This window comes from Typopeltis vanoorti, chromosome 5 (genome assembly GCF_054136105.1).
Source record: "Typopeltis vanoorti isolate ZY-2024b chromosome 5, IOZ_Tvanoo_1.0, whole genome shotgun sequence".
Taxonomy (NCBI): Eukaryota; Metazoa; Arthropoda; class Arachnida; order Uropygi; family Thelyphonidae; genus Typopeltis; species Typopeltis vanoorti.
The window spans coordinates 67,286,834-67,351,556 of record NC_143553.1 but is presented as its reverse complement, the minus strand read 5'-3'; the positions used below and the strand labels follow the sequence as shown (position 1 = coordinate 67,351,556).

Genomic DNA, 64,723 nt, shown 5'->3' with positions numbered 1-64,723 from the left:
CCTGATCAAGTTTGTAATGCAGATGAGACCACCTTTTTTGGGGAAAAAATGCCAAGTAGAACTTATATTGCAAGACCACAAAAAAGTGTTGGTGGCTTTAAAGCAGCTAAGGATCGTGTGACTATTATTTTGCAGCAATGCTTCAGGAGATCGTATCTTAAAACCATTACTCAATAATTGATCCCTAAGACCGTGGGCAATGAAAAGTGCAGATTTATCAAGTGCACTGGTAACGTGTTAAAACATTACCAGTGCACTTGTCGGCAAACAAAAAAAAGATTGGATTACTAAAGAAATTTTTAATGAATGGTTCCATCAATGTTTTGTTCCAGAAGTTAAATGCTATGATGGGGAGGGATTCTGAACTTAAAAAAGTTTTATTGAATAGCGACAATGTGCCTGCCCATCCGGTTTAAGAACACCCGAATATGGAATTTTGTTTTCTGCCACCTAATATAACATCCTTAATATAACCATAACCAGGATGTGATCGCTACCTTCAAAACTTACTACATAAGAAAATTCCAGTACATTTTAGATAAACTAGATAAGGATAATTTACTGACAGTTATTGATGTGAGGAAGAACTTTTCTATTTTGGATTGCATCAAGCTTGCTAAGATCACATTATCAGAATTGAAATCATCAACTTTAAATGCATGCTGGAAAGCTACTTGGGCAGAATGTGTGAAAAAAAAACCCTTACAACTGAATATCCCAATATCATCAGATTAACACATGCAGTTGGCAGAGAAGGATTTGATGATTTTTTGTCAGCAGATATTGAAGAATTGATGGTTGACAAGGCTGTTAGTGATGATGAAATAATAGAAGCTGACCTTGAGAATCTCGATGAAAAAAAAGTGATGATGAAATAATAGATGCTGATCTTGAGAATCTCGATGAAAAAGAAAAAAAAGTGATGAAGAGATTCCACTGACTACAGGATTAATTAAAGGGCTTCAAATGGCTAGTAAATTGCAAAGTTATGTTCTTACACATGATTTACATACTGAATGAGCTGAACAACTGAAGTCATGTATAGTGCGATGAAGAATTATACAAAGATCTAGTTCAGAACAGGATCTCAACAATTAATTACAGAGTTCATGGTAAAAAAAAAAAAAAAAAATCAACCATTCAGAATTATTGGAAATTAGTGCTAATTTAGTTCTTTACCATTGCAGTATGAACAGGATAGCCAAAGTGTTTCAAGTGATTGGAGTGATTTAATACTATTTTCCACAAAATAATGTTGCTACTGTCAGAAAGTGACTGCAAATAAAATTTAATAACCATATGTGCAGGTGTATTTGGGTCTTTTTGAATTTCTGTTTTATTAGTGACTATTTTCTTTAAGAAAGGTATGTATGTATATACTTTAAATCAGTATTTAAAATAAAAAATATTCCATTAAAAATAAATAGTTTTATTCAGTGATTTTCATGTTTGTTTGAAAATAACTTGTTTGTATCGGGTTTTCACATCTGGAACCATTCTTTTTCACATGCATTTTATTCTTTTTTTTTTTACACGTGTTTTTCTGGAAACAATCTATACCATGTAAATGGAGAATTGGGTCTAAAATCAAAATGGACAAACTGTGAGACTTTGTAATTTATAATATGAGAATAATGAAATTAGTATTTGTCCATACAGAAATACATGGTCAGCCAGATGTAAAACTTATTGACTATATTATCACAATACTTTAAATTAGCCAAGTTAATCTTGGATGTAAGAACATAGAGGCTGTAAACCAAAATGGAACACACCTATCAACCAAGTTACAAAATTTGTCATTACATAAACATCCCCATACTAGGCAACAATATCAAAAAAAGACTACCCAAGAAGCTAATGACAAACTTATTTCTTAAACATAAGAGGAATGGAAAAATCTGAAACAAATCCTCACAAAAGCAGCAACAGAAAACTTAGGAATAATGACTAAATGGAATAGAAAAAAGAACTATGAAATGTGAACAAACAAAAAACAAGGGAAGAAATTATATTCTTGGTTTAATCCTTTATCCAAATGTAAGCAAACAAAGTTTACACGTGAAGAAACTTCATGACTGGACAACTCATAGAGGTTAATGACTTCACATCACTTGTCTTAGTATCTAATAATGCAGAGCACATATCCTTACAGACATGTATAATGCTATGCATTATGGGAAGGATCACTACACCCAGACCGATTTCAACCTTTACTGAAGTCTCATCAGTGGAAACAGATCCAGAAGCAATACAGAGGTTGAAGTAGTGCAGAAGTCATATTTCCATATACAAATAGCCAAAAGGTGTCACTACTTATTACTAAAATTCCCTTGATAGAAAATAGATGTTGAAAATTTTTCCACTTGGTTATACAATAAAAGATGCCAAGAAATTATATTCTGTTATCATGCATTGTACACATGTATCATAGCATTATACATGTCTGTAAGGATATGTGCTTTGCATTATGTAATACTAATATAAGTGATCTGAAATTATTAGTCTCCATATATGAGTTGCCCAGTTGTGAATTATTTCCATGTTCTTTTGCGTAATTGATGACTTTTAACTTGAATTTTGAAGAATATGACAATTGTTTTTTTATTTTAGGACATTTTTATGGGCTAGTGCTCAAAATATTGTTAATGCATTAACTTATCCTGCCAATGAGTTGCAGATGTATGAATGCTTTCAGAGTTCTGATTGGTTCAGAATCAGCCATTAATGACATCAATCAACAAAGTTAACAAAGGCTAGTGACTGGCGCAAGCCCATTCGTGGAGATAAGGTACCGGCAGTTTCGCCACAGCAACCTCAGGTCTCTCAACCGGTTAATTTGAACATGCTGTTTAACATCAGCTTTTAGCTATTCCCAAGGATATATATCAAATAATTTAGTTAAATTATACTCGACAAGAAACGATATTCTTGTTTTCATCCTTGACACTAACATGAAGCAAAAGAATGTAGAGAACCAACCAACTTTCTGATTATATCCAGTCCTCACCTTTATGTAGTGCACCCTGATAGTAGTGTTGGATTCTGAATGAAGAGAAATTTAAATTATTAATACTCTCCTCAGAATCCAACATAATCCACCATGGCAAAGGCTACATTTGTAAATATTATTTAATGTAAATCACTTGTTTATAATTTAATATTCATATAACTACCTTTAATTTTATCTAATATTTAATTATTTAATCAAGAATATATGTATTAATAGTAGAAAAACGCTGTGTTAAAATATTATCAAGCTATTTAGCTTATTTCTGTGTTAATATAGAATTTATATTTGATAATTTAACTGCGCATTAATTGAAATGTAAATATTCTTTATTTATTTATTCCTATTTGTAGAAGTTTAGCATTATGCAATACCTCAATTTTATTATGTTTTGTTTTGTTGTCATGGAGACGTATGGAAGTGAGCGAGCACGTTTTTGGAACAGCACGTGGGGAGAAGGTTTATTGAAAAGAGTTTTAGAAAGAAATCACGAGAATAATTTAGGCGGGAAGAATGGATATAAAAAGGAAGAACGCTGGAAATTATTATTATTGAGAGAGAGAAAAAGGAGAGGATTGGCATTAGGTTGGAATCTGAGCATTCGGGAATGACAGTGCGATAATAGCGAGTCGGCAAGTCACTCAAGCAGCTAATAAAGCCTACTAGTCGAGAAGCAGTTAGCTAATAAGTTGTAGAATAACAATTATAGCTATGGAAAACAGCTGAGAGACTATTAATTAGACTATGATACTTGAATTGAGATATAATTTCAGGGCCGACCTGTCAAGGATACACAGAATCTTGAAATAAAGCACGGAGATACTAGAATAGTAGAGGCCGTAAAATTGAAGTTTACCGTTAGCTGTGCTTAGAAATATATTGCCTAAAGAATTAAATGAATGCAGGAAGAATGAACAGCTGTGCATATAAAACCTCAAGTGAAGGAATTATTGTGTATTGCCTTAATTCATAAGTGATCAGTAGTATTTCATGCAAGAACGTTTATGTGTATAGTGACCGACGATTAATTCAGTTATTGCTTAGAAGATTTATTCAATGAGTGCCGTATACTGTTTAAAGTGTTTACAGTTATAGAAAGTGTATATGTATAAGTAGATGAAGATAGAAGATTATCGGTAAGATTATTCCAACCATTAATATTCCTATACAGAGAAGTGCGAGTTTCATCCTAGAATTCCCTTATGTTAACAGTAACTATTGCGAAGATTAGCTAAGGTGTAAATTTAAAAGTGTTTGTTTGTGAAGAGGTGTTACTGCAATATTTATTGTATTTGAAACGTAAAGAACTATGAGATATTGATGTGAATGATCATTAAGGAACTTTATTAAATAGTTAAAAGGAACTGTGAGAAGACTGTACTAGAGATAACAGATTTACCATTGTCTGAGTTTGTATGACAGTATTATCAGAAAGGCTGAAGTGTTTATAATAACTTAATTAGTGATTTGATCTTAAGTGTAAAATTTGTGATTCTAAAATTAAATGTTTGTTTTTGTTAATCAAAAGTTGTATTTTACCTGAATCTCTTTTACTGCACCATTCATAAAATATTCGAACCAAAGCGAGCAAATTAAGTAAGATAAATATTCCGGCCAATATATATAATATTAACACCTAAAAAGAAGGGTAGTTGAAAGTTGATTTCTCTTCAATTCTTGAACTAATTCAGATATAAAGTGGCACAGTCTTTAAATATAAATTTTCTTTATATTTGAGTTAGAAATCAACTTACAACTTATCAATTAGTTAAGAACATCGTAATAGTAATCATGTTGGATCCAAAGTATAGATTGAGACGAAGTAGGATCCAACAGTAGGCATCCACTGGATACTGAAGAAACAAGGATGGGTAGACTAATTTGGGACTTGGGTGATCAAATTGTACTCACTATTGGCTTAAACCACAAATAATATGTTGGTACAACATGAGATTTCATGATGGTTGGGGCATCACCCTGTTAAAGAAGGCCCCTGCTATTTTTTGTTGGGGAACCAGGGTGAACAGCTACTGGAACAAACTCCACCTCAGTATCTAGAAAAAGACATCAATGAATTAAAGACAGGAACCATCAATATGAGCCATTCACAAGCCAAATCGATTAACTCCACTGTTTGGATTTTTTAAAATTTTTGTGTCAAAGCACTTGATTGACTTCAAACTTTTTGTATTCATAATAAATTTCCCTAATAATAAGAATTAACACTGCTAAATGACAAAATTTTTGTTGGCCATCGAATAATAAATAATTTATTTCAGAAACCAATCTAATTAACTCCATACTCTAATGTAAATTGTTGCAATAATGCAATTCAAATGCAGAAGCAGGTACTTGATGATAACAGTAAATTGTTTAATGATGCCTCATCACAAAAAAAGTAAAATAATTAATCAGTTACAGTCTAACTGCTGCAGAAGTAAGTACTTGTGAATTTTAGTGTCAGTTGTTTTTAGAAAAAAGAAAAATTATACTGTTATAATATCAAGATGGATGAGACTAATAATAATTATTTGGATGTGGAAAATGATGAATCTGATGGTTCTTCAATACGATTTATTAGCAGAAAGCTCGGCTCAAGAAAACATTTATGTATTTCTTCAGATTCGTCATCTGATTGTAGCAGTGAAAACATTACAACAAATAATTCGATTGGGTGGAAAAGAAGTTGTAATCCTGATAAATGGGCTCGAAATGTCCTAAAGCATAGAAGAATAAAAGGTTTGGAATACAGAAATAGAAGGGGAAATTTAATACCTGCAAAAACATTTGCAGATATTGCACTTTTTCATTGCACTTCTGTCGATGTCGTCAGAAGTGCAATGAAAAAATTACTTTGGATAAAAGAGAAGCTGCCATGGAGGCAGTTTATAATTTAGACAGTCAACTTGAGCAAAATATTTTTTTAAGAGGTTGTATTAAAGTTAACGAAATAAAAAGGCGGCGCCCAAAGGATTACAGTAAAATGCTAAGATCACGTTCTTTCACATATTATTTTTGAAATAATCGAAAAAATTATATTTATGTTTGCAAAAAATATTTTAAAGATACTTATCAGATAAGTGACGGACAAATATACGACTGTTGTTGTTGTTGTAAAGAACAAGTTTCGTCTTTGATTGATCGTCGCTGTCGCCATGTTCCAGGCAATAAAATCGATGATGCACATGTTATATAAAACATATAGACTCATTTCTCGCCTACACTAGTCATTACACAAGAGCTCACAATCCAAGACAAAAATGTTTAAATCCAGACTTAAATATTAAGAAAATGTGCGAACTGTACATCGTGCAATGTGAAGATATAGTACTGGTGAAAGAAAAATATTACTACAAGGTATTCTCCACTAAATTTAATTTACATTTCAAGCAACCGTCTAAAGATACACGCTAAACTTGTGATTCTTTGCAAATAAAAATTCAGTCTTCAGATAGTGAGGGAATTCAGATGGCAAAACTGAAAAGGACGCAAGAGGCTGAACAGGCTCGTAGTCTGCAGATGGAATGGCAGCATCCGAAGAAATTTTTGTATTTTCTTTCGACTTAGAAAAAGCTTTAGCCTTTCCTAAACTTACTACATCGGTAGCTTATTATAAGCAAAATTTATATGTTTATAATTTCGGTTGCCACAATTTTAATAAAAATAAGCCACATGTTCATTTGGCCAGAAACTGAGGGATCTCGCAGATCTCAGGAAATTTCATCATGCCTAATAAAGTATATAAAGACTTATGCTAAAAATTATGAAAAAATAATAACCTATTCAGATTCGTGTACCAGACAAAATAGAAATATCAAAACTGTCTTAAGTTTATTGAAATTGGTTCAAAGTACAGAAATAAGAGCTGAGTCAATTGAAATTAAATTTTTGGTAAGTGGACATAGTTATTTGTATAATGATTCAAATTTTGCCATTATCGAGTCACATGCGAAAAAAATTCAAAGCATTTTTTCACCAGATGATTGGTACAAAACCAGTAAAAAGAAAGCACCATTTAATGTGGTTCATATGACTCATCAGGATTTTTTCTCAACAAATCCTTTAGAAAATTCTATCATTAACAGAAAAGTAACAGTTACAGGGTTACCAGTAAATTGGCTTAAAATGCACTGGATAAAATTAGAAAGGTCGAAACCCCACGTCATACAATTCAAATATGACTTTAACAAAGATTCAGAATTTCATGCCATTAATATAAGAAAATCTGCAGCAGGTAGACCACTAGGTCTGAAAAATGTAGACCAGCCTTTGTCATATCCTACAGGTAGAACTGTGACAAGAGGAAAGATATGAACCTGTTGAAATTCATTCTTCCTATTAAACATGATTATTATAAAAACTTAAGAAGAAATCGACATGACAGGACCTCAAATACAGCTGACGAAGAAGACATCATTTATGTTGCTGATGAATCAATTTAAACAAACTAATAATAATAATTGTAACAGTAACAGAACAGTTATTATTCATTTTTGCAAAAAATCTTTAATAAAAAATGTATGATAATGAAGTTTTTCTGTAATAAAAAAATAATTTGAAGACTGAATTTGATATTATTACCTTTTTTTTCACTTGCATCAATTAACTCCCTTAGTCACGCAAAAATTGTAATAATAACGATTACTTCAAGGATATTCTATCTTATACATTTTATATGTCGTTAGATAAAAGCTACATCTGCAATAATACATTCTACAATGTTTATTTGAATTTATATTTTAGAAGGAATTTTAAAAAAAAAAACAATGTATATTGTTTTATCACTTTTTTCCACTTTTTGTTTTATGGAGTTAATCGATTTGGCAAGCGAGTGGCTCATATAATAGAAAGAAAATCTAACTTGCAGAAGAACTGGAAAAGTGCCACTTGGACATAATTGCCATTAACTGACAAAGATGACAAAACAGGTGAGTTATATTATAAGTATAGGATGTTATATTCGGGCAATAACTATCAAGAAAAGGAAGGAGTAGTGATAACATTCAACACCAAACATGAAAATAAACTCCTTGACTGGAAGGCAGTTTCATATAGTTATAAGAGTAAACTTCAAAATTGGGAAATGTACAATGAAACCTATTTACACCTATGATACCACAAAAGATTATCCTCAAGGAGAAGTGGAGGAATTTTTGAAGTCACTAGAATAGGCAGCTGATAGTAAAATTGGTAATTGTTGGAGATCTATACAGGAGAGAAGGAAACAGAAGTTTTGGGAAAATGTGGAGAAAAGGATAAAACTAATAATAGCATTAAGTATCTGCTGGATTTCTGCTCAGGATACAAACTAGTCATTACTAACACAAGTTCATGTGGAGAGAAGATGCAAGAAATGAGAAAAGCCTCACTATGTCGTTGTTAATAGTGATATCTTCATGCTGGTTCAGGATACAGGAGTGTACAGAGAATTTGAGATGGTAAGTGACTATCACTCGGTTCTAAGCAGGATAAAAATGATAATCACATTGAAAAGAATAGTATGTAAGAAAGTTTTAAAAGTAATAAGTTGAGCAGCTTTCACAGGTAAACTGTAGACTCAACTATACAAATGTGGTGAAGTTGTCTGTAAGAATAGAAAAATAAGAACACTATGGTGAAGAGATGTTAAAGAAAAAGTCCTGGACAAGAAGAAAGCACACTGAAAGTTCCTAGCAAATAAATCGGCAGATGCCCTTAAACAATACAGAAAAATTTACGACAGTTAAGCTATCTGCAAGCTATGTTTCTAAACTCGGTAAGATTATAGAAAGTAAATATCACGAGGGTGGCAAAACGTCCTGGATGCTATTGGAAAAAAAAAAAGCTTAGAAATGGTGGAGAGTGTACTGTAAAAGGAATCAAAGACAATAAAGGTGAGATGAAAACTGAAGATAAGGATATCCTAGATGTCTGGAGTAATTACTTTCAAGGACTGTTAAACAAAACAACCAGTGACAGGACAATAGTAGAAAATTTTCAAGAGGAATGCAAACAGGTATTAATATGTAATACTAACTCAGGTATTACATATTAACACCTGAGTTAGAAAAAAGCCATCAAGAAATGGAAATGTGGAAAAGCAGTTGGAGTAGATGATATGCAACTAGAAATGCTTAAATGTGGAAGTATAAAAGTTTTGCAGTGGCTACACTTCATAAGTCAGAAACTTGTCAAAGGGTTGAATTCCAGATGATTGGAGTAGAGCTCTCATATTTTCCATCTATAAAAAATAGAATAAGGCTCAATGTGAGAATTACAGAGAAATGTCTCTACTAACTGTTGCAGAAAAATTGTAGAAGTGAAACTTGGAGAAAACAAGCTGGGTTCAAACAAAGTAGAAGTTGTCAAGATCAGATTTTCAATTTGCAACAAGCAGTTGAGAATGGAAATCAATCATGAGAATATGACAATGATCTGTACTTAGTTTTGTAGATCTGGAGAAAGCATATGACAACGTGCCCAAAGAAAAAGCTTTTCAAAACACTACAATTATATGGAGTTAATGGAGCATTATATACAGCAATATATAGTATATATTTAAATTGTAATTACATCAGCAGACAGAAATGAAGGAAATAGAGGTAAGACAAAGATGAACATTATCTCTAGTCATTGTGATGACTAGAGATAATGTTCATCTTTGTCTTACCTCAACGTGCCCAAAGAAAAAGCTTTTCAAAACACTACAATTATATGGAGTTAATGGAGCATTATATACAGCAATATATAGTATATATTTAAATTGTAATTACATCAGCAGACAGAAATGAAGGAAATAAAGGTAAGACAAAGATGAACATTATCTCTAGTCATTGTGATGACCTTAGAATGTATGCTTCCCAAATTTGGGAAGTTTTTCTTTCATACTTTTACTTGCTGTGGTGTAATAAAGTAGCCTTCTTCTAGCATATTGTGTGGTGGGTATCCTATGCATGATCAGCAAGACCTGAATGGCTGTATTGGTGGAACTGGATATAGTCCTCAGTGTTCGGATATTCATATATTGTCTGTCCTGCCTGTTTGGCCGTAGTAGGACAGTTTGCAACTGCAAGGGACCTAGTATAATCCAGGTAGGAAAACAAGTCTCCCTTTCCTAGACACTCTGATTACATGCCAGCTTGATGGGTCCTTGCTTTCTCTGTTTACAGAAAACCTACAATTACATTCACCAGCAGCCACACCACCCCGCCCCATCATCCCAATATGGGATTATAAAAACCCTATATTACAGGGCAAAATTAATCAGTTCAGATAACAATGCCCTAACTACTGAACTTAACCATATCCTTAACACGTTCTTAGTCATTCTCTCTACCCCCCCTCCCAAAAAAAAATATTAAAACCATTAAACCATAATCCCCCCCCTCTCTCTCTTTATAACAGAGATTACTTTAAATCTATCACCATTCCATATAACTGGGGTACATCTGAAAAACTAACAAACATCCTAAGAAAATATGACATTGCAACTAGTTACAAACCATACAAGAAATTGGCATCTCTTATTCGCTCCACCAAAGACCAGCACTTCCCCTAGACCTACCTGGAGTATATCAGGTCCCTTGCAGTTGCAAACTGTCCTACTACGGCCAAACAGACAGGACAGCCAATATCAGGATATCCGAACACAAGGACTACATCCAGTTCCACCAATACAGCCACTCCGGTCTTGCTGACCATCTATTGAACACCCACCACAGAATACACTGGAAGAAGGCCACTTTATTACACTGCAGCAAGTACAAGTATGAAAGATTGTTCCTTGAATCAGCCTCAGCTCTGAAAAACTTTCCAAACCTCAACAAATTTGGGTGCCCAAAATGTGGGAAGCTTACATAAATTCTAAGATCATCAGTTCAATAGCCAAAACAACTCAATTTAGTCCACTAGGAGGCACCTGTAGCACTCTAGGACTGACTTCAGTTGCCTTTCTTCAGCCTCATTTGTTTCGTGTGTCTGCGTGCACATATCACTGTTTTTTGATCACAGAAGATGGCAACGTAACATTGCCAAAATATAGGAAGATACTGATTGAAGTTTTTAATTAATATTCTAAGTATACATTGTCATTTCCTGAAAAATTAAAAGCTATGTATAACCAACGTATAAGTTTATCTCTACAAATATAAGTTTGGCTAATTTCTCTTATGAAATAAGAGAAATTAGCCAAAACACCAAATTAGCAGTATACAAAGACAGTGTTTAAATTAGTTTTTTTAAAGTTATGCATCTGACAGATGGGTTAGAAATAAAGCACTATGAAAGACTGAAGACTACAGATATGAGAGCTTTTAGAAAAATTAGGAGAGTGAATAGATGGCAGAATCATAATAAAACGGAACTTGATATTGTTAGCAAAAATGGGTGTTTAATGTCATGATGGCAAGAAAGAGACCCAGAGGAAGACCAAGTCTAGGTGGATTGATTCAGTCTGAAGTGCCTTAAAAGCGCAAAATGTTAGATATGATAATATCGGAGTACTGACGAGTAACAGACTAATTTGGAGAAAAATTGTGGATAGGAGATTAATAATATAAAGTTAATCATCTGGTGCTGTGATACATAGTAACCCAAACAATCCTCCTTGAGGATACATATGAAGAAACTGATAATTCTAGGGATGATGCATACACATAGTGCAGTCACAACTTTTTAACAATGATTCTGTTGGCCATGTGGTGACTGACTTAATTCTGTTACTTTTCATGTGATCACCTATTGGTATGTGCTGTTGTAGGATATCAATCAGTTCATTTTTTCTATGTAAGGTGTTAAAAATGATTAGCATTACCTTTGTTGGCTTTAGTAACAATGATACCTTTGTGTGTTTTAATACTCCTATAAAACTTACCATCATCTTCAATTGGTAATTTCCCTTCTTGGACTGACCTGTATCTCCAGTCTTTACTAGCACAAGACACTAATTAATCTTTACAGCTGCTAACTCTATACAAATCTCCTCTAAGATGCTTGATTCTATCCAGAAGAGTACCATCCAGTTAATGATCCTTCTCTTACAGATCCACTCCAATCCCTCTCACATAATATTCAGTTTCTGCCATATGCTTGTTCTAGAGATACTTCCACGGACAGTGCTCTGCAAGTTAGCTGCTATTGTTCCTCCAAAGAGCTGCTGCTAATCAATGCCTTTGACAGTCCAGCTTGATACTTGCTGAACCAATTCCCCTCTCTCTTCTTTCATTCTCCATCTACTTCTGTTCCTTGGAATAGCCTCCCCCACTCTGCCTTCACCAAAGAATAGAACGTTCAGTTCAAAAAAATTCGTTTTATTTTCTTGCCCACACAGCACTGATATGCTAGAGTTCTTGTGACCTTTTGCACTTGGGTCAGATAGTACAATGAGAAAGAGCAGTGCTCATTGGCCAAATTTTAAGAATCATTTAGCACAGTTCACAAGCATTGGCAAAATGGATATATTGTATTAAGAAATAAAATCCACATAATAGCATTCAAGTGGACAAAGGAAGATCAAGAGTGCAGTTAATACTGCTTATATAATTAGGAGGTGCATTCGAGAATTGCCATGTATATGTAAACCGCATAACACGGGAAGCTTATAACATGGGATAACACAGGTTGCATTCCCAAATGAGTGAAATTGCAATCTTTCACGAATAATTAAAAATGCACCTATTTTCATACCTATTCAGTACATATAAAATAAATAAAGTAGTTTTTTATTTTCAAGAATCTCTCAATGGAAACCTGACTTGCAGTTTAACTTCTGATTGTAGATATCCTTGTAGCATTTAAGGAAGTTTTCAATCTCCCCTTTTCACTTTAAAACTCGTGGTCAGTCATGATTTTCAAAGAGATCCATGGCACAGTATCAGCTTAGAAGTTTGAGACATGACCTTCGTTGTGAGAGTTTTCTAAGGCTCAACCTTTGAATGACTGCAGTCCTTATCAATGTGCTTTTCCACAGCTAGAAGATCTTCATTGCTCAGGAGATGCAGAAGTTATTTACAGATAAAGATAATGCTGCATAGATCATAAGGCAATAGGGACACAAAATGGACACTGAGCACAGAAGAGGGAGGTACAGTGGCATACCTAGGGAGGAGCGGTGGGTGCGGTCTGCACCGGGCAGCACATATTTGGGGGCGGCATTTTTTATATTTAGTTATAGTTGTAAAAAACAACTTGTTCACTTTATAAGTTTACTATTCGATTTCCATGAATTATGAATTACTATATGATTTCGAATATTTTTCCTCATCGTCAAGTCAATGTAGGGTAGAAAATATTATCTCTAAAAATTTTGCTCGGATACAGACATCAATGGTGCCAACGTCGAGTAGAAGTTCTATGTACTACTCCGTGCTCGATGTTTATCGAATGCTTGGTATTACTGTTACCATAGAGATGACGCGGCTAAGTCGCACTCACGAGGCTACGTCTCTGCCTCCACTTCGTCCCTCAGAGGCCAACTCTCGCTGCGCGAACAGTTGGTGCTTGAAATGTATGCAGGCAATGATACTAGACGAAACACTGGCTGCCACGTATGAATAATCTTGAAGGTCCGCGATATCCGATATATTTTCATAAGTTAAGCGGTTGACCTGTACGCACTCTTTACTGCATGGTGGTTCAAATATTGTGTAACTTGCAAGTAGTAATTTATATTACTGTTTCAGTTTTCAGAAAATTGTTCTAAGGTAAGTTATTACAAATTAAATTTCTTTTGTTTTCTATTGCATTAAAGTAGCACAAATTATTTGTGTTTTATTGAAATTTCACAAAATTTATTATTTATTAAAAAATATGAAAATACGAAATAGACGTTTTATTTCTATAATTTATTTTTTTAATATATCCGTAGGATGAAACGAATAAAAGAAAGCGGAGCGTCATTTAGAAAGAAAAAGAAGGCAAGGGAGGAAATACAGAATAAAAATACTGGAGCACTACTCAAATACATCTCCCGTGAATCAACTTCTAGTTATTTTAATATTGTTGCCTCAAGTACTGGCAAAGAAGCCGCCCTCGAAGGCGAAAAAACTTATTCCAATGTTGTTGAAGAGGAAAGACCTGGCTCACATACTGGCGAAGAAGTAGAAAGTTCATCAAGTTCTGATGAAGAGTCTGCTGCACAAATTATTCCGTCTATTTCTATTAAAGATGTTGGATTATGGCCTAACAAGATTGACAACAATACAAGAGCATTCCTGGTACGTCAAGGTCCGTTTGCAATTCAAAATTTAAACGCCGATTTTAGTGAAGGAGTTAAACGTCCTGGTAATACAATTAAAGCCAAAGGTGAAACAAGAAAGCTTAATCGCAACTGGTTTTTTCAAATTTTGCCTAATGGTGAAAAGTGTTAAGATCGTGGATGGTGTATTCACCATCGAAGAAAAGTATTTATTGTTTTTGCTGCAAACTGTTTGATGATCTTTGTCAATCAAGTTTTAACACGGAAAATGGTTTTAACAAATGGTGGAAACTTCATCCCAAAATAAGACAACACGAGTTGAGCCCACTGCACATTCGATCATTTTCCCAATGGAAGGAATTAGAAATAAGACTTGGACATGGCGCAACTTTTGATAAACTACAACAACAGAATATTGATAAGGAAGTTAAAAAATGGAAGGAAATTCTTACAAGAATACTTGATATAATTAGATTCTTAGCAAAACAAAATTTGGCGTTTCGAGGTCATCGTGAAAGTGTTCATCAGGAAGACATCAATTCAATGGAAAATAGAGGAAATTTTCTAGAACTTGTTGGCTAAGTACGACCCAGTATTACGTGAACATGTAATAAAAATTAAGATGGGTAATAAATATAGTATCTCTTATTTGTCGCCGAAGATTCAGAATGAATTCATAGAGCTATTGGGAGGCGCAGTGAGAAAAACAATTATGGATCAGATAAAGAAAGCTAAATACTTTTGTATGATATTTGACAGCACTCCAGATATTTCTCATAAAGATCAAACCAGTCAAATTATTAGATATGTAGTTATTGATGATAGCGAAGTTAAAGTTGTAGAATCGTTTATTGACTTTGTAGAAACTAAAGGAAAAACTGCCGAGGAAATCACAAATATGATTTTAACAAAATTAGAAAATGACGGTTTAGATATAAAAAATTGCAGAGGACAGGATTACGATAATGCTGCCGTCATGGCAGGAAAGCACAGCGGTGTTCAAACTCGCATTAAGGAAATAAATCCAAATGCAGAATTTGTAGCATGTACAAATCATTCTTTAAATCTGGCATGTTTACACGCAGCTTCTACTGCTATCGATTCCATAACATTTTTTGGAACTATCGAACAGTTGTTTTCGTTGTTTTCTTCTTCCACTCATCAATGGGATGTTTTACTTTCTGTCACTGGTCAAGGTGTTAAACGCAGTGTAGAAACTCGCTAGAGCAGAAGCGGTAACTATAGTAAAAAACCAATTTTTTTACATTTTAAGCGCTTTAGAAAAATTGACATCTGAAGAAGAAAATAGTAAAACGAGATCAGATGCTGGAATATTACTCAATTCAATGCAATCTTTTTTCTTTTCTATGTTAACTCAATTTATGGGAACCCATCCTTTTGGAAATTAATGACGTGCAAAAATACCTGCAAAAAAAAGGGTTAAATATCCGTCAATGCCATATAAAACTAAATTCTTTGCAAACCCATTTCATGGAACAAAGAGATGCGCTAATACAAAACGCTGTTATAGCAGCCAAAACAATTTGTGAAGAGTTGGAGATATCGACTGAGCGTCGAGTTAGAAGGAGAAAAAATATGAGTGGGGAAAATTCACGAGATGTGGGGCTATCCTTAGAACAAGAAGTACGAAGAGAAATGTTTTTATCCATGGATAGAATTATAAAGGAATTAAAAGAACGCTTTGATCAGTTGCATGTCCTTGCAAGAAAATATTCGTGTATAATACCATGTAATCTACTAAATGAAGAATTTGAATGTCAAATAAATGACTTTATTGACATTGATAAAGAACAGTCCCATATTGAAAGAAAAAGGATCCAGGTTTTTATGGCTGTACCTACACTACAGGAAGAGGCAAAACGTTGGAAAAATGGGGGGTAAGGCCCTCTTGATCTACTAAAATTTATTCAACAGTATAGATTGGAAAATTCTGTACTCAACATTGTAATTTTGCTAAGAATTTTTTTAACAATTGCTATCAGTGTCGCTAGTTGCGAAAGGAGCTTCTCCAAACTGAAGTTGATAAAAAATTATCTTCGTTCCACAATGAGTGATTTAAGACTACAAAATCTTGCAATATTGTCCATAGAACAAGAAATTACAAATAATATAAATTTTGAGAGCATTATACACGATTTTTTTACTATGAAAGTTAGAAGAGTAAATATAAATATGTTTACATACACATGTGTGTACAATTTTTTTGTTTATCCAAAAGAAATGAAATTATCATCATCATCAAATTCCTGTCATGTACCCTCAAGGGGTGTACAGGATATGACAGTACTACATGAAAAAATTACATCATTACTAACTTCCTATCTACAATTTTCCTCCAAATCAGTCTGTTACTTGTCAAGACTCCAACATTATCAGATCTTATATTTCTATCATTTAAGGCACTTTGTACCGTATCAATCCACCTATACCTTGGTCTTCCTCTGGGTCGTTTTCCTGCCAACCTGTCAGAGAACACTTGTTTTGCTAATCTTTCCTCTCCCATTCTATTTAAATGACCATACCACCTGAGATTAGCTCTGCTAATACATTCCTGGATGCTGACAATGTCAAGTTCTTTCCTAATATCCTCATTTTTAATATGATATTGCCATTGATGCCATCTGTTCACGACTCTAATCTTTCTCAGGACTCTCATATCTGCGGTCTCTAGTCTTTGGTCAAGTGCTTTACTTCTGACCCAGCTCTCAGATCCATAAGTTAAAACTGGTTTGAACACTGTCTTGTATACAGCTAATTTAGTGTTCCGACTAATTTCTCTCTTATTCCATATGAATTTATTCAATTGACTTCCCACCATACCAGCTTTGCTGATTCTGTTGTCTATTTCTATATTTAATTTACCATCTTCAGTAAAAATTGTGCCTAAGTAGCTGAAATGTTTTACTTGTTCCACAGGTTCTCCATTCAAAACACAGTTGACATTTTCAATGATTCTGCCTATTTTCATTGTCTTTCATTTTATTGCTGACCTTCATACCATATCTATTACAACAGCTATTCAATTTAGTCAGAGAATCTTGCAGACTTGTAGCCAATTTATTTAGAAGTATAACATCATCCGCATAAAGCAAAGAGCTGACATTAACATCTCCAATTTTGATATCAGGTTTAATACCACTTTCCTTCATAATGTGATCCATATAGATAATGAATAACAGAGGGGATAATGTACATCCTTGTCTCACACCAGATTTAACATTAAACCATCTTCCTGTACTTCCTTCAATTCTAACTGCTGACTTACAACTCAAATAAAGACTAAGTATTGCTTGATATAATGCCCCATTGACACCATATAACTGCAGCGTATTGAATAGCTTCTCTCTTGGCACCTTGTCATATGCCTTTTCCAAATCGACAAAACTTAAATACAGATCTTTGTTATATTCCCATGCTTTCTCGACTATTTGTCGTAAAGTGAAGATCTGATCCTGACAGCCTCTATTTGGCCTGAATCCAGCCTGCTCTTCACCAAGCTTTTCTTCCACAATTCTTCTCAACCGTTTCTCAAGCATACTTGCATAGATCTTGCCAGGAACACTCAGTAGGGAAATACCTCTGTAATTCTCACATTCAGTTTTATTTCCCTTTTTATATATGAGAGCTCTACTCCAATCATCGGGAATTTATTCGGGACAATCATCGGGAAATGAAATTATTTATTTATAAATATAAAATAAAAAATATTTAATGGTAATTTTTTTTTGTAAATTAGGTATATGTTTTGTCTCATAGGTCTGGAACCTGTGGCCTCCGTAAGTTTCTTGTGGCCTTTAAAAAAGTATCTTGTATTTTTATAAAAGTTGCATTTATAGGTATATCAACTTATGCGGCCTCCTTTATTACTGCCTAATTTAAATATGACATCCAATGGTAAAAAAGCCCCCACCTATAGTTTGTCTCAATTACAATTATTTATTTATGTTTATTAATTTATAAAAACCACCATTTGTTTGACTTAGAAAGGGTGGCAAATTGGAGACCGCCCCGGGTGGCAAAAGTTCTAGGTCCGCCACTGGGGAGGTATAAACCAAGGCACATATGTGGACGTTTCCACTACCTTGATAGGAAACGGCAATAGTTCTTATGTACCAAAATAAAAGCATGTATAACAAAAGTTACCTGTATTGCAAAGACTTCACTGCTTCATGATGTAGTCAACTTATGAAAGGATTTTCATAAGTTGACTACATTAGTCAACTTTCATTACCTTCATTACAATTTAGTACTGAGGCAAAGAAGTACAAAGGATGAAATGTTGTGGGAGATGAAAATGAAGTCAAAGCAAAGGTTTTTTTTTTTTTAATACATGGTGACTGACATGAGGAACATATTAAAATACTAATAAAACAGACTATTTTTTAGAGTAATAGGTTTTTTGCTTGTATGTTAATTAGCATTTAATATACTGAATATAAATATTTGTATTTAATATATTCATTAGGATAAGCATGCAGTTTTTTCATTTAAATCCTAATAAAATGTTACTACTATGATCACATGAATTACATACATGAAACCAAAGACTGGTGTATTAACCTCCCTATTGGCTGAGGTGGATGAAATAGTGAGACCAAATTGCACTTCTTATCCATGTTATTCAGCGGATGTTACAGAATCGTATCCAGATTTAGCTTGACATCTATAGACGTCATGGACGGTTGGGGGGTGTTAAGTGTAGTGTAAGGAACTATCAGTGGTAAGTGTAAAATCTGGAACTTTTTTAAGCATTTCAAGCTTCCATTGATCAGAATGGTTTCACACAGGGTAATGAAATTTGTTTCACCTAAAGATAATCACAAACAAGTTGAGCACAACAAACATTTTAAAAAGAAATTTTTTGGATCATCTTATAATCCCAAAATCCTGTTACCTAATATACAGTAGTTCGAAACTGCCTACGACATGAGACTAATTTCAACAGTGATATGGGGAACTAGACCAAGACTTATTTGTGCCTATTATCAGATGTGCAGAAAAATTTTTCACGTCATCAGAGAAAGTAACTGAAAAAAAAGGAAACACTGGTTCTTGTTAGAGTTCTAACTAGCAGAGCAGAAATATCAGGCACATAAAAATATTTTCCAAAAATATAGAGAAAAGAACAAAGAATGATAACTACCTGCTAGATTTCTGTTCAAGACATGGATTAATTATCATTAATGCCATGTTCCAACATGAACATGTGCACAAATTCACATGCTGAGAAAGCATGTCTCATAACTACATTATTGTTAATATTATATTGACACTAATTCAGGATACAAGAGTATACAGGGGCATTTGAAATAGGTAGTGATCACCACTTAGCTTTACACAGTGTACAAATGGACATGTTGAAAAATATATAAGAGCATTTGAAAAAGGATCAAAATCTAGCAGCTTCATAGTTTAACTGTAAACTTGAATATACCAATATTAATCTGACTGAGTGGTCAAGTATACATAGGCTCCAACTAACAAGCTAGAGTTTTGAATGTGATTATCTTCAGGTGAAACAAATTTCATTACCTTGTGTGAAACCACCACTCTAATCAACAGAAACCTGAAATGGCTTGAAAAAGTTCCACGTTTAGTCTTTAGAGCAGGTTTTCCAGATTATGTAAAAATAAAAACTGGATACACAAAAATATCTCTAATAAAAACTGCACAGAAAAAAAATCTCTTGACCCACCCACAATACTAATGTGCTGTAGGTTTACAGCCTTTCATAGGTGGGAATCAGTATAAAAAAAAAAATTTTTTTTAAATGTAATTCTATCACAGTAACATGGACCTTTCTTGATGATGTATATCAGGAATTAGATGACTGATGATTCGAAACTAGGGCTTTCTTTCTGAAATGCATCAACCTTAATCACATTATTCAATGGAGACGCAAATAGTTATTAGTTGTATGACTTCACGACATCTGACACTATGCAGTCTTCCCCCCCCCACACACACACACACAACTTATGCCAAAACAGCTAATTTCTTGTATTTTTATTTTTCAATGAACATTACTCAGAATTCTAGGGATGCAAGATAAAAAAAAAATAAGGAAATGAATTTTATACTGTTTATATGTTACAAAGTATGATACTAATCAAAGTTTGTAATAGTAACCAATTACTGTACTCAGCATTTTTGCTTTTGTTTCAAACAATTTATTACCAAGTTGTTTTTGAGTTAACTATTAAAATATACACAGAAAACAGCTTTATACATACATGGGTAACTTAATTATATAAGAGAAGTCCATAACAAAAAAAAAATGGTTTGAGCAAACAAAGAAGAAAAAAAATTAGTTGCCACTGAGCTGTTCATATAACTTTGGCACATAATCATCCCACTGAGCTTGGAAAAAATTGCCTGCAACAGGATTTCCCAAATTATACTTCTTTGCAAAATTTCTAATGTTGAAATTGCCACGATGGTCTCCAGACCGATTGGTAAGCCTTTTCTCATCAAAATTAAGTTCCTTAGGCTGCTTATAGACTAGAAGCACGTAACGATGCAAACCTGGAAGAACATTTTTTTTTTAAATAAAATAAATGTAGTTTGCATGTTAATATAGAATAAATGTATGCTGTTAATGTTGTATATGATGATTACTTTGAAGAGTAAAGATAGCATAAGATGCTTGCAGTCAGTGACTGTATGAAATATGGCACCGCCATATAATTTGTCTGGAGAGGTGTTATTTCCTTACCACACTTTTTAATAAATCTTTTACACCAGACTGCTGTGTGTGTTTTTTATCCATAATCTATGAAGTAAATCTTTTACAATAGATGTACAAGTTTAATTTTTTTTAAACTGACCAGTTTCAGTCACTGATTGCTTTCTCAGAATTAGAAAGTGCGTAAAATATACAAAGCAAGCTACATTGTTCAAAAATAAAAAAAGAAACAAGGTACCTTTTGGTAAACCACAGCAATTACATTTTATTTGTCTGTCAAACATGAATGTCATTCAGCTCCTTTCATATTTCATCTTTGCTAAGTTACACTATATTACAAATAACAGACCACACATGAACAAATATTAATGCACTGTGTAGAGGATGGAATTATTTCCAAAGCTTCCTTAAACTTATAAACTATTATGAGATGTACAGAAATTTGGTTTGTTGGCAAATAACTTTCTCAGTATTGCATGGAATGCAAAATTTGACTTTTGTGCTCTTTTTTTTTTTCTATACATCTAATATGTTTGCCCATGTGGATTCTTCCAGAGCAGCTTGTGTATTCTATATAACAAATTCTGCAAACATGCTATTTCTTGTAGGCTCCTGGTTAGCTCAATGGCATGTGGAATGACTTGTGATCAGAGAATAAAGGGGTGAAGCAACTTTTTCTGTACACATCTCTAATATGGTCAAATTTTTGATAGTCTCTAATTACATATTTCTAATTTTTTCAAAAGAGGTCAGCTATGCAGATTTTGCCAGGACAACCCATCTGATTTATATAAATTCTACAAGCCCAGTATGCTGGGAAATGAGTGTTAACATGTTGGAGGAGAATATGCAAGAGGTGTCAACTTATTCAATCTTAATGTGACAGAGTAAGATGTTCTAACAGATTGTCATGACTGTGCAGGTAAATTTCAGGTGCAAGTAGGTTGTGCTAAAAAAAAGAAATGAAAGGCATGAAGAGTGAGTTCAGGATAATTAATCAACTTGAGAGGTTAACTGGTGCCAGGAAAGCCAGAGAAGAAGATGTGAAAATGGGAGCAACATACAAGTAAGGAAGCCTAGTGAATGAAAAAACAAGTTATAGTTGTTTTGGATTTATGGCCAAAGCAACTAAGGCTGAGATCAGTGCTTGTCTTAATTACATGTACCTTCTGGCCAGTTTGTTCCTGTTTCATAATGTTATTTAATTCTTCCAATATTTCATCTATCACTGAGACATCACACACACAACACAAAACTAAGTGAAGCACGTGGATGAAAGACTAGTCCTAACTATGTGGGGCGTCTAGGATGTAAACTGGGATCTCGAAGTATTAGTGTTTCCCATATTTTTGGAATTTTAATGCAAACATATTTACTTAGATTATGGTTGATTTATGAGAGAGGCTGCAGATTCCAAAAGGTCTTTTCTCTTCTAAATTTCCTGCAATGGAGCAGGGTGGTCTTTTTCCAACTGATTCTATGACCTCTATCTAAAGCATGGTCCACAAGACCCGAATGACCATAGTCATGACTGCAGATGTATTTTTTTTTTTTGTGTGCGTGTTCATCCAAGCAGATGTTGGCTGATTTTCCGTCTGTCCATATTAGATCAACTTGCAGGAACAGTGCACTTTATACTACTCAGGCACAGAGAGAGGAAGGAGGGAGATGATCTTCAGTAGAATGTATGAGGGTAGAAAGCTTTCGGTGGGGTTTGAAAGCTGTGCAGAGATTGTATTTCTTTAAGATTCTGGCTATTTTTTCTGAAGTGCCTTGGAGAGAAGAGAAGATCGAGGATTGGTTATTTTTTTTGATACCCATTAGATAAGGTATGGTATATATACGATTAAGTTCTGCTGTAAGAGAGGACTCACTGGACAAAGGTTATAGGCTCTATTAGTTAGTGTTTTAATGATACCATGTTGAGGGGGGGGGAGATAATGATGAGAAATGTTGTGATTGTGTCTGCCTGTATACCAAGAATGACAGGTTACTATTGGGTAGGCGTATTACCAACGTGCCTAGAAAGGCTAAACCATAATTAGTTTCTTTTTCCATTGTAAACTGAATTCTATGGTGAAAACCATTGAAGCGAAAGAGAAAAGAATGTGCCTGGGCCATGAGGATAAATGGACACCACAGCAACATCTTAACCAGATATTAGGCTTGAGAGGGACCAAGTCAAGAGCTTTGTTTTTCAAAATATTTTGTAAAAAATTTGGCAAGAGGACGGGATAAGAGGAGAGAACCCAGAGGTACCTTTTATAAAATTTTGCGCTTTCAAAAGAAATATTCAGAATGGATAACAAAGGAAAAACTTTTCCTTTGCTATCAAAGATAATTAAAATAACTATTATTTAACATTAAATTCTCAATGGAAGTTTGAAAACTGATCAAGTTTTTAATATAGGAAGTGGTTTGGATGGGAAAGGATAGGAAAGCTTGCTAATTTATAGCATGAGGAATCTGTGGCATCTACTATAGGATTTAGTTATCTTACACCAGCTACTTAGGTGGCGCTTTTTGGAATTGTCAGTTAATGTTTAATTTTTGTGCCTAATTGTACTGAAGATGCCTGTGACACACGGGCGAAAATTATACCATTAAATAATTTTTCTACGTGAGTTTTTCCGTTATATTTTTATGTATAGTTATGTCTACTCACGGTTTACCTCTTTTAAAACTTATCTACTATAGGACTTAGGGGAAAATAAGGTTTGTGCATCTTTGGTAATCCATATATCTGAAGGGGAATGAGAACTGAAGGATTTGAGTTTTTTGGTGATTTCAGGAAGCCAGGAAGAAACTTTCTTGAGCAGACTTCAATTTTGGATCTGAGATTTAGTGGAATCATAATCTAATCTAATCATAATCTATTTTAGTTAGCTTTAATATCACCTCACTGTCACCAATATTTTTATTATTATGTAACACCTCCAGGGAGTTCAAAGACTCATCGAGGGAGGGCATCTACTCTACAACTCTCAGTCTCCACCAATCACAACTACCTTCATCATCTACACCAACAGCATACTACTGCCAACCACCACCACTAGTATCATCACAGACAATCACAAACATCCATGCCCACGGTGGGATTCGAACCCACAGCCTTTTGGCTGGAGAGTGGATATGCTAACCACTTGGCCAACCACACCAGCAATATATTCCCTGAGAAATGCAAAATTTATAAACAGAGGGTCCCTCTATGGGTTCTCTCCTTTCACCTCAATTGCCAATTTTTTTAATGAAATATTTTGAAAAATAAACTCTTAACTAGGCCCTCTCAAACCTTAAGATATGTTGATGTGTTCTCTCTATTTGACTTCATGGCCTAGACACATTAGATTCTTTCCTCTCTTACCTCAATAGTCTGTACCCTAGAATCCAGTTTACTATGGGGGAAAAAGAAACAATAATGGTTTAGCCTTTCAAGACACCTTGGTAACATGCCTACCCAATAGTAACCAGTCCTTTTTCAGTATATAGACAGATACCTTCATGAACTTTCTTTCACCCTTCCCCTTTCTCTCAACAACATTAAAGCACTAACCAATAGAGTCTATAACATCTGTTCCAGTGAGTCCTCTCTTAACAGACTTAATCATATACACCACACGTTATCTAATGGCTACAGTTCAGACAGTATAAAAAAAATAACCAATCCTTCCCCAATCCTTGACCTTCTTACTGAAACCTTCAGAAAGGTTTCAGTAATGATATCATGATTCAGTATTTCCGAGGCACTTCAGAAAAAAACAGACAGAATCTTAAAGAAATATAATCTTTGCATGGCTTTCAAGCACCACCAAAAGCTTTCTACCCTCATATGTTCCTAGGACTAGTCTTTCATCCAGGAATTTTACTTAGTTTTGTGTTGCCTTTGTGTGTATGTTACAACTGCTGATGTCTCAATGACTGAGATGAAATAAATTATGTTTTTAATCCTTTCTTAGCACTGTTTTACTCCAATAAGGCTTCTAAATGATTTTGTCCCAGCACTTAATCCTTAACAGCGTTATTTATTCTGTGTTTGAGGCAGCAACTTCAGGTTCAATTCCTTCAACATTTCAACTGATGGTGGTGGGGAAAAAAAAAAAAAAAAGTGAAGATCCAACTCAAAAGTAAAAAAGTGTTAAACTTAACAAGTTGTTCAACAGGAACTGACATATTATTAAGAAAAAAATATTTTAAAATGGCTTTTCAAATGTGGCATGACCAGTCAGCTGACCAACAAGTGTCAAATTTGAAAGAGCTTTTTCCAATGCTGAATTAATTTGTATAAAAACACATTTAGAGGACCAACCTCAATAAGTTTTATATGTGCTAATTTTAATAAAAAAGATGCTAAATAAAAAAAAATTCTTTTTAAGTTTATAATTTACATCAATAATATTGTTTTTTTTTTCTTTTGAAAATTTTTTTTGTCATGCTGCATGTTTTAATAAAATTTTGGTTTATTAATATTTATTATTATTTTTTTTGAAATACTAGTACTTGAAAAAAGTGCAAATCTGCAGTCCCTAGTATGAACACTACAAAAGAAATATGTGTAATCTAATTTTTAAAAATTGTTCACATTTATGTTATATCATTAATGCTGTTTAATAATATTCTCTACTGAATATTAACAACGGCTATTATCACTCTAGTCAAATCTGTGTTTATATATACTGTGTGTTCTGGTGCCGAGCATTAAAAGCTGAAAGACAGTTTTGTATAATAAACAATCACAAACATAGTTGAATGCATAAGCTTCTGTGGTTTAGCAGAATATTCCAAAAAAGCTATTATTAGATTCAAGGCTAATTTCTAGATGAATGGCATTCTAAAATTTCAAAGTGATGAATGTCTAATGAATATGATGGTATGCATGTAATCATAATTAAAGAATAAAAGATTACATATTACACACAAGCATAACATTAAAATTTTGATTTTGGATAGATTTTAACAAAATTGAGAAATCTTGCACTCTACCTGTCCCTTTAGGAGGTCCTGCACCAACATACTGAGATAAAACAGTCCCTTTATTAACATCTATTCCTGGAATGTTTCCTACCAGCCAATGATGCCATTCACGATACTTGGGATTTTGACGACTTGGAGCATCAGGATCTACAGAGGAGAAAACACAAGCAAAATAATTTAATTTGCATCTTAAAACATGTCACATAATAACCATCATTATTTCAGCATTATAATGTCAAATCACACCAGATTATTATATTAAAAAATAAATGTTTTCTTAGCAAAATAAATTTACTTTTCCAGGATAATTGATTGTTTTGATGAGAAATCATCTGCAGACTATTTTAATGCTTGGAATTAATTTGCTCTTGAAATAGCTTCTATCATTTATATATTAATAGTGTTTTTTGTATTTAGAAAGTTTTTTAATTCAATTTTAAACATTTTGTAAATGAAATTAATGGAGGTGTACTTTACAAAGTTTGCTTAATAAAATGTCGGTTACAGAATTCTATATTAGAATAAACTTCTGCATTTAAAAATCAGCCAGGTGTTTCTCAATTTCAATAGGCATTTAATATTCATCAAAATCTGTGAAATAAGCTTTCAGATCAGAATACATTATTACTACTACTTCCATTCAAAGTCTCTTTTGAAGCTTCTCACAGAGTAAACGATTTTAAAACAACAGGATATGAGGAGGTATAAACTTTGCAGAAGCAGTTTACAAAATGTGGTGATTCCAGCTGTTTTTTTAGATAAAACTAGCAAAAGTAACTTGAGCCTCCAGATCATTAGACAGTTGAACCTTAAAACACTAAGCCATGGCAAGAACAGGCTGTATATACTTAATTTGGCAACTGTAGCTCATTGTGTTTACATAATATCTGGACATAAGGAGAGAAACAGTAGTGCCTTAATTTATGAAAAAAAGTTATGTACCAGATTTGGTGATCATAACTGTTTTATTCAGATAAAATCTGCAACAGTTTAGTTTGGACTTCCCCTCTCCCCAGGTGTTGGGGGGGGGAATAAGAGCCTCACCATGTTTTAGTTAAAATAAGAGCTAGCAGTATACCAAATCTTAGATCAAAATATGAGAAAATTAGTATAGATAAATATCTCGCAGCCTTTGGCTAATTATGCTTTAGTTATCTGCTACAGAATCTCCTGAAGAAGAAAAAAAATAAAAACCTTACATCACAAAAGTAAATACAAGTCTAGAGATTGAGACCATGGATGGAAAGAAACCATTATAGTGCTTTAAGTCATAAGTAAGGTGTATATCAAATAGGAGATCATAGCTCCTTTTACAAATCCAAAGTTTGGTTGGAACACCTGTGAGTGGATGGGGGAAAATTCCTTGCAATGCTTTAGTGAGGGATTCAGCTGTATATCAAATGTGGTGATGTTAACGTTTATGACAGCTGCTAGTCTGATGATGTACAGAATTACAACAAAACAAGTGAAAACCAAAATTAAAACAAAGAGAAAGTAGTACAGTATGATGTACATAAATACTTCAGTATAAAATAAATTCATTAAAAATATATGATCTAGAGGAGGTCATTCGCAAGTGGGAGGGAGATCCGCACATAATTTTTGACTGATGAAAGTGAGTTTTATCATCCCATTCTTTTCCATCCATCCATCAGTGGCTTTAACGGGCATTTAAGCGCCCATTAGCCTTCCAAGTATCCTTGGATTTCCTAACCATAATACGAGGATAAGGTGGTTACCACTATGCTTCCAAGTATTCTTGTCTGTAATTTGCATGTGTTCTACTGGCCGGTTTGCCTGTTATAGGCAAAAAAAAAAAAAAAAACCCTCTGCCTCCATATGAGACTAGCTAACTCACCTTTAGTCGAAAAGAGATCAGATAAAGGTTCCTCACGTGATGAATGAATGACTACTTGGACTCACCATTACACACCAGTATACAAACAGCAGTCAAATCAGTGGACAGAAGACAGTTGTTCAGCACCAAAGAGGACAAAGTTGGTTCCATCAGCAGGAAAGGTCATGGCATCGGTGTTTTGGGATGCTAAAGGCATTTTGTTTATTAATTATCTTGAAAAGGGTAAAACAATAACTGGGAAATATTATTCTGATCTTTTAATTACGTCTGGTTAAACCAGACAAGATGAAAAAATTCGTGAGAAAAGACCCGGTTTGCAGAAGAAAAAAAATCATCTTTCATCAGGACAATGCACATGCCCACCAAGACGTTTTGGCAATGGGAAAATTAAGGGATCTGCACTATGAACTGTTGAAAAATCCACCCTATTCCTCCAGATTTGGCTTCCTCTGACTTCTGTCTCTTCCTAAAACAGAAACTCTTCCTCACTGGTCAGCATTTTTCTTCAAATCAAGATATTGCAGTTGTAGAGGGGTATTTTGCAGATCTTACTGAGAACCACTACAGGGACTGGATAATGGCACTGGAGCATCGCTGGAATAAATGTATTAGTCTTAAGGGAGATTATGTTGAAAAAATAAAAATAATTTTGAAATTATTAATTCGTTTTTTCATTGTTAGGCCGAGAATTTTTCGGACTACCCTCGCATATGTATATTTTTAGATTACTTTAGCACATAACAAAAACATTACTCATTAAATAAATTTTCACTAAACACATAAAAACTAAAATACAAGCATTATAAGCAAAACATTTATGTGAGATTTTTGCATAAGTACCTTCTAGCATAAGCACATAAAAAAAAAAGGATAATGAACTATTTGGTAGTCGTGTAATTAGTGTGCCCAGGAAGCGAAGAGAGTTATTTGTTTCCTCGACAGTTGTTACCGAACTACCAAATGGTTCATTATCCTTTTCAATGGAAATCTATATACTAACATAAGCATGTCATACCACCAACACCATCCATTCAAACAGTACAGTATCCTTAAAACACACAACTAAGGCTATATGTTCTACTTACAGAGTTCTTGACACAGAGGTCTGTGTCAAGAACTCTTTGCAGCACTTTTTTTTTTGCCAGTGGCTACAATCCCTGTAAAAGTGATAAAATACCACATATATCCCTATCCCTTCCATACCAGACACACAAAGTTCCATAGATGAAAGTTGTCTTAAAGCACACACAGCTTTCAGGTATAGAATCTTGCCAAAATAAACATTTTTTCATTTAAATCTTGTTATATTTTCCTTATGATGGAAGATACCAACACAAGCAGTCACACCACCATCATCCTTCCCAAAAGTGTCAATTGTATTTTGTTTTTAAGACATTTTTCACTTAATTTTGTTAGTTTTTATCAAAGTGCAGTTGTTTTATTTTAACATTTATTTTGTGGAAAAAAGGGAATCACAAAAGCATTTTTTCCTTTTTTACATTCCTTATTATTCTTTATCTATATGATGCATCATAAAAAAAAAAACAATTTTGTTCTTTTTAAATAAAATAATCTAAATGGCCTCCCTCACTCTCTGATTGTGAAATTCAGATACTGCAAAGTTCTTCTGGTTTCAATTAATCAAAAAAAGTGACCACTGTATTTACTTAGATGAATAACCTCTTCAAATTAAATCCATCAAGCCCAGTAAAATAGATTGAGAGAAAGGAAAATGAAAAATCACTTGAAAAATTGAAATTTCATAATGAGATATACTTCTGGTCATAAGCTAACTAAATTAACTTGTTACATTAGAAAGGAATATCTACTTAAGTTCAATGTACTTACCAGTCATACAAAGTGTGTATATTGTTCCATCTTCTATGGGATATTTGACAGTAGGTGGATTTTTCACTTGGGTAGGAGTTAATTCATTGCCTAGGTTTACTGACACATTCCCAAACTTAGCCTGAGCACAGAAAAAAAAAAAAAAATCAAAGCAGAAACATTATGGCATCGTAAATGATTTCATTAAAAAAAGTTTAAACTTTTAAATCAGTCAAGCATATAATGATAATTTAATCCTAGAGCCCTAAAGAACTCTAAAAATTACAATTGCATTATGTAACTCAATTTTTTTTTATAGAAGTGAAACTTCTAGAACTTTCAAAATGACATTTATAATGCAAAACATTTTTTTGTTTGTTTTCTCCTTATAAGCATTGCCAAAACATTTCAGCTGTTAAATTTACAAGTGTTTTGGTTTTATCTTTTTATTTTTATCCTTCACATCCCCTATATTGATTCTATTTTAGTGCTTATTAGCACTTTCTAAGTTGGTATTTACGTTATTTTTCTACATAGATGGCTGACTGGAAACATTATGTAGACATAACCATCCTGCATAAGTGGAATAAGACAAATTTATGCACAGAATACCAAAAATAATTATTATTAACAATGTAAGTATATAAACATGTACATAAAATGTTGCAAGTTTTTTCACTTTTGTGAAAACATCATTCACAAGAATGGCCATATGGATAGAAGTTGTTGGAAAACACCTAGGACAAGAAAAAAAGGAAATGATTAAAGCTTGGTGAGACAAGATGGTCAGGAAAATCCAGTACAGCAACAACTATATTTGGACACTTTGATGACCGCTGTCAGTACTTTTATAAATCTATTGACATTCTTATCAATGATACCAGATTCAGACAAGTCTGATGCAAAAACAAAACAAGAAGCAAAACTTCTAAACTTTGAAACATTTACTTGTATATATTTGACAGCATTTACTTACTTGTATATATTTGAAACTACAGCCCCGTTATCAAGTTATTTACAGACAAGTGGTTTAGATATGTTTACCGCATGGAGTTTAATAGATTCAGCTAAAACAAAGTTGAAGGAACAGACAAGAACATTTCATAATGTTTACAGCAATGCATTGGAATTTGCAAATAAATGCAATGACAAGATTTCACAGTTGAATATGGATGAAAATCAAACATTGGAAACTGACTCTGGAAATGGCATTGCCAGTTAAGAGGCAGAGGAAGAAGAAAAGAATGGCAGACGAGCTCATAGATGATGAAGGAAATTCCTCAGATTCTCTAGTTGATTTTCGAGTAAATGTGTTTAACCTAATAATGGAATGTATTGTCCAGTCACTAGATTCATGCAATGTACAACACAAAAAATTATATAAAGATTTATCCTGCTTGGACCCAGAAAAGTTTAAAACTATTGCAGAGAAGGGCCTTGAAGATGAAGCATTGGAAGGTATTAAGCCACAAATCAGCAAAGATCAAATAATATTGAAATTGTTTTTTTTTGCTTCGAACTTTGATGTATTAAAGCTATTGCTTAATGATGGTGAGAATATGGATTCCAGTTGCAACAAGTGTAAAATTTGTAGCACTTACCCATTGTGTGTACTAAAAATTCTGGCATCCAACAGACTTCGTGACAAGGCATATGATAACTTTTATGAACTTTATAAAGTCATATGCACACTATCAGTTACTCAAGTCCAATGTGAGAGGACATTTTCAAAGCTAAAGATCATAAAGACAAGGCTAAGAAATTCACTGTCTGAAGAGAACTTGGAATCATACATGTTGCTATCCATTGAAAAGGATAAGTTAAGTGAATTGGATGCAGAAGCAATTATTGACAGATTTGCACAATCATCTAGTGAATTCAAATGATTGCTCTTAATATAGTGGACTGCATGAAATATGCTTTTGAACTACCTGTTAATGTGTAAAATGTTCAGTACAAGCAAAGTATTTAAAAATATCCACTATTTTTTAAAATGTTTAAAAATAATTAAAAAATTCAATTATAACAATTTGTATTTACATTTAGTATCTACTATATACTGCCAGTAATATGTACAATATATCTACATTATAATTACTAAAAAATATACATTTATTATGCAAAAATTTTACATTTTTTAAAAATTTAAAATTTTTAAAAAATACATGAAATTTTAAAATTTCATGTATTTTTTGAAAATTTTATTTATTTCTTATAAAAATTAAATGATAGCCTTATATTTGTGTGTAGGACCACCAGTCTGCTTTAAGAACTGAAGTAGCTTGAAAAACTCCCACTTTTGGACTCTAGAGCAGAATTACCAGGATTATGAAATATATAAATACAGAAAAGCCTATGTTTTTTAATCACTGCCACACATGGCAGGTTGCAGTCTGTAGCAAAACAGCATGTGTGGGCAGGGGTGAACAGAAAAGTAATCTGTGATATATTTTTTAAAAAGCTGTAGGATGTAGTCATTAGAGAATACTTTCATGGAAGAAGCTATTCCATAGAACTGAGGTTTACAGAAATAAGAAATATCATGAATGTAATAAACAATGTCCATGGAAATATCTACATTCTAGTAGTAAGGCTTATATGTTGGTCATACATAACTGGTAATTAGTTTACGGAATTAACAACACATAAAGTATATTAATTAAAGGTAACTTTAATAAATAACTTCTATATTTCGGCAACATCATGTTGCCATCTTCAGGAACATAAAGATATGGTATTGTTAATTCCATAAACTAATTACATAACTGGTAATTAGTTTACGGAATTAACAACGCATATAAAGTATATTAATTAAAGGTAACTTTAATAAATAACTTCTATATTTCGGCAACATCACGTTGCCATCTTCAGGAACATAAAGATATGGTATGTGCACGCAGGCACATGCGCAGGCACGCAGGGCAAAATTAATCTGATGACAAGGCCCTAACTACTGAACTAAACCACATCCACAACCTTTCTTAGCCAATGGCTATAACCCCAAAAAAATCCAAAAAATACTCAAACCAGTCAACCACAACCCCCCTCCCCCCCCTCCACAATAAAGATTACACCAAATCTATCACCATCCCCTACATCCAGGGCACCTCTGAGAAAATAACCAATATCCTCAGAAAATGACCTTACTTCTTGTTACAGACCATATAAAAAGTTGGCATCCCTTATCCGCTCTACCAAAGACCAACCACTTCCCCTAGACCTACCTGGTGTATACCAGGTCCCTTGCAGCTGCAAATTGTCCTACTTTGGCCAAACAGGCAGAACAACAAATATCAGGATTTCAGAACATAAAGACTACATCCGGTTTCACCAGTACAGCCGCTCTGGGCTGGCAGACCATGCCTTAGATACCCACCATAGAATTCATTGGAAGAAAACAAAAATAATACACCGCAGCAAGTTTAAATACGAAAGATTATTCAAGGAATCTTCAGCAGCTCTAAAAAAACGTTCCTAACCTCAGCAAATTTGGGTGCATGAAACTACCCCAAATTTGGGAGACTTACATTTTGAGAACTTCAGCCCAACTGCCAAGTCAACCAAATTAGCCAACCAGAGGGCACCATTAGGACTTTAAGAACAATATTAGTTTCTTGCTTTCTTCCTCATTTGCTTTTGTTAGTGCCTGCGTGCACATACCATATCTTTATGTTCCTGAAGATGGTAACATGACGTTGCCGAAATATAGAAGTTATTTATTAAAGTTACCTTTAATTAATATACTTTATATGCGTTGTTAATTCCGTAAACTAATTACCAGTTAGGAAATATCTACAGAAGAGACAATACAGAAACTAACAGTCTAAGGCAGTGGCAATAGAGAAAGGAGGGATGGGGATTAATTAGCCAAACTGTCCTCATCAGTGATGTTTTACGTGCACAACCAAAAAGGCAACAGCAAAATGCCAAGGTTGGGCAGATTTGACATTTGTACAGCTACCAGCTCAACAGTAATACGAGTGTGGTCTGAAAAGTTCTCAGCCTAACAATGAAAAAACAAATTTATAATTCCAAAATTATTTTTATTTTTCAACATAATCTCCCATATTCCAGCGAAGTTCCAGCACCATTACCCTGTCCCTATAGCGATTCTCAGTAAGATCTGCAAAATACTCCTCTACAACTGCAATCACCTCTTGATTCGAAGAAAAATGCTGACAAGCGAGAAAGAGTTTTAGTTTTGGGAAAGATCGAAGTCAGAGGTTGCTGAATCTGGGGAACAGGGTGGATGTTTCCAACAATTCATAGTGCAGATCCCATAATTTTCCCATTGCCAAAACACCTTTGTGGGCAGGTGCATTATCCTGATGAAAGATGATTTTTTCTTCTGTAAACCGGGTCTTTTCTCATGAATTTCTCACCAATGCCATGATCCTTCCTGCATATGGAATCAACTTGGTCTTCTTTGGCACTGAACAACCGACTTATGTCCACTGTTTTGACTGCTGTTTGGATTCTGGTGTGTAATGGTGAATCTAAGTCTCACCCATACTAATAAATCGATGCACAAAATCAGTTTTATTCTTTTTAAACTAAACATATTTGGTCGTTTATAATTAAAATACAATTTTATTTAATGCTGACCATAAAAACAAACTTATATTATAGCCTACCAGTTTCGCCAGCAGACTGTCTGGCTTTTTCAAGCGTTTATGAAAAGACATAAAAACTAGTAAATGCAAATTGAAAGGAACATAAAAAACGTTGTAAACCAACTAGTAGCTAAGGTTACACGTTCGTGTGACAGAGAGGACTTATTGTTCTTATTCATTATCACGCATGCGTGTTTCTTTTAAATGTGTCTTGATTAAGAGAGAGGATAAGGTTTTTCCACGAACTGTTTAGAATTACACACTGATTTCCGAGGTTTCTGCCGGTTATTGACACTACTGTGGCTTCCTTGAATAAAAGATGTCTGTAGTCGTCATCGGGATATGGCATGGAGCTGTTTTGCCACTCTATCGTGTGGTTAGACGTACAGAAATGATGTGTAAGCCGGAAGAGATACTTCTGTTGTGGTTTACATCACCAACATGTTCTTTTTGTCTGATTTCTAAACTCCGTGAAGTTTGTCCTATGTAAGCAAGACCACAGGAGCAGGGAATGTAATATACTCCTGGATATTTGTAGAAAGGAACCTTATCTTTTGGGGATCCTAAAACTTGTCTGATGCTGGTGGTTGGTATTTCTTTGTTAAAACGCTCCTAGCACTGTTCAGAGATTTTCATGTGAGTAAGCATGGTACCCATCTTGTGCAAAGCTTTTTTATTTGCAATTCTTCATGAAAAATATCCTACACGTTCTTCTGAAATGCCTATAGTCTCAGCAATTTCACGCATTTTGACTTGCCGGTCATCCAATACCATATTGTGCACTTTTTGGACATCCTTCATGTGGATCATCTTCAAGGCTGGTATACCCATGTTTAAACTTGGCAGCCCATTTCTGAATTGTCAAGAATGAAGGAGAAGAGTGCCCAGAAACTTTTATGAACTTTGATGAATTTCTTTTGGCATTAAACCTTCTTTTACAAAGAATTTTATAACTGCACGATACTCAATTTTATCTATTTCAAGGGATACAGACAACACTTTTGCTTCAGACATCAGTATAAAACAAACTACTTGATAGAACAACTTATAATTTCACATGGATGCTTATGACAGATGTACCAAATAAAAAAAATAAATAAATCTTGCCGATAGTGTTGCTATCTATGGTCGAGGCCAAGAACGTTTCAGACCACCTCGTATCTTAGGAAAGATTGGGAGTAATTGTTAATATTGTTAATCGAAGATGTGAAAGAGAATCATTATTAAGAGGTAAGGGAGAGGAAGTGAAGTCTTGTGTGAAACTTGGGATATTTGAGTGTGACAAGGTTTGTTATAATAAATTTTTATCAGCAAAACTGAATGGATGGGATTTGAGGTGAGAGAAGTTGTTTATATATGGTATATATGAGAAAGATTGTGAATGAACAGAGCCTAGAGAAATACCTGCTTTAAGAGGAAAAATCCAAAGAGAAAACACCCTCCACCAGTAACATACAATGAACTATCTGGGAGAAAACTGGAAATCTGATTACAATGTGTGAGAAACAAACCACATAAGATAGCAATGTACTTCTCAGCACATTGAAACCCTTGATGTGCCAAAAACCCTATCAAATGCTTCTGAAATGTTAAATACAATAACACAAATTCCTACAAAACTTTCTACGGCATGTCCAGAGATGAGTGATGTGAGATCTGTGGATCTTGAATGGTGGAATCCATATTTGTGGACACCAATTAGTTGAGTTTTCCTAGTGTTGAAGAAATTGACAACTGATGACCTTCTCCACGAGACATCACTAATGTGAAAGTAGGCCAAGAGTTTGAGTAGCCAGCATCTGACTGAACATTTTCTGGAAAGCCATGCAGTATAATGTTCCAAGTATTGTTGGAGATGATTTGCCTTGGTCATCAATGTGTATTATCCGTGGGTGATATTTCAATTGGAATATCTGGGTGAGAGAGGCCGGAGCACAAGTAGGCAGAAACTACACCCAACAGCTTTTGCTAGAAGGACAGGTATTTGGCACAGGCAGGTCCCCCCCCCTTTACCATTACTTTCCACATCACTGCATCATCTGCACATAACTGAATATTGGCCTTCAAATCTTTTACAATGTTGTTAAGATAATTAAACAATAACCCTAGAACAGAAATAATAGCATTGCCTGTTACCTCGCCTTTAAGAAAGTGCTCTCTCTCTCTCCCCCTACACAACTTTGCTGATATCTATCAACCAACCCAAGCTGCCAATCTTCTAACCCAATGTTTCCCAAATTGGGGTCTGCGAGTAATTCAAAGGGGGTCTGCGAGATAGTTTATTTTCATTAAACTTTATCTTATCATGTTGCTCACACTGACTTATGTCCACTGTTTTGACTGCTCTTTGGATTCTGGTGTGTAATGGTGAATCCAAGCCTCAGCCATACTAATAAATAGATGCACAAAATCAGTTTTATTCTTGTTAAAACGCTCCAATCACTGTTTCAGAGATTTTCATGCGAGTGCATTTTTGATCTGCTGTGAGTAACATGGTACCCATCTTACACAAAGCTTTTTTATTTGCAATTCTTCATTAAAAATATCCTACTAGTTCTTTTGAAATGCCTATAGTCTCAGCAATTTCACGCACTTTGACTTGCTGGTCATCCAATACACACCTGGCCTGATTGATATGTTCATATTCTTTCGAATATCTCCATTTATAACAGTATTGCATTGTCATAAATGACACATTTAGTGTTGCAAAATTGTAATTTATTACTTCATCTTTATATGTAAAATATAAAAAATTTCCATTTTGGATTTTATGAGGGTCACAGTGAATTAACATTCACTACAAGGGGTCCGTGACATCAAAAAGGTCACACTGTTCTAACCAAATGCCAACAATGCTTTATACCTCCATCACAATATCTTCCTCTAAAGCTCCTACCTAATTTATTACTCATCCACTCCGTGCCATTCTGTTGATTCTAATTCTAAGAATGCAGTCCAATACAGCTGTTTTTAAATTATTTTGAAATAACTTCCAGACACTGCTCTTCACCTTCCATCTAATTCTCAATGCAATATGCTCCCAAGAACTGCCCTCCTTAGCCTATTTGTTTAATAGCTCTACATATCTCCTTAATGGAGCATGCACCTGTCTGGCCATCTTAAAACTATGGCTTCTCTCAACAACATGTCACATTCACAAGATTGAAAGACCTTTATGAACTGCTCATTAAGTATCTCCACCACACCTTCTGCAACAGCTGTCTTTATAATGTAAAGATTCTACAGATGACAAATAGGTGGTATAGGCAAAGGTAAATGGCTACCAGTTTAACATGGTCAAGTGTAAGGTCATACACTTTGGTGTGAAGAAGCTGTATACTATACTGATGGAAACAAAATGCAGGAAATTGATGAGGCCAGGAATTTGGAGTTTGACTATGGATAGGGAGGTGAAGTTGATCGGATATATTGCAAAGGTGGCTAAAACAACATTGCATTATGTAGCTGTTGTAGAATACATTGATAAGCAAGGATGAGAAGGTTATTATTCCCCTTTACAGGTCTTTAATAAGGCCACTTCTGAACTACTGCACACATATCTAGTCATCTGGATTCTGTGGGGGATGAAGTGGTGGAGAGGATACAAAGGTAAGTGACCCTTATGATAACAGATTCATTATTAAGATTAATGAAATGAATACAACAAAAAGAACAATAAAACACAAGTTTATTGGATCCTATATTTTGTCTGTCACAGAGGCATCATCAGGGATACCATCTCAAGACTGTAAAAGCACAATAAGTAGAGAGAAAAAAAATTAGACTAAAAGCCTGAAGTCCTATGAGAGACTCCCTCTGTGCACGCTGATGGCAAGCCTTAGCTGTTGGACAGGAGGCCTAAGAATTAAAGTTTTCCAAATCTTGGCAGTTTAACACAACCATATTTATGAAGATTTAACTTGTTTAACAAATCTGCAGCTGATTCTAAGAAATGTCTTTCAAGTTTATATTTCGCACAGTGAAGTATAATAGTTTTTTGTCGTTTTTTTCCCATTTGATAGTGCAAGGTATCCAAAGCATGGTCAGACTGACTAGTTATGGTGGCAAATGTATTTCTTGTGTTCTTCTAGGTGGTGGATGTTGTCAGATCTTTCAGTTTGGCCATAATAAAATAATTTGCAAGAACAAGGAACTTTGTAAACACCTGGAACAGAGAAGGGAAAGAGTGGATCCTTAGGGTGAGCAGATATGGGAAGCCAGCTTCAGATGAAGTTTGAGAGCAGTACAGAGAATATATATATTTACATTTCATTTTATATATTTTACACTTCAGGCTATTTTTTCTGAGGTGCTCCAGATATAGGGAATAATAATAGCATTACTGTAGTCTGTTTGTAGAGGGGTGAGATGAAGAGAAGAGAGGAAAAACCAATTTGTTAATTATTTTAGTATCGTAACCATTTCAAGAAGTAGAGTTGCTTTCAGCTGAACTCTAAAGTAAAGTTCAGCGGAAAGCAAAGTCTGGATAGAACAGAGGGTGGAGTTGTGTTGAAAGGAGTTTTGATAATGCTATACTGTTGAAGGGGAGATAAAATAATAATAGCCTGCTTTTGCTAGCTACTCTAATCACTCATCTTCTCAATGACATCCTCTTTCTTTCTCAGTTTATAAAAAGTCCATCCACACAGGCAGATACAACTTTCCCATCACCCCCCCCCTCCTCTCAACAGTACAGTATTATCTTTGTCAAAGCTTTCAACCACTCCAAACTGAGAGATCTACCAACATCTGCTTAGAAAAACACAAGAAATACATCTATCACCATAACTATGGTCAGCCTGGTCTCAATGACCATGCTTTGGATACCTTGCACAGAATCAAGCGAAAAAATCATTGTTTGCCACATCAAATATGAACTTGAAAGACTTGTTTTAGAATCAGTTGCAGATTTGTTAAATGAGCATAATCCTAATAAATATGGTTGTTTTAAACTTCCCAAGATTTGAAAAAAATAATTCTTAGGTCTCCTGGCCAACAGCATGCATAAGAGGGTCTTTCATAGGACTTCAGGCTTTCAGTCTGATTTTTTTTTTTTCCACTTATTGTTTTCAGTGTTTTTTTGTGTGTGCTTTTGCAATTTTGAGATTGTATCCCTTATGATGTCTCTCTGATATCTATCAAATATCTATCACAGAGATTTGTATTTTATTGTTTCTCTGTGCTGTATTCGTTCCATTAAACTTAATGAGTTAAAACCAGCACATAAGCCTTAATGCTAGATAATAAATTGAAAGTCTTGTATAAAAACTTGTATTTTATTGTTCTTCTGTGCTGAATTCATTCCATTAAACTTAATGAGTTAAAACCAGCACATAAGCCTTAATGCTAGATAATAAATTGAAAGTCTTGTATAAAAACTTGTATTTTATTGTTCTTCTGTGCTGAATTCATTCCATTAAACTTAATGAGTTAAAACCAGCACATAAGCCTTAATGCTAGATAATAAATTGAAAGTCTTGTATAAAAACTTGTATTTTATTGTTCTTCTGTGCTGAATTCATTCCACTAAACTTAATGAGTTAAAACCAGCGCATAAGCCTTAATGCAAGATCTGAAAGTCTGTGGGCATCAAAAACAATATGATAGGCATAATAGACACACATAAGTTATTAAAGGGGTTTTATAGGATTGATACAGAAGATATTTTTTCAGTACATGGCAGTAAAGGAAAACAAGGGGTCAGCCTCAGAAATTGTATAAGTGTAGATAGTAACTATGTTAGAACTAGATTTTTTGCTTTATAATGATGAATGGGTTGCAAGAGGTGACTGAGGACTTTATCAGTAAATGACTTCAAGGAAAGGTATGATAGGTATTGTGTAAACAATGATTAGCGTAAGGTTTCCCATGATGCGCATCTTATTCCATGGAAATGCCCAAGAAATAATTAGTGTATGCATTTAACACAACACCAGATTGTCGATTTTGTTGAACACAGGACTGGGATGAAGAGAAGATGGTTTCATGCAACAATATCAAAACATCTTTTTGGAGAAGATGGGTAACATTTTGAAAGGAATGTAATCCAAAATATTAATTAAATATATGATAATATTATGTCACAATTTAAGAGATATCAGCAATTCAATACAAATTAATATTTCATCAAACTCCAAGAGTTATAATTCTGAAATCATCTGACCACAGTATCCTTTCCAAAATTAAAGGTCTAATCACATGGATACTAACAACACTAGTCTTAATTTTAAATTTCAATCCAAAATGAGTCAATTACAACATCATGTTCGAGGCTTAATGGATTGTATACAGCACTTAGAAAGGATTAAAACAGAATTTAATACTTCCTATATTTTGTTTTAGTCAATGAGACATCTTCAGGGATTACAAAAAAACTAATGTAACACATACCACACAATACTAAGCCAACCACGTGGGTTGGCTTAGTTGGCTCTAAAGTCCTATCTAGGTGGAGTGCCACTCTATGGGCAGTTGTAGGTGGCCTGGAATGTAAGATGGGATCTCTGATGATTAGTATTTCCCAAATCTTAGGAAGCTTAATGCAACCATATTTATTTAGATTTGGTTGATTTCTAAGAGCTGCTGCAGATTCTAAAAATAGTCTCTCTTTTTGAAGTTACTGTGGTGGAGCATGGTGGTTTTTTTCCCAAGAGATCCTATGGGTTGTATTCAAAACATGATCAGTCAGGCCTGACTGACCATAGTTGTGGTTGCAGATGTATGACTTGTGTTCCTCTAGGTGGATGGTTGCTGATCTGCGTGTCTGTCCAAAGTATGCCAGCTTACAGGAACAGGGTACTTTATAAACTCCAGGCACTGATCTTTTGTAGAATGGATAAAAATAGCAAGTTTGCAGTGAGGCTTAAATGCTGTGTATAGGTTGTACTTATTTAAAATCCTGGCTATTTTTTCTGATGTGCCATGGATGTAGGGTATGGAGTTCCAAAAAATAAACATATCAAAAAGTATAACAACCAGTGTAAATCCAAACTGCAAACGCAAATTCAAAAGCTCCAGACAATAGATAATCTATCTTCCAAAAGGCTCGGTGACGATGCCGTCAGTGCCCTAAGCTTCAGCTACAATTTTGCAGTCACACCAAAAGAAGTGCTGGTGTTAGATGTAATGTATAATATCGAACGTGGGATCTGTCGCTTAGTGCTGGAGATAGCAAATAGCATCGTACTTGACGTTGCCAACATCCACGTCCAGTGTCTTCGCTTCCAAAAAAGTAATTTGTCGTCCGGCCAACATACTGCTCTCAGGAAATTACAGAAAGAAAAAAGTATCATCATTACAAGAGTGGATAAGGGTAATGCCACAGTCATCCTTAATGCCAAGGAATACAATTGAAAAATGCATATTATCCTCCAAGATCGCTCTACCTACATCCCACTAGAACACGATCCCACAAAAACACAAGTTAAAAAATTAAAAAACTTAATTAAAAAAGTATCTTCCTGGCCTCCGGACATTACGAAAAAACTCAAACCTTTCTGTTCCTGAATATATGGTTTACCAAAAATCCACAAACCTAATTCCCCACTAACGCACCTTGTTACAAACTGTCACAACAGCTGGCTAACTCTCTGATCCCCTCCTCACTGGACTTTCCACATTCTATATAAAAAATTCTACCCTATTAGAAAATCTAACCTTAAATAACACAGACATATTGGTAAGCTTTGACATCTCACTGTTTACCAATATTCCCTTAATTGATACCTTAACACTCTTAGAAAACGTTTTTCCTTCTGACATCTGAGATCTCTTTTCCTTTGCCATCAATTCTGGTTATTTTTCTTGGAAGAACAAATCTACAAGCAGATAGGGGGAACCACCATGGGTTCCAACCCCCCTCTCACCAATTTTTACATGGAAAATTTTGAAAAACGAGCCATAGACTCAGCCCCTCTCAAACCTGCTATCTGGCTAAAGATATGTAGATGATGTGTTCTCTATTTGGCCTCATGGCCCAGAAACATTGGACTCCTTCCTCAGTCACCTCAACAGCCTACATCCAAGAATCCAGTTTACGATGGAAAAAGAAAAGAACAATAGTTTACCCTTCCTAGACACTTTAGTTACATGCCTTCCTAATGGTACACTTTCCTTCATTGTATACAGAAAACCTATGCACACAGGCAGATACATTCACAAACTCTCCCACCACCACCCAACTCAACAATATGGCATTATTAAAACTCTAACCAAGAGAGCCACAATCTTTGTTCGTGGAATCGCCCTTGCAACTGAGCTCGACCACATACACAACACCTTCCTCTCCAATGACTAAAGCAATCATACTATTAAAAAAAAATAATCAGTTCCTCCCCAATTCCTCAGCCATCTCTTCAGAAAGAGTTTAGAAATGCCATCACCATACCCTACATCCGTGGAACATAGAAAAAATAGCCAAGATTTTAAATAAGTACAACCTACACACAGCATTTAAGACTCACCACAAACTTGCTACCCTTATCTATTCTACAAAAGATCAGCTCCCTCCTCTCTCAGTGCCTGGAGTTTATAAAGTACCCTGTTCCTGTAAGCTGGCATACTTTGGACAGGCAGGCAGATCAGCAACCATCCACCTGGAGGAACACAAGTCATACATCTGCAACCACGACTATGGTCAGTCAGGCCTGGGTGACCATGTCTTGGATATAACCCATAGGATTTCTTGGAAAAAACCCACCATGTTCCACCATAGTAAATTCAAAAAAGAGACTATTTTTAGAATCTGCAGCAGCTTTCAGAAATCAACCAACTCTAAATAAATACGGTTGCATTAAACTTCCTAAGATTTTGGGAAACACTAATCATCAGAAATCCCACCTTACCTTCCACGCCACCTACAACTGCCCATAGAGTGGCACTCCACCTAGATAGGACTTTAGAGTCACGCACGCGGTTGGCTTAGTATTGTGTGGTACATGTTACATTAGTATTTTTGTAATCCCCGAAGATGTCTCAGTGACTAAAACGAAATATAGGAAGTATTAAATTCTGTTTTAATCCTTTCTGAGTGCTGTATACAATCCATTAAGCCTCCAATATGATGTAATCACAGCATTTAAGCCTCAACACACGGAGTCAATTCCAAATAGGGTAATGACTGACAAATTTCAGATTCAGCCCACAGAAATAACTTCATAATTATTTCAGTGGCCATTCCCTCCCCAGATTTCAACTTTCTCAGACAACTAAGAACATGAGCTGCTTGTTGGTCAGTTTTATTACCATTTTGTCAATTTTTATTTTGGTTTTGGCTTTTGCCATGCCAAAAGAAGAAATGCTATATTTCAGCTTATAATAAAATTAATTTTAGTTTACATAAAATGTGAAACTGCTGCTACATCTATGGTCAGTATAGTATGAGAGTGGTCTGAAAAGTTCTCGGCCTCGACCATAGATGGCAACATCATCGGCAAGATTTTTTTTTTTCCGAGTTGGTACATCTGTCATAAAGCATCAATGTGAAATTGCAAGTTATTCTGTCAAGTAGTTTGTTTTATACAGCTGCCTGAAGAAAAAGTGTTGTCTGTATCCCTTGAAATGGATAAAATTGATATAAGTTTATAAAATTCTTTGTAAAAGAAGGTTTAACACCAAAAGAATTTCATTTGAAGTACATAAAAGTTTATGGGCACTTTCTACTTCATTTTCGACAATTAAGAAATAGTCTGTCAAGTTTAAACGTGGCCATACCAGCCTTGAATATGATCCATGTGAAAGACGTCCAAAAAGTGTAACACCACCAAAAATCATTGATCAAGTGCACGATATGGTATTGGATGACCAGTGTTGTGTCCCAATTTACGATTTCTACTCTAATCTTACAAATTCCTTTTATCTATATTCTTCTAACTTCTATGCTAATGACACAACACTGGTCATTGGATGACCAGTGTTGTGTCCCAATTTACGATTTCTACTCTAATCTTACAAATTCCTTTTATCTATATTCTTCTAACTTCTATGCCCGAGATTTTACCAAAACTTATACCGATATCTAAGTTATTGCTCCCCGTAGTACCCCTAATATTTGTATTTATACTGTGCCTTTTGGGATATTTAGTTTAGGATATTACATACATAAACAAGGAGAAAGAACTCAAATATATCTGAAAGTGTAACAATTGCAGTCGTGAAACTTAACTCGATTCTCAACTTAAATTTTCCGCGTGACTAAGTACAATATTTTCAAGTGGTTATCAACTGCACCATTTATGTTGTCATAAATAGGGAGAAAGTCAATCTCGAATATATCTCTTAGTATTTAAATATTATTGCAGTCGTGACTCTTAATCTCTTTCCTCAACATTAAATTTCCTGCGTGATTAGGTACGATGATTTTAAGCGGTGCATTGGATTAGCAACATCAGACACTCTTATCATTGAACAAAAGGTTTATTAAGTTTCTAAACATGGTACAATTCAAATACTAAACTAAAATACTTATAGACTAACATTAAATCATTACAAGCAATATGGCTATTTGTGATTATGCCGCCATACACATTAATTCATAAATTCACCTGATGTGAACAAATTAGATCAATTCACACTATCTGATTATTCATACTGAAGTAGATTAACAAATCATTCACTGCTAACACATACTTGTGACATTTCAATTATTTTATACATTACATTAGGCATACAATTCTTAGGATACGTAATTACTTAATTCACACTATTCCGTTATACCGTTATTTGCACTAACACACAAATATGTCATTTAAATATCTTGTGCAATATAATAGACATGCAAAAATACCTTAGGACTCTTAATCATTCACAAATCTTTAACACTAGTCAATCTACACATAACACATTCTATCATATACTAAAGTCCTAGTATAACTTCAACAGTTCTGTATTGGAATCACGATACCTTTCACAGACAAATTTCTAGCTAACATAGGTTATGATTTACAGTACCTTTCTTGAGCTCTTCGTATGGGCCTTTATTCTTTTCCAAACGAACCTCTGGTATAACTTCTCATAACTCTGGAATACTTTAACACACATAAATTTGCTCTACTATCAGCAACGAGGACATCGATCTCTTTACAGCTTTCTGCTTTGCGTAGTTATCACTAGCATCGAAACGAAGAAGATCCCTGCTTTTCTAGGACTCTATGGCAATTTTTCCTTTGCTTTCTACTCGGGAAAATGGGAATCGAAATCCCGCTCACTTTCGTTTCCGTGTTGTGACGAGGAGATATCACCCCTGTCGCCACTCAGGAAAACCCCGTGAACTCCACCAGAACCAAAACCAAACTCCAAGGCCAAAAAAAAACTATCCAAAAAGCGAGCTCCCCAGGGGGTTACCAACCCTTTTAATAGCTGCTTCCCTAACGGCACCTTTTCTTACTTCCTTTCTCCTCCTTCTACTTGTTTTATAATCATCGACCAATTAGGGTGGCGTTTTCTCGCTAAACGTCATTTGATCGGCAAGCCCATTCTCAATGTTTCAATCCAGGGATCGGCCCTAAGCGATAGCTTTGCTTTTCTTGTGCTAGCCTGACTTAATCCCCTTTCAAACTTTTTCTATGAATTCTACTTAATAACTTAATCTCTCACATAACGTATTTTATGACTCACCCATTTCTACTTATTTACTTAACTCGCTCTTTTTTAAATCGTATTACAATATTAATCTATACTTTCCTTTGTTAGCTACTTATTTAGTTAGAATTCCTTATTTTAAGTCATATTACAATATTAATACATTCCTTCCTTTATCAGCTACTTTAACAACAACCCTTAAGTTTTATACATATTACTGGATGCAAGAAATTTTCCATTAAATAATTCATTTTTTTATGCAGGGGTTTTAATTTATGATATTTATTCTTCATGTTACACCATGATAGCTGAGAATACTATATTCCTAAGATATCAGGTGTAACACCAGCAAGTCAAAGTGCATGAAATTGCTGAGACTATAGGCATTTCAAAAGAATGTGTAGGATATATTTTTCATGAAGAATTGCAAATAAAAAAGCTTTGTGCAAGATGGGGTACCATGCTTGCTCACAGCAGATCAAAAACGCACTCGCATGAAAATCTCTGAACAGTGCCTGGAGCATTTTAACAAGAATAAAACTGATTTTGTGCTTCGATTTATTACTATGGATGAGACTTGGATTCACCATTATATACCAGTATACAAACAGCAGTCAAAACAGTGCACAGAAGACAGTTGTTCAGCACCAAAGAAGACAAAGTCGGTTCCATCAGCAGGAAAGGTCATGGCATCGGTGTTTTGGGATGCTAAAGGCATTTTGTTTATTAATTATCTTGAAAAGGGTAAAACAATAACCGGGGAATATTATTCTGATCTTTTAACCAGATTAGATGAAAAAATTCGTGAAAAAAGACCTGGTTTGCAGAAGAAAAAAAATCGCCTTTCATCAGGATAATGCACCTGCCCACAAAGGTGTTTTGGCAATGGGAAAATTAAGGGATCTGCACTATGAACTGTTGGAACATCCACCCTATTCCCCAGATATGGCTCCCTCTGACTTCTATGTCTTCCCAAAACTAAAACTCTTCCTCACTGGTCAGCATTTTTCTTCAAATTAAGAGGTGAGTGCAGCTGTAGATGGGTATTTTGCAGATCTTACTGAGAACTTCTATAGGGACGGGATAATGGTGCTGGAGCATCGCTGGAATAAATGTACTAGTCTTAAGGGAGATTATGTTGAAAAATAAAGATAATTTTGAAAATATAAATTCGCTTTTTTCATTGTTAGGCTGAGAACTTTTCAGACCACCCTCGTATATACACTTGCTTCAGCAACTATATGCCAAATATAAGTATGGAAATCTACTCCAATCGGCAAATCCCACTCAAAAGACTTTCTGTTGTTGATTGAATTCCCCTTCAATAAACAGACTAAAAATCAGTTGTTGAACCTAACAACTGATAATAACCGTAGTCATTTCGGATGATTTCCTAATTTGTGCGCTTTTTTCTTTTTTCATAAACACTCAAATAACCTGTGGAAAGTACTAATGCTTCATAATGACTCTTAAAATTGTCATAATCAGAGCTCGAGAAATATGTCCTCCCACTTGTTAATGGTGAGTATATTTTGCCAGATGGCAAGTATCTGTAGAATGAACAAAACAGAATATTTTTATTTAAGTAACTTTGGACTCCCTGGAGGTGTCACATAATAATAATGATAATAATAATAATAAATAAATACCTTCTACAGCCACGTATAGCACTATTAATCATTTTGTGAAACTCCTACTGGGACATGTTATAAAGACACTGGATGATCTTGGGCAAGTAAATTGTTTGCATGGCAAGTAGTTTTGCATAATTTATTGATCCCTGTTCATAATTTTAAAAAATTATTTATACCAAATGTGCTGAACACCATTTAATAATGAGAAGGAATTCCTTTGAAACAAATGAATGCAAAGGAACAGCATTTCTAATTTTTTAACTAGTCAATATGTTATGACATTGTTGCAGTATGGCTAACATTCATCAGAAAAATGTTAACTATTAAAAACTACTTTATTATTTGCTATTAATTCATTTCATTCAGTACCACATGTACCCAGTTAAGCAATAAATGATGCACACTTAAATCACATAAATCACTTGGCCACCTACAAAATACAAAATGGCATCTGCGCACCATATTTACTGACAAGTATGAATGTGTCATGTATGCTTACTTTATGATTAAATTCAACTCTACATAACAAACCATGTTAAATTTAATCTTTTTTTAATTTTAAGAAAATTGAGTTAATCACTATATGAAATTATGATATTATTATTATTGCGTGACCTTCCAAGGAGTCCTTGACCTCATCATGGGACACACTACTCCATTACACAATTCGTCATCTCTACTCAATTTTCCTATTACACACCATGAACACCATCTACTGCCCACTGCCACCAACAGCAATTGCGTCTGTAAACTGTATGTGTGTGTCCTGTTTTTCAAGGTTTTTCTCCTGGAAACAGCATTTCCAGGAGAAAAACCTTGCTACCTCCTTGAGATCAGCTAACACACCTTTTATTGAAAAAATCCACATTAAGATTCCTCTCATCATGATGAGAATTGAACTTGGGTCTTTTCCAAATGAAGGGTGCAGTGTCCCATTATTGTTCTTCCAAATGTGCAATGGAGACAAATATACCACTACTAATATACCAAAAGTTCTTTCCCCCCCCCCCCTGCACTACACAAAATTAAATAAAGATCAACAAAATTTAGTACAAATGAACACTTTACTCTCAGTTTATTTGAACTAAATTTTATTAAATTATTTAATAAAATTATCTAATATTTAATAAATTAAATACATCATCATCATCAAATTCCTGCCATGTACCCTCAAGGGGTGTACAGGATATGATAGTACTACATGAAAAAAAATTACATCATTATTAATTTCCTATCTACAATTCTCCTCCAAATCAGTCTGTTACATGTCAAGACTCCAACATTATCAGATCTTATATTTCTGTCGTCTAAGGCACTTTGTACCGTATCAATCCACCTGTATCTTGGTCTTCCTCTGGGTCGTTTTGCTGCCAACCTGGCAGAGAACACTTGTTTTGCTAATCTTTCCTCGCCCATTCGGTTTAAGTGACCATGAGATTAGCTCTGCTAACGCATTCCTGGATGCTGACAATGTCAAGTTCTTTCCTAATATCCTCGTTTTTAATATGATATTGCCATTGATGCCATCTGTTCACGCCTATAATCTTTCTCAGGACTCTCATATCTGTGGTCTCTAGTCTTTGGTCAAGTGTTTTACTTCTAACCCAGCTCTCAGATCCATAAGTTAAAACTGGTTTGAACACTGTCTTGTATACAGCTAATTTAGTGTTCTGACTAATTTCTCTCTTATTCCATATGAATTTATTCAATTGACTTCCCACCATACCAGCTTTGCTGATTCTGTTGTCTATTTCTATATTTAATTTACCATCTTCACTAAAAATCGTGCCTAAATAGCTGAAATGTTTTACTTGTTCCACAGGTTCTCCATTCACAACACAGTTGACATTTTCAATGATTCTGCCTATTTTCATTGTCTTTGTCTTTTTATTGCTGACCTTCATACCATATCTATTACAACAGTTATTCAATTTAGTCAGGGAATTTTGCAGACTTGTAGCGGATTTATTTAGAAGTATAACATCATCTGCATAAAGCAAAGAGCTGACATTAACATCTCCAATTTTGATATCATGTTTAATACCACTTTCCTTCATAATGTGATCCATATAGATAATGAATAACAGCGGGGATAATGTACATCCTTGTCTCACACCAGATTTAACATTAAACCATCTTCCTGTACTTCCTTCAATTCTAACTGCTGACTTACAACTCAAATAAAGACTAAGTATTGCTTGATATAATGCCCCATTGACACCATATAACTGCAGCGTATTGAATAGCTTCTCTCTTGGCACCTTGTCATATGCCTTTTCCAAATCGACAAAACTTAAATACAGATCTTTGTTATATTCCCATGCTTTCTCGACTATTTGTCGTAAAGTGAAGATCTGATCCTGACAGCCTCTATTTGGCCTGAATCCAGCTTGTTCTTCACCAAGCTTTTCTTCCACAATTCTTCTCAACCGTTTCTCAAGTATACTTGCATAGATCTTGCCAGGAACACTTAGTAAGGAAATACCCCTGTAATTCTCACATTCAGTTTTATTTCCCTTTTTATATATGGGTACTATGAGAGCTCTACTCCAATCATCGGGAATTCGTCCCTCTGTCCAGGCTTTCTGAACTATGCAGTGCAGCCACTGTAAGACTCTTATACCACCATACTTCAGCATTTCTGGTCGAATATCATCTACTCCTGCTGTCTTTCCACATTTCAAGCCTTTGATGGCTTTTTCTACTTCAAGTATGGATATGTATTCCTGACTGCATGCCTGGTCAGTGTTTTTTACCACTGTGCTGTCATCACTGCTTGTTTCATTTAGCAGTTTTTCAAAGTAATTACTCCATACTTCACGGATATCTTTTTCTCCAGTTTTTATGTCACCTTTATCATCTCTCTCCTTTTACAGCACTCTTTCCTCCATTCCTGAGCTTCTTCAACAACATCCAGAATATTTTGACAACTTCTTGATATTTATTTTCTATGTTCTTGCCAAAGTCTTCCCATGACTTTTGTTTAGCTATTTTTACACAGTGTTTACCATTCCTGCATTTATCTCTGTATTCTCCAAGAACACAAGCTGACTTATTTGACAGGAACTTTTGATATGCTTTCTTCTTTTTCTTCACTGCCTCTTTAACTTCCTGTGTCCACCAGTGAGTTTTGATTTTTTTATCTTTACAGACAACCTCACCACATGCCTCTCTGGCAGAATCAATCAATGTTTTCTTCAGAGTTTGCCACTGAATCTCCAAGGTTTGATTCCTGTTCTCAAACTCTTTCATTTTTTCTTCAATAATCTTTGTGTATTTTAGTCTACAGTTCACATCTGAGAGCTGCTCAACTTTTATTCGCTTTAAAACTTTCTTACATGTTATTCTTTTCAATATGAAATTCAATTTTATCTTGCTCAAGACTAAATAGTGATCACTTCCAATTTCAAATCCTCTGTACACTCTGGTGTCCTGCACCAGGGAGAAAACATCACTATCAACAATAATTGTTGTTGATAGTGATGTCAATGAGACTTTTCTTATTCCTAGCCTCTTCTCTCCATGTGAATTTGTGCACATTTTTATGTTGGAACATGGTGTTAGTAATAACCAGTCCATGTACTGAGCAGAAATCCAACAGATATTTGCCATTATTATTAGCTTTGCTCTTTTCTCCAAATTTTCCCAAAATATTTTTGTATGTCTCACAATTATTTCCTACTCTGCTATTTAGATCCCCAACAAGGACCAACTTTTCATTTTTCATTGTGTCAGTTGCTTTTTCTAAAGCCTCAAAAAATTCCTCCACTTCTACCTTAGTAGAACCTTCTGTGGGACCATAGGCACAAATAAGTCTCATTGTCCAGTTCCCCATTCTCATATTTGCCCACATTACTCTACTTGAGACTGACTGCCATCCAAGAAGATTAGCCTCGTATTTTGTGTTGAATACTATGGCTACTCCTTCTTTTCCTTGATTGTCATTGCCTGAATATAACATTTTGTATTTATTGCTCAGAAAGATCTCACCAGTTTTGGTCTTTTTTGTTTCAGTCACCCCTATTATGTCGATCTGGTACTTATCTAATTCCTCAGCTAGCTCCATTTCTTTGCCATTCAGGCTTCTTACGTTGATAGTACCGATCTTTAACTCTGGTGATGTTGAGTTGGGGTTTGTTTTCAGATTTGTTCCAGTAGCTGACTTTTCGCTGTTTGCCCTGGTTCCCTGGCGAAAACAACGGGGGCCTTGTTTAACCGGGCGACGCCCCAGCCGGCATGAAATTTTGTCACATTGCACCATCATTTTTTATTTTGGTTTAACCAATAAGAATATAATTTGGTCGGCTAAATCCCAAATTGCCAGCCCATCCTCGTTCGTTCAGTATCCAAGTAGATACCCAACAGGGTGCACCACGAGAAGGTGAGGATTGGACATTAGGTCAGAAGCCCTGGTCGGTTCTCTGCATTCCTTTAAAGGCTATGTGGAGGTCTCCTCTCAGTTATACAGCTTTGACCCTTAAGCACCCCTAAATTAAATACAATTATCGTAAATTATTATAATTATCAAGTTTTTATTTTATTTTATAGCTTGCTACTTTGAAAGTGTGACAAACATGGCATACTGGCATGCACAATACAAAAAGTATTTCTTTCCTTCCTTCCTTCCATCCCCTTCACAGTAGTCCAGACATCACAAGTCACATCCCATCTATGCATAAACCATTAATATAATACTATCAATTAACCACTTATATTTTGATATGCAGTTTACTGACATTTATTATACTAGCCTATAGGGGAGAATGAAAAACCCAAGAAAAACCATTTATACCAGAAATATAATACTCTTTATACGAGAAAAAACCTAGTATATATTAATGGAGAATCAATTCCCTTTATTATTATATGGATACTCCATGGAGTCAAAAAGACTCATGGGAGACCCACACTATCCATTAATACAATACTTATCATACATCTCCTTAAATTTATTCTACCCCATACATCACATACTGAAAATTTTCTTTATTAATACTATAAAACTCCCTAAGCAATTTATATGCCTCTATCATATAACCCCCCCCCCATCTCTTATCAGTCTATGAACATACCTCAGTAATAAATCTCTCCTCATATAGAGCACCCACACAGACTTGCCACCATCTTAGTCATCTCTGAATCAGTTCCACCTCTTCCACATCTCCAAGAAACCCAGGGGACCAGATCAGTGCATTACAATCCAGACAGAGCTTCTCCGAAATCTTATAAAGAGGTAATAACCTGCTTATCTCTGCTTGTCAGGTTTTTTTTTTTTTTTTTTTTTTTTATTAACTAGGTAATTCTCTCAGCTGTTTTAGCTGCTTTTGCAATATGTCCAATGAACTTAGCTCCCTGCTAACACCCCCAAATCCTTGACTTCATTAATTTCCTGGAATACAGCTCTATTAATATGGTGCACAGATGGCAATCTTCTCACTCCAAAATACATAACATTACATTTGTCACATTAAATTGACATGTATACTACTAGCCTATTTAAATCATCCGGCAAAATTTTAACATACATCTTTATTGACTATTGCTGCACCCAATTTTGTATCATCGCTAACAATAAATACTTCCCCAAGATTCTTTCTCATATCATTAATGCACAAATAAAATAGTAGTCGTCCTACAGAGGTGTGGTACACCACTAGCCACAAGCCTTCTGCCTACTTCTCTACTTCCAAAAACTACAACCTGGTATCTCTTCATCAACCAACCTTTTATCCACATCAATTTCATATTCATTCTCATTTGCTGCAATTTATATATTGGAATTCCATGCAGAATCCTGCAAAATGCCTTTGCAAAGTCCAGCAGTATCACCATGTAGCCATTACCTTAATTCAACTCAGGCTGTCACTTTATTATAAAAAATGAGTAATTTACTGAAGCATGACCTACTCTTCACAAAACCATGCTACCCCTATTCCATCTACCTATTCCTGAATTTTTTTCTTTAACGACCTTCTCAATACATTGACCACCAGTCCTGAAATGCTGATCAATTAATAATTTGCCTTGGAGCACCAGTCCTGAAATGCTGATCAATTAATAATTTGCCTTGGAGCATCCTTTATGCAATAGAACTATTTTACCCTCCTTCTGCTCTTTTAGAACTCTACTACAGCTGAAACTCAAACAATCTAGTCAAAGGTGTTACCAATTACCTGGCACATTCTCGTAATACAGGAGCTGATATCCCATCTAAACCCATAGTTGTATTCACTCAATAATTCATCTCCCTGCCATCTGCATTAGCCAAAGTTATTTTTTTTTTTTTTTCAAATATACTGAAAGAATGCTTTCAGATTTTCCTTGACTCATTCAGGTGATCTCCTCTCATACTCTGATTTCACCTTCCTTACCATACCTAGCCTGTGGTCTGTATTGCTGATCACCTTTCTCTTTGAATCCTCTCCACATTCTTTTTTCTTTTAAACTCCTGCTTCAAGCTGCAACTCAATTTAATTCCCAATTTATTACTTCTCCTAATTCTAAGTATGCAGGCAGCTATTCATTCTTTCAATATCCCTTGATCACTTCCCACACACACTACTAAGTCTTTCCCCTGTAGCATGTGCTCCCATAGCACCACTCCAAGAAATCCCTCTACTACAGCTGAAACTCAATCTAGTCAAAGGTGTTACCAATTACCTAGCACATTCTCATAATATGAGAGCTGATATCCCATCTAAATTTCCTATAATCAACAGCTGTGTAATTTCTAAACATATAACCTTACTTTACTGAAGATTCCTTTAGCTGCCTGCCAAGTTAAAACTGAATGATCATTCTTGTCAACTAGCAGCAATGAAGCCACTTTAGTTACAGACAAATCCTCCAATGTAATCCCAAGTTCTAGCATTCACCTTTCACCACATGTTGCCTTAGATAATTATTCCTTAACAGTTGCATAAAAATAAAATAAAATTGCATAAAATACAGCACTGGGCTATATTGTTATTGTTTGCTGATACATATCACCCACATCATTTTTTGCACTCTGTAGAAAATGTTTGAGAACCCAGTGGTTCTCAAACATTTTCAGACTGCAGCACACTTGATAATACAAATTTCTTCTGAAGCACACCTGTATTCTCTGCTGGATTTTTGTGTGATTAACCATAAGTTCATAGCATTTTACAGTTTACACAACATTGACTACAGTACAGTCCTCGTTACTTGATGATGTAATCGTTGTATTGCTGGTGGTCAATTGGTGGCACCTTAGTTCAGCATTTGCGCAAAATACATAAATGTTACCTTAATATTTCAATATTAGGCTGGCAAAAGTTTATATACAAATATAATCATGAATACAGAAGATGTCCTGTCCTATCTACACTATTACATTTTTCAACAACCTACTTGTGTGAGCAGGGATTTTCCTCATTGGCCAAATATTAAAAGTAAGAAATGGCACCGACTTATTTCTGTTAATCAAAAATGACAGATATCTTCGTCTGCAATTCGATCCCGTATTAAAGAATTGTGCAAAAGTAAACAAGCCCATATTTCTCATAAAATTAGAAAAAGTATGTAATTATTAACTCATTAATTTTAACCATTCCAGTTTGTGTTACTTCCAATTTACTTGTTCCTCTCGTATTAATAAATAACACTGTTAAAAATATTTAATACCTATTTTATATTTCTTCTTATTTTCCTATTTTAATAAAAATACTTTTGTTTCTTTCTAGCAGCACACCCTTTGAGAAACACTGCTCCAGCCTATAGCAGCAACCAACTGACTAAATTCTTCTTTGTCCTGCTAGCCTCTAACTCACATAACAGCTTTAAATGCACTCCTTTATCTTATTGACCTCCTACTCATTTTGGTTGCATTTCATCGGCTATCATCAGTAACCCACCCCCCATCCTGTTTGCTCTTTTTATTCCTTCACATTATACCAATAATTATATCATCTTCTGTCAGCCACATCTTGATAATAGCAATAACTTATGCCAATTAAAACTAACCAATACCAAAATATCCTCCTTATTCCTAATACTTCAGGAATTAGTATATAAAATAAAGAGTCATCCTCATCAGCCCACAACTAATCTTACACTTTTGTACTTGCAATCCCATTCCTATTTTTACATCAGGAACTCATTACATAGGACACCAAATTGCTCAATATTATTATTATTATTATAAAAAATCTCCATGGAGTCAAAGACTCATTGTGGGAGGTCCACTGTTATACACACAGTTTATCATACACGCCTCAAATATATTCAGTCTCTGCGCTCACCATACACTCGGGCAATGCATTCCAATCATTCACCACTCTCCATGCAAAAAACCTGCTCCTCACTCCCTTGCTCACATCCCACCTTATATAGCTTCCAGGAATGACTTCTTGTTCTATTCCTATCTCCATCCATTCTGTGCAAAACCTCCCAACATTAATCTGGTAATAACCTCTTAACACCTTAAATGTCTTGATTATATCCCGCTCTCCTCCTCCTATCCACTAATTTCTGCAAATTGCATTTTGTCAATCTCTCTTCATACTCAACATTCCAGAGACCAGAAACCACCTTAGCCAATCGTCTCTGAACTTTTCCCAACACATCATCTTTTTGAAAACTGGTGTTGTGTCCTGAATAAACCAAGAAAAGGAATTACCATTTAATTATTCAGGAACAACTTTCTTTGAAAATAGGCAGAGAATGTGGTATGTTGGCTATATGCTAGAAATGCATTTATATGTATATAACACTAAAATAGGAGTAAGAAATTATATGACAAATGAAAGAAAATTGTAAGAAAAATGTATAAGGGCCAGATAAAGAAATTATTTAAAATACTGAATTAATTTAAGTACCCCATTTCATGTGTCATGAGATAGCAAAATCTGCAAGCCAGAGTGCAAGGGTCACCTTTTGACCGTCCAGCGTTGTGTGTGCTGGGGGGGGGGGGGGGATTATGAGAAAGAGAAACTAAAGCGCTTTCTAAGAAAACACACCAAGCGCATGCGCAATGTAGCAGAAGGAGCTGGACAGTGTGACGAAAAACCCATGTGACCGCGTTGGCGGGCATCGCGATATACGATGCCCACCGGGAAGAGCATGAAGACAAAAAGGTCAAGCAACCCCCCCCCACTCGAGCCTTTTTTTGGGTTCTTGTTTCCTGACCTCTCAGACGTTGGTCCAGTCCGCAACGACGGAGAAGTTCCAGGCTGGCCGTGGAAGGTATGGGTCGTCTGCCACAGCGTATGGAATAGGGCTAGCTATTTCCTTGGACTAGGATAGCTAAGCAATATCATGCGATGGAAGAACCAAGTAGATACCGTCCGTTCTGGCTAAGCTCCTGAGTCATATCGCCCTTCCTGCTGAGAATCTGGCCGTACAGATGTCGAAGGTGACCAGACGAGCAGCAGACTGAGAAGAAGCCTTGATGCCCAGACAAGGCAGAAGAAAGGAACGAGTATCATTTCAGAGACGGTAATGTAGACTTTGTATTATATATTCACGGTTGAGGAATTGTGTGTTTTCCTAAGAACATTTTGTGTAGTGGACTTAATATATGGAACTTTAGGAACTGTCTCCAACTTGGCATAGACCCATCTTTGTTTGAGAACTGTCTGCCTAGAATGGCTCTATTTATTTTGTATGAATTAATTGCGTTAAGTGATATAACTAGTGACCACGTGAGTGTAGAATGTGTGATAACTTGTGATGAGATAATGTTAAGTTGCATATAGAGTGGTCCAAGCAAATTTGTTCATGTATTTCATTAGTAGTAATGAACCAGAGATCTTACTTAAATTTGATTCAGATTATCTAGTAGTAAGACTTTCATGTATCTTTTCTTTAATTAATAAATATGTTTCTTAGTACCTGCCTGATCTGGTTTAGTATATGAATTCAAACAGCCACTCATAAAAATATTATCGAACTTAGCGGGAAGAACCCACGTGTATAATTAAATAAAGTGGACCATGACTGCAAGCAAAAATACAGTGAACAGAAGTTAGATATTTATTGTAGTTTAGTTACTGTGTAATTAAACCTGGATAAGAGCCATCCTGGATACGAGTCTCATCTATCCTCGTTATTGGCTGGCACAGTTAAAAAATAAATTTGTCAATGCTTATCAGGTGGACTGTCTCAGAAGATATGTTAATGGCCGCGTCCCATTCTAGGACAAAGCCCTAATCATTAAGTATCCTACACGTGATTAAACTTAAGAGCGGCCAAAGATTTTGTTTGTTTAAAAAGGATAAAGATTTAAGAGAACAACCAGTTAAGTATAGACTAACCTAAAAAGGCTAAAAGGGAAATTATAGAAAAAGAGTATATAACACCAGGTGCCCAAATCTGTGCACATTAATCCATATGTGGCCTGATCAAAGCCTTATACAAAAGGAACCATTACATCCTTACTTCTACAAGTCAGTGCCCTCTGCATCATCCCCATTATCTGCTGTGTTGTCCTCACAATTTTAGTAACATGTCCCCAAAATTTTACATCGTTGTCTACAATCACTCCCAGGTCTCTCATCTCCTCTACCACTTCCGAGATATTTCCACTGATTGTGTACTCTACATCCCATCCCTGATTCCCAAATTTCAAAACCTTACACTTTGCAATGTTGAATTAACATCCCCACTCATTTACTCATTCAGCCAGTGTATTCAAGTCTTCTGGCAAAGCTACAGCAAGTGTATTCAAGTCTTCTACTCCTGATAGCTCTTCCCAACTTTGCATCATCTGCAAAAAACTGCATATCGCCATTCAGACCTCTCCAAATATCATTTATATATAAGTTAAACAGCAATGTACCCAAAACAGGTCCTTAGAGTATATCACTAGTAACTTTCCTCTTCTGGGATATCGATCCTCCATAGACAACTCGCTGATGCCTATCAGACAGCAAATCTCCAAACCAGCAAACTAATCTACTGTTCATCCCCATTCATTCCAATTTAATTACCAGCTTGTAATGTGACAATTCATCAAACGCCTTTGCAAAATCTAAATATATACCACTGTATATGTAACACCCTTATCCAATGGATTTGTCATTTTATTATAAAAAGTAATCTGAATCTTAGTTCTAACTAACTTCTTTAATACCTTGACCACAACTCCAGACACACAGACTGGTCTATAATTCAAAGCCATACTCTTATCAACTCCCTTATGAATTGGAACAATTTTACCTTCTTTCCACTCTTTTGGAACTTGACTTAGTGAGACTCATGTTGAAAAGATATGCAAAAGCTGTTGTTAACTCTCTGAACATTCCCTCAAAACAAGTGGTGAAATAGTATCAAGTCCCACAGCTTTATTTACATCAAGTCTATTCAATTCCTCATATGCCTCCTGTTCACTTACTAGCAGTTCCTCCTCCTTCTTTCACACTGCTTTCAAGTTCTGCATTTCATTCTTATGAATGTGACATTCATAAGAATGAAATACCTTTATAAATTGCTCATTAAATATTTCAACTATATCCTCCGCAGCAGTTATCATTCCCCTGTTTTCACCAATCAATCCCATCCTACCATAATCATGCTTTCTTCTACTGGCCACATATCGAAAAAACTCCTTAGGATTTTTTTTTTGGCTGCTTTAGCTAACTGCTGCTCATACCGCACTTTTGCTACCTTTATCAAACGAGTGACCTTCCTTGCCTGCTCTTTGTACTTCTCATGCAACTGGTTGTTATAACTACTCATCTTGTATTTCTTCCATAATACCTTCTTCTTCTTCCAGATTGCACCTTATCTCTTGATTCATCCTTTCACACCTGCTCTATTTACCCTCTTAACCTCTGGAACAGAGTCTGATATTGTCCCCACCAAATAGTTCTTGAGTAGGGCTCAAGCAGCATTGATATCCTTTCCATCCAGTTCCTCTTTCCAATTTATTATCGCAAGCTGTTTCCTGAGCTTTTTCATAATTACCATTCTTAAAATTCCACATATATCCCTTTCTAACAGACATCCTCAAATGACTGGTCACCCTGCAAGTGATCACCTTGTGGTCACTCTCACTAACTGGTGGAAGATTTGACATCTCATTTATAATATCATCTGATGAGCTGATCAAATCCAATACTCTTGATCCTCGTGTACTCTCCATTATGCACTGCATAAGGTAATTGTCTTTCAAAAACTCCGAAAATTAATTTTTTTTAGCCCCAGATGCAGTCTCTTGATTCCAGCCTATATTACCACAATTAAAGTCACCCATAATGTTCACTAGTTTCTTGCTAGCTAGGCCAATTTGCTATTATACATTTCCTTCTCATTACTCTCCATATTACCAGTGTTAAGTTCTGAATGAAACTGAAACTGTATTAATTTATATTTTCTTCAGAACTTAACATGCATCTTATATTTTAACATATACTGATATATCACATGGATAAAATTGCTTGTAAATTACCAGCAACAATAATAATTTAAGAGTTTATTTATTTGTCCATAGTGTTGTAATGTATTTACTGGGAATAGTCCATTGTTTAAACTTTGCTAAAATTTTATAAATATTTGTATGTGGCTGGGAGAAGGCTAATCGGATTAAGTACCAATAGCCTTCTCCGATAGATTAAGTACATGTGCACGGTGGAAGGAGAGCACACAGTCTCCCCCCCCCTCCCACCACCACTTTAAATATCCGAAGAGCATGCTAGGGGAGATTATGGCGCTAGGTGCTGGGAGATGTAAGGTGATGTGAGCAAAGAGGGAGAAATTTAATGACGTAGTAAGGAAGTGTTGGGTGCGAGATTTAAAAAAGCAAAGCAGTGCCAGCTCAGGGGCTTTTTTTTGTCGTCCTCTTCGCTTGCCGATGTTTGTCCCCGTTCCTTGGAAGGATTGTCGAAGCAGAGATTGTGGGAGAATGCCAAGGAGTCCTTGGGAGATACGTATGATATGTAATCTGACTAGAGTGTAATTAAATGTTTTCTCTAGATTCAATAGTTGACTTGCCTGATATTATTTTCTATTGCACTGCTCACAAATAATCGAACCACAGTGGGAGGTAATTTATAGGGGAGGTTATGACTGCAAACTAAGTTAGAGATAGATGAGGTTTAAACTACTTCATATAGTTTAAGAAATTAGGGATAGTGTGCTATGCTAAGTTCTGGTTCTTTGATTTTTCATTGTTCAGAAAGCTAGGATTCAGGGTGGCGCAGTATAATAGAAATTTTCTCTGAATCTGAAGAAAGAACCAGCACTGAAATAAAGGAACTGCCATTGTCCATTGGGAATCTCTTTGTCTTCTACCCACATGCAATATCCTTAAAGTTGTTAACGGCCCAAAGTAAGTGATAAGACTGCATAAACTAAAGAGTTAATGAAGTATAATTAAGGTTCTAACAGAAAGTGTTGAATTAAGGAATTAATATCGATATAGACACGAAGTAAATAATATAAGCCAAGTAAGAAGAATTATAAGGAAAGTGATGCCATAACACTAGGTCTTATAGCAACATCCAACTAAATATTTCATCCTGTTTACTTCTACCTCACACCATACTGCCTCAAAACCATGGCCACTATTTACACCTTGTAAATCCACCTTAGATGGGCACTACTCATCTGCTACCATCGACAGTACTCCTCCTCCCTTTCTTCCCTATCTGTCTTCATGAAAAATATCATATCTGTTCATCTCTATTCCTGTCAGGATATAATTGTCATCTAACCATGTCTCACTTATACCAACAATTTTGGGGCGAATAAACTCAAGCAAAGCAACAATTTCATTCTCCTTATTTCGAATACTTCTAGCATTAGTATATAAACATAAGAAACATTAATGCTTCTAAAAGTCCTACAAAAGTCACTTCTCCGATGCGACTCTTCAATACCTTCCCCAGTCACGTCCTTTATATTACCACTAATTCTACAACTTTCCTCACCAATCCCGGGCCATCTCACTCTGTTTTTTGCCTGCTCACACATTTACCTCTCAATCCAGCATCTGCATGTTTCATAAAGTGTCTCCCCATCCACCCCGACTACCCTTATATCATTGTTTGTATTGTGGTTCTGCTCTCTCATTTACTTCATTCATGATATTCACCTCTCCATTTGCAAGTGAGTGAGTGAGCAAATACCTTTCCCTAGCCTGCTTTTTTGCTCTTTCATATCACTTCGCACTACCCCGAATCTAATCATTATGGTCATTACCTCTCTTGCCAGTAATGATCTCTCCAGCCAACTCACACCAAAACCATTTAAATGCAGCCCATCTTCTTTATACGATTCCATCCATCCCTCAAATTCCTCCCACACATTCACAAAATGCATTTCATTCTCCTCACACAACTGCTCTAACATATCATTCATCCTTGGACCACTACTATTTAATTTGTTCATTAACGATATAGGAAAAGATCTGAGAGGAACGGTTCATTTGTTTGCTGATGATGCAAAGTTGGGTATTGCAATAGAAATTTCAGATAAAGTCAAAATTTGCAGGATGATTTGGATAGATTGGAGAACTGGGCTAAGGAGAATGGATGTCAATTTAATGTGGCAAAATGTAAAGTTATGCATTTTGGGGTGAAAAGATTAACAGCAGTATACTACATTGGTGGAACTGTACTCCAGGAGATTGATGAGGCCAGTGATTTGGGAGTGTTGGTGGATAAAGAGTTGAAGTTTAGGAGGCACATTGCAAAAGTGGCTAAATCACCTCATCAAATCACTTGGTTGCCGAAGAATACATTGATGAGCAGAGACAAGCAAGTCATTGTTCCTCTGCATCGAGCCTTGATAAGATCCCATCTCGACTACTGTGCCCAGATTTGGTCGCCTGGGTTTCTTCTAGATGGGGAGGAGGTGGAGTGGATCCAGAGGCAAGTGACCAAGATGATAACAGGTCTATGGAATGAACCTTACGAGAACAGGTTGAAGATTTGTGGGTTGCAGAAATTGGTTGATAGGCAGAAAAGGGGGGGAGGATATGATTGAGACATTCAAATTACTGAAGGGTTTCTATAAGATTAATTCAGAGCATATTTTTTAAAACGGGACTGGTGGTGAGAGGACTAGGGGCCATCCATGGAAGTTGGGCAAGAGTGTGGTTAGTAAGGGTGTTAGAGCTAGGTTTTTTTACTTTTAGAGTGGTAAATGAGTGAAATAAGCTGCCAGAGTCTGTTCTGTGTGCTATGACTGTGAATGAGTTCAAGGCAAAGTATGATAGATACTGTGTGAATGTTGAATAGTTGTGATGGACATGATGTTCAGGGCCTCCCTCAATGAGTCTAAGGACTCTTTGGAGTTGCCCGTAATAATAATAATAATCTTTGCTCGCCTCCTCAATTCATCACTATCATACTTCGGCAACACACTGACTACTTTTCCTACCCCAGTTATCTATTACTCTCCTTATATAATTTTCCTTGTTTCTATCCAAATCTTAAGACCAAAAAATTGTTCTCTTCGTGGATTTGGAATGCTCTTACGTCTCCTTTGTTCTCTTCTGAACATAAGTTAAACAAGACTCAAAACTTTCATTACTGACACTCATGACAGTTAAAGTAGCATAATATGAAGCTTGCTCTTTTATTATGATTATTTTTAATATACGCCGGGTCATGTACTAACTGCCGCAATGCGTTATAAACAAACATTCGAACTAAGCAATTCACGTGCCAACTTTTATTACATTAAAGGCTTACAAGACAAACTTCAAACTGAAAAACAAGCTAAGACTACAAAAATAATAATAATACCGAAGAAAGTATACTGATATAAGTTTAAAACAACTATGCAGTGCATATAAATTAAATCTTAGGTTACCTCTAGCACGTGAGCTGGGTTGGTGTCGATGACATCGGGCACAACTTTATTAGCTTCCATAGCTATTTTCAATCGTTTTTCTTCGTCTTCAGTGAAAACTGTACTACAGATCAACAAGAAAAATAAATTAAGCATTAAAGCAGTCCGCATATCTGAGAGAGAGACTATTACATATGTTGTTTAAGAGAATACTGCAATACAACACTAAAATAAATAGAACGCTAAACTTACCCTTCCAGTCGCGCACTGCTACTACTTTCACGAACGTAGTAGCAGTGCGCGAAGACCGTCTTTTTGAAGACCGTGTTACGCCCTTGAAAATGTGGAGCGACGCCTCCTTAAACGATATTTTTACTTGATTGCAGTAATAAAGTGCTATTTCATAAACATCACTTCAAATCACATCCCTGATTATAACTATTATCATAATTATTTACACAACTAATATTTTATAAGAAAAACGAATTTTAAAATTGTGTCATAATGCAGTTAAGGATAACTGCAGTAACAGCAAGGATGGATAAACACCGCTGAGCCTACATGACAATCCGTCAGGAAATAAAATAAACTACTATATTATACCTTGCGTTGCTTAACTTAGTACAGAATTTAAAATATGATTAATACCATGTAATATGGGTTACCGATTTTTTATGACTTTGTTATAAATGATTATATGGAGTTCAAAAAGTAAAAGAGAAGTAAAAATCTCTATCTGTTTTCTTCGTAACACTGAGAGTTGATATGGAATGCTTGGAATTGAACTGAATAAAATGGTCCCAACAAACTGCTTAGATGAAAATTAATCTAAAAATGGGAAAGTCTTCCAAATCTTCAGCTGATATGGAATAATTGGATTTAAAAAAAAAAAAACTACGAAAGTAAATAATTAAAGAAAGTATATCGAAAACGAGAGGATACACATACAGGGACCAACAATTTACACAAAATATATTTGGTAATTTAAGTAAGTAATTTCTTGTTACCTTGATTATTAATTTTGTCATTGTTTTTAAAGGAACGGTTCCTAAATCAAAACTAATAACTACGAGGCATTCTTCAGCGGGGTGGGAGAACATAATCGAAACATGATAATAAATAAATTATTTAATTTCTTTTCATTCCCAAAGGAAGCGGGACATTATTTTGGATCTAAATTTCGGGGGAGGAAATCGGTCTCCACCTTTTGCTATCACGGGCGTTTTTGATTAAGGTGAAGCAACTAAAGCTATGAGGCCAGTGTATTATCTTTGTTAGCTGGGTATTTTTCTGGCCAATCTGCCTATTTTGCAAGATGAAACCATGAGTTTCTGAAAAAACGTAGTTAGCTTGAGAAGGCTATTCGCGTCATAGAGAGTTCGAACCTAGGTTTTTCCAATTAAAGCACGTTGTCGTCCGGTTCGGAGACACTGTTTAGTGTCTGCATCATGATGTTTACATTTTATTAGGCGAAAGGCAACGATAATCTAAGAAATTGTTGCCATCATGCAATACAGTAACGAGGGTATGAAGCGCCTGTGGCAAGTGTCTAACTTGCGTCCCCTAACCCAAAAATTTTGAAACATTTAAATATA

General features: G+C 35.1%; 2 protein-coding genes across 4 annotated transcripts; one reads left to right on the top strand and one right to left on the bottom strand.

The window, feature by feature from the left end:
• Positions 1 to 14,363: 14,363 nt before the first annotated feature.
• On the top strand, positions 14,364 to 14,765 carry LOC150106494 (zinc finger MYM-type protein 1-like). The gene has a single exon (XM_090393014.1). The coding sequence runs from the start codon at positions 14,364 to 14,366 to the stop codon at positions 14,763 to 14,765; it is 402 nt and encodes a 133-aa protein (XP_090249140.1).
• A 5,586-nt stretch (positions 14,766 to 20,351) lies between these two features.
• Positions 20,352 to 63,509, bottom strand: LOC150106493 (protein D3-like). Of its 3 annotated transcripts, none has more exons than XM_090392490.1 (5): positions 63,381 to 63,509; positions 63,150 to 63,252; positions 29,567 to 29,687; positions 25,870 to 26,007; positions 20,352 to 20,729 (listed from the first exon to the last, which is right to left on the bottom strand). In XM_090392490.1, exons 2-5 carry the CDS (start codon positions 63,207 to 63,209, stop codon positions 20,512 to 20,514), a joined length of 537 nt encoding a protein of 178 aa, XP_090248616.1. In that variant the 5' UTR covers positions 63,210 to 63,252; positions 63,381 to 63,509; the 3' UTR covers positions 20,352 to 20,511. The 3 variants fall into 3 exon arrangements, with proteins under 3 accessions (XP_090248616.1, XP_090248617.1, XP_090248615.1); XM_090392491.1 differs by having other exon boundaries at positions 63,150 to 63,247; positions 63,381 to 63,399; XM_090392489.1 differs by lacking the exon at positions 63,381 to 63,509 and having other exon boundaries at positions 63,150 to 63,337.
• Between the last annotated feature and the right edge of the window lie 1,214 nt (positions 63,510 to 64,723).

Excerpts from the sequence above, each read along its gene's own strand:
- LOC150106493 (XM_090392489.1), bottom strand. The coding sequence starts at position 63,299 with ATGCGGACTGCTTTAATGCTTAATTTATTTTTCTTGTTGATCTGTAGT. Across the intron at positions 29,688-63,149 it reads ACCCAGCTCACGTGCTAGAG|GCTAAGTTTGGGAATGTGTC; the intron begins GTAACCTAAGAT and ends TTCTGTGCTCAG. Across the intron at positions 20,730-25,869 it reads AGGACCTCCTAAAGGGACAG|GTTTGCATCGTTACGTGCTT; the intron begins GTAGAGTGCAAG and ends ATGTTCTTCCAG.
- LOC150106494 (XM_090393014.1), top strand. The coding sequence starts at position 14,364 with ATGGTGTATTCACCATCGAAGAAAAGTATTTATTGTTTTTGCTGCAAA.